The sequence below is a fragment of the Diospyros lotus genome, chromosome 2, assembly GCF_014633365.1.
Source record: "Diospyros lotus cultivar Yz01 chromosome 2, ASM1463336v1, whole genome shotgun sequence".
NCBI lineage: Eukaryota > Viridiplantae > Streptophyta > Magnoliopsida > Ericales > Ebenaceae > Diospyros > Diospyros lotus.
Window position 1 is genome coordinate 33,854,575 of NC_068339.1, and position 56,515 is coordinate 33,911,089.

General features: G+C 35.7%; 3 protein-coding genes across 10 annotated transcripts; 1 reads left to right on the forward strand and 2 right to left on the reverse strand.

The window, feature by feature from the left end:
* Positions 1 to 22,282: 22,282 nt before the first annotated feature.
* On the reverse strand, positions 22,283 to 23,202 carry LOC127794779 (uncharacterized). The gene is made up of 2 exons (XM_052326027.1): positions 22,990 to 23,202; positions 22,283 to 22,873 (listed from the first exon to the last, which is right to left on the reverse strand). The coding sequence occupies exons 1-2, from the start codon at positions 23,200 to 23,202 to the stop codon at positions 22,283 to 22,285; spliced, it is 804 nt and encodes a 267-aa protein (XP_052181987.1).
* A 10,650-nt stretch (positions 23,203 to 33,852) lies between these two features.
* On the forward strand, positions 33,853 to 42,421 carry LOC127794452 (uncharacterized). Of its 6 annotated transcripts, XM_052325536.1 has the most exons (6): positions 33,856 to 34,017; positions 34,318 to 36,159; positions 36,941 to 37,936; positions 38,592 to 38,817; positions 41,261 to 41,403; positions 41,855 to 42,421. In XM_052325536.1, exons 2-6 carry the CDS (start codon positions 34,360 to 34,362, stop codon positions 42,164 to 42,166), a joined length of 3,477 nt encoding a protein of 1,158 aa, XP_052181496.1. In that variant the 5' UTR covers positions 33,856 to 34,017; positions 34,318 to 34,359; the 3' UTR covers positions 42,167 to 42,421. The 6 variants fall into 6 exon arrangements, 4 of the variants coding, with proteins under 4 accessions (XP_052181498.1, XP_052181495.1, XP_052181497.1 ...); XR_008021659.1 differs by having other exon boundaries at positions 33,853 to 36,159; positions 38,592 to 38,701; positions 41,855 to 42,003; XM_052325535.1 differs by having other exon boundaries at positions 33,855 to 36,159.
* A 104-nt stretch (positions 42,422 to 42,525) lies between these two features.
* Positions 42,526 to 46,700, reverse strand: LOC127794453 (uncharacterized). 3 transcript variants are annotated; one of them, XM_052325540.1, is made up of 9 exons: positions 46,480 to 46,697; positions 45,251 to 45,611; positions 44,908 to 44,941; positions 44,575 to 44,787; positions 44,183 to 44,272; positions 43,793 to 43,858; positions 43,573 to 43,664; positions 43,399 to 43,446; positions 42,526 to 43,276 (listed from the first exon to the last, which is right to left on the reverse strand). In XM_052325540.1, exons 2-9 carry the CDS (start codon positions 45,508 to 45,510, stop codon positions 43,156 to 43,158), a joined length of 924 nt encoding a protein of 307 aa, XP_052181500.1. In that variant the 5' UTR covers positions 45,511 to 45,611; positions 46,480 to 46,697; the 3' UTR covers positions 42,526 to 43,155. The 3 variants fall into 3 exon arrangements, with proteins under 3 accessions (XP_052181500.1, XP_052181501.1, XP_052181499.1); XM_052325541.1 differs by having other exon boundaries at positions 43,573 to 43,647; positions 45,251 to 46,700; XM_052325539.1 differs by having other exon boundaries at positions 45,251 to 46,696.
* Between the last annotated feature and the right edge of the window lie 9,815 nt (positions 46,701 to 56,515).

Genomic DNA, 56,515 nt, shown 5'->3' on the forward strand with positions numbered 1-56,515 from the left:
AAATTAAGGTTTCTAGAATAACGAGATTATGTTCTTGTCGACGTTCAATTTCAGCCGATCGTGATTCGTTTTTGAGCCACAATAAGTAAGTCCAAAGTGCCAAGAAAAAGAAAACAAAAGTTCCAGATACGAGTCAACACAAGAATTTTTACGTAGTTCAGCCAGAACGATACTTACTCCACGACTATACTCTGATTGTTCTTTCAGAATGGCAGTGTTTGATTCTTCTCTCTGTCTCTACCCCTCGTGATATCTTTGATTCCTATTTTATACTAAGGGGCCTTTACAATTTAGATAACATATAGAAATATAATGACTACATAATGGGGGACAAACAACCCTTATCATCTACACAAAATTGGGAGTGAGATCCCTATTACGAGGAGCATGGGCAGTTACAGATAAAGTAAATGGACTCTATCTCTGACTCCTCAGCAGCCTTATCGTTTATGCGAGCTGGAGGTTTTAGGCCAGCGATCTGGACAGTCCAGCGAACTGAAAATTTTATTGGGAGCTCATTAGTCAATCGTTAAGAGCTCACTAGGGGGATTTACCGGGAGCTCGCAAGGTGCTTGCTTTACAGGCCTCGAATTTTGGTGGTGTATGAATTTCCTTTGATGAGATCGCTTGGACCTTCTAGGCTCCGAGTGATTGGGCCGGCCCATTGGACTGAGCCTGGCCCATAAGGAATGATGTAGGAATAGCGTATAACAATTCTTTTATGTTTTCAATCCGTTTTTAATTTTTAATTTTTTAAAATAATAAAAACATATTTATTTATTTATTTTCAAAATACCTTTTCTAAAACATAAAAAAAATTGTACCAAAACTAAAAATAAGAAAATCTCGTTTTGACTGTTTTTATCATAAATACGTTCAAAATTTTTCAAATACGAAAAAAGTTACAGACTGTTGAAAAATAAATTATTTTCAACAATCTCAAAACAAACACTCAAAACACAAAACTGAAAATGAATTCAAAACTAAAACACGAAAAGTGTTTATAGGGTGTCTTTTACAATTTATAATATAAAAAATAATTCTTTAGTTATTTAAATAATGTTATTCCAGAGTAAAATAAATATATAATCCATTAATCCCTTAAATGTTTAGCTCTTACTTGATTAAAATAAAAAATTAGTTGAGTACAACACTTATTACTTATTACTCAATTAAACATTTATTTACTCGATTAAGATGATAATTAATTTATTAAACTTATACATTAGTTGATTAATTTTCAAGTTATAACATATGATATCTTATTTATCAACACATTCTAATAGGAAAAAAATATATTAAAATTTTGCATTTAATTTCACATTGTCAAAACATTCTCAAAATTACACTAAACAAAATTGAATGTAATATTATAATAATTTAAAGTTTGATAATTTTATATTAAATAATAATTTTATAAAATTATCAATAACTTTATTAATGTGTTTATAAAAGAGCATATTCACAAGTTGCTTGCGAGCCTATAGTCCAGCTTGTTCGTGATTCTCAAAATTAACCAGCTCATGAGCTTATAACAAAGTTTGCTAATGAGCCTCTAATTGAGCTTGTTCACGAGTATCTAATCAAGTGAGCTTGCGAGCTAACGAGCTATAAAGACCCGAGGGAAAGTCCCCGTAAGATGGGAATAGAGTAAAATTCAATCAAGATCATCCATACCATTAGCATCAAATAGTAATTAATCCATTATTTTTTGTTTTCATATAGCACAACATAAGCATTATCATTTACATTCCATTAGGTTGTCCCAAAAAAAATATAACAAGCCCAAATAACAAAAACATAGCCATTAGCATGGTACAAACTAACTCGCCAACAAATACTCCCAAAACTTTTTATTTAGGTGAGCTCTGTACACATCTAACCCAACAAATCATGCCCTACTAAGACCCCTCTCACTCTTTGCTTTACCTAAACATGAAATGATGTAAAGAGAAAGAATGAGCCGCAAGACCCAGCAAACATAATATAATAAGATGAAGCATGAGATATATCATGATAGAGACACAATAAGCAATAATAGATAATATATGGTAGAATCGTAGAATGGAGGTAGAATTGTAACATAGGACAATATAATCCACACAAATTATAACATCCTGAAATTTGGAGATAGGTAATAATCATTAATCTCGGTATTTAAGATTATTATCGAATATTTGGAAAATTTAGGAAAAAATATTAATCTATATTATTTTGAGGAAACAGGAAATTAAGGTAATTAATAATTTTATTTGAGAATATTTATGGAAATAGGAAAGATTAAAATAAATTAATTTGGGTGAATTTCTAAAAATTTGGGGTGTAAGTGGAATAAGGAATAAAAGAGGCGTGAGGGCATGAGTGGCATTTTCGGAAGCTCTAGGGCGCTGGTGCAAATTCTGGAAATGGGTTAGAAGTCACTTTAAATTAATTAAAGGCACATATATGTTGAATGTGGCAGTTGGATCAGGCAGTCGCGCGTGAGGGTTTCTGTGGGCGAGGCGCGGGTTCCATTTTGCGTGGAGGTTGTGTGTGCGAGGAAAATGGCTGAATTTTTCAGCCAAATGGGAAGGCCAAAACGACGTCATTTCGACCCCAAAGGCAGTGGCCGCGTGCTTGGCCCAGCAGCTACCACGTGGTCGCGCTTCTGCCCTTTGTTTTGGGCAGTGTAAAGGCCAATTTTGGCCTTCTTTGAGCCAGCGAGCAGAGGAGAAAATGAGGAGGAAGAAGGGTCGGGCAGTGCAAGTAAAGGAAGGAAAAGGGAAAATTGGGGGTAAAAACTATAGAGTTTTGAGATTATTTTGGGATTAAAGTGGCTAGATAAGTGGGTAAAATTAGTATAAATATTATATGTTTAAATTATAAATTTTATACGATTAGATTATACAATTTATGCGGTTAGAATTAATTAATTTAAGTCACGGTTGTATTAATTGCTAGGAAACATTTTACTTCGTAATGAGAGCGCAAGAGAGGCCAGAATCAGTCAGTTATAGGCAAGCTCCTAACCCTTTCCTCATGCTCTTTATTTCCCGTAAAAGTTTATGTGGTTTCTTGTATTTTAAATCCTCTCTCACCGTAATTCGGTTCCACGCATTAATAATAATAATCCACGTGGTAACCATCCTATGATTTATATTTTATTAATGAGGTTATTGTTAATGGAATGAGCTAAACAGTGATGTCTTGGTGTCATTCATTTCGACCGTCACGAAGCTTCGTATCGCTCCGCTTTCCTTGGGAATGATGTCAAACCCGTTGGGACTAGGTTCTTAGAAAATGGCTATGGTCAAGATTATGGAGTTATGTTAATAATTTATTATGAATGTGGAGATAGTGTCCTATGTATGAAAAGAGATGAGAACGTGAATATCATAATGGAGTCTATGTTGTCATGGATTAAGTGTGTGAAATGATAAGCTTAAGTGACTAAGTTTAATGTCGTATATGGGTGTCTAAGGGTATGGGGTACAAAGTCACTGACTGTCGATCGTGGGTCGTGGCAATTGATGGCTAGATGTATGGGGGCCAGTCATCAGCTGTTACGATAAGCGTTAGATGGTCCAGAAGAGCTGGCACTGCCAGATTCTCGCCTTGGTTTGTGCATCTCGTGATGTGTGTGTTGCATAGGGACTAGGTTGCATTCATTTGGGGAACATGCTTTGTGTGAGCATTTGCATGACCAGATTGGTCTAAGAGCCAACTTGGGTACTCTAGGTGAGTCGGAGCATATCGCATGTGTGAATTCTTATGTGAGCGTAGCATGACCTGATGCTTGGTTTATGGGGGTCTTGTCATCACATTTATGCTGCATAAACCATTGTATTTCTTATTTGTTACATTGCATGGTGAGAATGTGCGGTTTTAAGTGATGAGTATGGGTGATTGGTGGTGCCCACCACGGAACGTAGGCCGTGGAAATGGTCCCCAGTACGACCTTGGGGTGAGACCCACGGCAACAGTAAGACCTTGGGGTGAGACCCACGACAACAGATTATATTGTGAGTGACAGGAAGAGACATGTAAGGGAAATGGTATGGTAGCCTATAAAAGGCTGTTAATAGGTTTGTATGTTGGACTTGGGTGCCAGTGTGTGTTTTATGTGGGCCCTAATGACCGTTTATGTGAAGTTTACTACATGTTTATGCATCTAGAGATAAGACAGGCATTAGACATGGCATGGTATGACGTTGCATTGATATGATTTGCATGGGGTGTTATGGGAAGAGTTCTGTCTTTAACCTACAGCCTTTCTTTCATGAGCTTGTTGACTCTCGTGACTCACATTTGCTTTCCATCATTCTAGGTAAGAGGATAATTGGAGTTGGTAGGTACGCCCGGCAAAGTTGGGTCCAAATCATCGAATCATGATAGCAAATGTAGAGTCCTCCCGAAACTAGATCCTAGGTGTCGTATGTCTGGGTCAGAGTAATGCTTTTATGTTTTTGAGTCAGGTGTATGTTATGTAAGCCTAGGTTGGCTCATGTTGTGAATGATTATGTAAAGACGATTATGAAATATTATGGGATGTAAAAAGTTATGATTTCTGAAAGAGTTGTGTGTGAGTTTTAGTTTGTGTTTTTGTTCGATATCATTCAAATAATGACTCTCTCACGGATCCTCTATGCGCGGTAGGGGCTCTGGGAGACGGGCCGTTACACAAATAACAAGCTCCTACCATAGTGTGGACAAGGCACAACCCAATAACCTTGCTACCATATAGTCCTTGGGACCCATATAATCCCTTAAGCACAATACTTATTATCCTATAAAAACATAATACTCATATCACATGGCAACCTACTTTGGCCCCATGAATCCAATCCATTCTGAAGCACTAGCACAAATTTATGGTACCACATGCCAAGTATGCAATGGCATCACTATAATAGTACCCTCAACCCATTCTCAACTCTGCGACACTAGCACACATCAAGTATGTAGTGGCCTCATCATAGCAGTGCCCTTCGTCTATTTTACAAACCCCTATTATCTAGCACCCATCTACGATACCAGGTATGCAGTAGTCTCATCATAGTGACATTCTCAACTAGCTCAGCTCTACGACATTGGCACACATCTATGATACCACATGCCAACTATGCAGTGGTCTTATCATAGCAGTACTCTCGGTCCGCTCTCAACTCACTCCCATCAAACTGGCACACGCCTACGATACCACACGCTAAGTGTGCAGTGGCCTCATTGTCGCAATGCTTCAGTCTGGGAGGGAGGTCAATCAATATAAGCACACCTCTTATTTGTTCAAAAATCATGATCACCCTCATGGTCTGCACATGCGCATGAATTCATACAGTATCTCTTATCTCTTCCTAAAACAATAATTACACCCACGATATATACTTACACATCCACTTCCGCAACTGAATCCATAAGCAACTCTCAAGGCAAGTATTCACACATCACTAGGCCATATCCATATGTATTACGTTTATACGACCCAATCTCTAGCTTGTTTACAAACCCATGCATGCATATCTAAACCCCAAAACTTTCCAATTGAGACACCCAAGTGTAATGCTCCCCAATCACTAATTTCCCATATGGCCCGATACTATCCCGATATCATGCTCAACATGCCTATTTACATTCCAAAACAACCATTCAAGGTGTGGAATTAATTGGGGAACAGTTAAGAATCCACATAGATTTAGGAGTAGAAAAATAGTCTAAACGGTCAACAATTTCTTGCTAGTTGGTCAACAGATCGCCAAGTATATGTCGACCGATAGTATGCTTGGGGCAAGCTAGTCGACAAATTTGAAGGCATTAATCGACTGATAGAATGCCCTGCCACTCGAGATTGAACTCCAATGATGTGTGATTTATGTACAATTAATTCGGACAAGTGTACCTTAGTCAAATATGCATATAGTGATGAAAAGAGTATCGATCTCACGAGAACTGGATCACAATACCAAAACAATTTTAATTACTCTAAGTTGAACTAATTAATTAATCAAATAAATAAAAATAAAAATAAATGAAAAATTGAATTCTTTATGAGAAAAATTAATTAATGAATGCACTGGGGTTTAGATTTCATTTAATCTAGGTTATGTAATTATTTATTAAATCCAATTCAAAACCAAAATACCTTTATAGTATTTTATAATTATTTGCATGTGATGGTGGATTTCCCTCAATTAATTAATAACCTTTCTAAAGTCATATTAATCCTTTATTAATTCAATTTTACTGTTAGATTTCTAAGTAGGTATCAACGAAATAAATAAGTATTAAGTTATTTGAAAATCTCTAATCTCGGAAGGGGATTTAACTCATTAAGTTTCCTCGATTCTCATACATAAGCTAATCATCTTTCGATCTCATAGTCTAGCATGTGATTTATATTGCCTATAAATCTAATTTATAACAATCATTTAGTCAATCATGCATAAATTATTAAATTATTAAAAGGTGGTCAATCTTTTAAAATATTAAACGCAACAATATAAATTGCTCACACAAATAATAATCGAGTTTTGAATCGAAGTAAATAAATAATCACATAATCTCAAAATTAAAATTCATTCAAACTTTAGATAAAATAAATTAGCTAGATATTATTAAAATAAAAAACTACAAATTAAATGGAGAGGAAAGAAATTCCCTGCCTAGATCTAAAACAAATTAGGGTGCGGCTGTTGCTGGGCGTGAAGGCAGTGCTGCTGCTTCCAATCTCCAGTATCAATCTACGCGGTGTTGCTTCCTCCAATCTTCAATATCAATTTCCGCCCCGGCACTGCTTCTGTTTCCTCGCCTGTTTTTCACTGTGTGCCCCTTCCCCTGAGCTCCCAATCTAACTTTATTATTATTATACATATATATATATATATCATGCGCTGGGCGCCCTAGCCATCCAATGCCAGCCACATTCAATGCCACATTCAATTTCTAATTTAATAATATATATATATATATACACACATGGCATGCCCTATTCTCCACATTCATGCCATTCGCCACCAATATTATATATAAATAAATAATATTATATATATAAATAATATAAGATAATATATAATATATAAATATTATAATTTAATATATAATATAATATAATATAATATATATAGATAAAGCAATATAATGTATAATTAGTTATTAATAAATAAATAAATAAATTTTCAATTATATTGTAATATTAATTTAATATAATATTAACTTTATAAATTACTTTATAATATCTTTGTTTTTTTCTTTTTTCCTTTTTTTTATGCCCAACTCCTTGAATTTATTTCCTTGGATTCCTACAAAAAAGATTAAAATAATATTAAATTCATATAAACACATATTTTATGTAGAAAAAATAGCACAAAGTTAAGATAAAAATATGTTTACAATTAAGTCCTATAATCCAACATGCAAGTTTCTCACAAAATACTTGCATGACCTACACCCTAGCAATAAATACATTATTCCCAAAGAATTATAGGATAAAACGAACCCTATTTCAAGTTCTAAATAACCCAAATAACAAGAAGCAAGGATGGATGGCAAAGATCTTTACGTAACCTCCCACATGAATTCTTTTACCAAAAATAGAGAGTTTTATCTATAAAATTCCACCTTGATCCCATAGCTAAAGCCATAAGGATAGGAGAAGAATTAGAAGTTGCACTTGGAAGCAAAAGGAATGAGAGAACTTGCAAAAGTAACACCAAGATGAAGTAAACTAATATCTCGTCAAGACAAAAGAGAATAGGTCTTTCTTCTTGAAACATAAAAGGAAGAAGAGCTTGCAAAACAACAAGAAGAGGTGATAAACCAACATCTCACAAGAATTAAGAGCAAGAAGAGAACTTGCCTTAAAGTTATGATGATTGATCAATAGGTTTAGCCACAACCTTTTTCTTCTTCCTTTCCTTCTTTTTTTCTTCCCTCTTTTTCCTTCTCCTGATTTCTCTCTCTCTCTCTCTCTCTCTCTCTCTCTCTCTATTTCATGAGAAATCTTCCTCTCTCAATTCATATATGTATAACAGGCATTAGAAGAATGGTAGAAGGCCCATCACATGCCTCATTGCTTCTAGAAACTCTCAACTGCCTCAGCCGGATAACCATTCCTATTGCAAACGATCGGTAGACTCACATATTCGATCGAAAGTTTCAATAATCGGTCGACAAATTCCCAGGCAACTATCAACCGCCAATGCCCTTGGCCTTCAACGGTCAACAACTGCTCCTTCTCCCGTTGATAGCTGTTGCATCCATGCCTTTTACACACTACAAAACTTCAACTACACCACTTCAATGACATGAAAATCCCAAACCTCGACTGCGGGTCATTACAGGAGCTGAGCTTTACTTAGCTTAACCTTAGCTTGTTTATCTTAACAAATGAACTCGAACGATCTTTTAATGAATTGAACATAAAGCTTTTCACAAATGGCTTGGCTTAGTTACGTTCCTATCTAGAAGGGCATTATCGATCACCATCTAAAGAAGATTCAGATGATCAGAATCGACCATCAGAGTCGCTTGGCCTTGCTACCAACCTACCCAAAAATAAAAAATATCAAACGGTTGGATCTCACTAGATCTATATCTTAATTCTTGAAAGAACCCACAAGTGCATGTATATACATATATATGTATAGATTAGAGCTGGAATGTCACCAGAAACAACCAAGAAAAAGGTTAAAATCGCTTACCTTGGGGTCGAACTACTCCGATGAGCAGCCAGTGGACGGGGCTCGCCAGATCTTAGGTATAAGACTGCTACTTGGAAGTTTGAGCCAATTTTATGATAAATCTAGCGTCGCAGGAGTGATTTAACCGGTAGTTGGCAAGACTGATATAAATGTATAGTAATGGGGCACCAAAACCCAAGGGCGTGAATTGGGTTATAAAAAAATAACTTGAGTTTGCAAAAATTCTTGATTGTAGAATGATTTTTAATGTGAATATCAAAAGGAAATGCTAGATGAAATGAAAAAAGGAAGCAATAACAGGAGACAACAATTTATAGTGGTTTGGTTTTTCAAGCCTAGTCCACTACTTTACCTTTTCACTAAGGATTTTGCAATCAAATCTCTATAAAACCCCATATTTAAACAAACAGGTCCTCTAGTCCACAACTAGGAATAAATACAATCCTCCTACACACGTAGGCCCTCTAGCTACTGCTAGGTAAAAGTCAATACAATAAAGTAAGAGATTCTAAGAGTGAAAACTCTTAGTTACAAGTTCTCTCTACTGAAAATAAGAGGCTTGAAAATGAATATTACAAATTAAGAACAAAGCCACAAATAGAGAATAACAGAGAGAAAATAAAAGTTTAAAGCGCGATGTATCTTGAATGCTCTGTAGGTAAAGAATTGAATGTGATTCAACACTCTTAAATGTTCCTTCAACCACCTATTTATAGATGATAGTGCTTGGAGACAAAAATCGAGCTGTTGATGGTAGTTGGGCTAGCATTTAATGTGCCAAAAACTAGTCGTTATGTGTTTCAGAGAAACAAATTATCGACAGACAAAATGGTTAGTTGACAGATATACAACACAAATTTGAAACATAGTCGATAAATGAAAACTATTTGTTGACATTCAAAATAAGCAATCTATTAGTCGACAAAGCAATAGGCTTAGTCGATAAAGCAATGGGTTTAGTCAACAACAGCACAAGTTAGTTGACAGAACCAATGCCTAAGTCGACAGAATAATGCATAGAATAGATTTAGGCATGCTGATAGTCGACAACATAAAAGCATAGTTGACAAAATTAGAATAGTTTTGAACACCTACTTTCTGTTAGTTGACAGAATGAATTATTTAGTCGAAAAATGCCATTTAAAAAAGTAGATCCTTTGTTGATAGCTTTTAGAGAAGGCTTAATTTTAAAATTTCTTTTAACTTGACTCTTTTTAAAGATTTATGTTTCTTAAAAAAAAACTTTGAAACATTATTTCTCATGATTGGAGAATAATTTGAATGATAAAGCTTTATTTTTCCAACCTCCTAAAACATGACTTAATGCATTCTTTGAAAGATGTGAGTGATGCTCTTTGAAAATCTCGTTTGAGAATTCATTAAACACTTCTCGAAACATAACGAATACTCTTTGAAGATGTATACCATAGGAAAACATTGAAATTGATGTTTGAGACACTTAAAATCAATTAATTTGAGTTTGAACTCTTTTAGCATATAATTTGTCATTATCAAAATACTTTTTACAAGAGTAAAATATCAAAGATGGGGAAAATGTGAGATTGTTAGTGACAGTGCCCTAGATGCTAGATATACATTACATGGGATGTATGTGAATGGCACTATTAATTGTTCTTGATATTAATAGAATGTCATATCTTCATTCATATCTCTCCCTCTCATCTCTATGAATTAGTCTCTAGATTTCCTAGTAGACTTCCTACTCTCAAGGTGTTGAGACTGTGTGACTTGGATCTCTAGTCTATAATTTCTTAAAGGTATTCTCGGTTCTTAGACTTATTCGAAGGGGATTATGATTTATCAATCAATGGATCAGGACATGGGCCATTACCATTGTTAGCATGGGACGCTAATGGGAATAAGGTGGTGAGTCACACGCCACATTGCATGGGATGCATATAGTAGACATATAGGTGGGTGTTGGAGAACATCCACACAATGTGATGCTTACAACAGATCACATGGCTTAATGATTAATGATCTATTGCTAGCTCTCGATTGTATATCTGGTTCTCAGATTAGAGGTGACATGGTGTCTTATGCACTAGTGTTAGGGATTTGCAATTGAGCAGAACCATTCAGTGTAAGAGGTGAGAATGCTCTCTGTGCGGTCTCTGTGTAATGGTGTATGGAGACAGATGCTCCCTAATGGGATCCATCGACCTCAATTAGATGGGGGTGAACATCCTATGCAGTCCATGTTAGTGATTATGATTGGAAATCCCCTGGCTAGGGTAAGCATAAGATTGGAAAGAGTTTCAAATGTCAAATGGGATCTAACATGCTACCTTAATCACACCGTACTGAATCTATCTTGGTTACCAAGTTCTGTGAGTTTAATCAGTCCATGAATCTCACTCGGTCAAGATGTTAATTAATGGAAGGACTATAGTACACGGTAATTGAGAAGCCTTAATAGGTTCATATGAAGTTGGACTTCATTTCCATTAAGGTCGTCTTGAGTCTTGGCTAGAGGATACTTAAGATCTTTCTGTTAGTGTATGCCCTATAGATTAAGAGTTAAGTTATACTTGATACATTAAGATATGGTATATTTGTTGAGTAATATATCTAGTTGTTTCATGTTCATGTTATTTATTGACAAGCTTTGTCTTTTATATTTATTTGTTTATTTAGTAATTACTTAAATATAAGATACCTAAAGATAAAGTCCTTAGGTTTACTCTATGTAGAAAGGAATTGAGATTCAATTGTAAGGTCCTTAATACACCTAAGAGCACAACCTTAAACTTGTCCCTGGTCAAAAGTGTCATCGAGACGGGACATTAATGACATAAAGAGACCGGTGTGTGCTATGTTGTTACCTTTAGAAAAGGTAGTAATTGATCTTACAGACTATGGGTATGGGATACTTAAGCTAGTACACAGGGGCTTGTTGGTGAGCATAAGTTCATTGGATAGTAACCTGATCAAAAAGATTCCTTATGGATCTTGCAAGAGTGTTTAAGGAAACCTCTAGTGGCGGTTGTACAAATGATCCTTTGACTTGAGGTCACCATTGTGTCTTGCATATGGATTTGTATACTTTGACACTATTAAGGAAGCATCTCAATAAGGGGTGTGTGTATGGTAGTGATTGGGTATAAAGCATGTGAAGGCTGTGTGTGAGCCAAAACAAGATTCATCGACCCCTAATTTGGGGAGATATGTCTCATGGGCCCTTTGGGAAAATATAACTAGTCTATGACCAGAGCAGGATAAAGATCCTATGAAGCTATACTTTCCAATAACCAAAGAAATATAATAATCAGGCACTGAATGGGGGTTGACGCACAATCCATGTCCCCGCTTGATGGAGACACTTTAAACTAATGAAGGGATTGAATTACATGAGAAGACCATCATTGAAAGGCAATGATCATAAATTGATCATTCTACCAATTTGGGGCCATGATGGGTTGCTAAACTACGCTCATGGTCTATGGCTTTATTCGATAAAGTCATGGCCAACATATGTAGAAGCCTAATGGGTCACACGCAATAAGGGTTTACAATTACAAGGTAATAGCGGGCTCGGTTAGGATTGGGGAATTCTAATGAAGAGCTAGAGTTATTAAATATTAATAGTTAATATTTTAGAACTTATAATAAATAAGTCTTTTAATTAAGTTTATCATAATTCATCTGAAACCCTAGTTGGACTAGGCTACCCAAATTAAGAGCCTGGATCTTGGTGGATTGTTACTTAATTAATATATGAGCTTATTTATGAAACTCACCTAAGGATATTAGGTAGATTAAGGAGCTTAATGGACTATTTTAAAGTGTTTAAAACTAAGTCCCAATGGGTTGTTTTAAAGTGTTTAAAACATAAAACCCAAGAAAGAAAATAAAAGGGAAAGCCCAATTCTATGTTTTAAAGGGTTTAAAACATGGGCTTAAAATACCATGCGACCCAAAACCTCATTTAGGGTTTTGTGCCTAAGGGTTATAAATAGCTCTTATGTGGTTCTTTTTATCTCGAATCGTGTGCCTCTCCTATCCATTGATGTTGTTTGACGTGCATGAGAGAGCTCCCATGCTGCTCTTTTGAGCTAGCACTCTTTCGTCCTTAGGGAAGCCACCCCTTACAAGGTTTTTGGATTGCAAACTCATGTGGATACCATTAGAGGTTGGGCACTTGAACGATTTTCGTGATCATCACTTTTCGAGATTGGATCTTCACGTTAAGAGGTAATCCTTTTCCATTATTCCCTTGGAGAGATCCTAAAGGTATTTAGGATTAAATTTTTTTATTTTTCAGCTATGTTATGATCTGTAAATACCTTCACTTTTGGGGTGCTTCGGGGATTTGGAGAGATCCTCCCAGTAGGTTGATTGGATCAGCCAACGTTAAGGAGTTGACATGTCTTGATTGCTACATGACTGTTAACCTAGAAAGTCACACGCATATTGAGTAACATCTGGATTAGTGATCCATTGCTCTTAGCATGTTCCTTGTCATTGTGAGACAGTGATGTTGGTTGCTATCATGTGTTGGAAACATGCATCTATGGATATGGGAGATTGCTTTGGATAGGAAAGGGCTTTGGTTGTATTATTGGATAGTGCAAAGGCTATTATTAAATAATAGCAAGGCCGAAATGCAATATAATCGAAGCGGATGGAACTAACTAACTTAGGTCGATCGAACTTGGGTAGTGCCGTCTTATTAGCTTAGATCTATCAAAATGCGTAGCCTAATCGAATGGACTTGATTTGTGAGCTTCTAGATGACTTTAGTTGATTGAACCTCCCAATTTAGTTGATCGAACTTCCACCGCTTTGTCGCATTAGAGCATTTAATGTTCTGATGATTTGTATGGTATGGGCATGGACGAAAAGAATGAGGCATGCATGATAAAAGGGTTGGTGAAAATCATATTGGAGTGGCTTTTGAAAAGGTAAGGGCTTACCATTCCCCATTTCACTTGATCTCTTATTTCTCCATCTCTCTCATTGCAACTCTTTGTCTTCTTTTCCTTCTTCCATTGTTGCTTGCATCTTGTTCTTGCTCCAAGCATGCTGCAACATCCCCTTCTTCTATTCTCCCATTGATTTAGCTATTGGATAGCTAAGGAGAAACCAAGAGGGAACCATAAAAGAGTTTCGGATCACCTTCATTGAGAGGGTCCTAGCATAGCTCCGTTATAGGGTTCTGAGAGCAGCTCAGGTATGGACCGACTAGGTCTTCCACACTTGAGGAGGCGAGGTGGTCGCCCAATGTAGCATCTTGTTTGTGGGAGAAGATTGGTTCGGAAAGGACAACAAGAAGGAGGAGCTTCTTTTGGGACAACAGGCACCAGCCTTTGTTGAAAGGTATATCAAAAAATCCCCTATGGCATGGTTTTTCTTTTCATGCATATGGATGAAGTTTATCTAGTCTTGCAAGGATTATTTTTCATTTCCGTTGTTCTGCTGCTCTGATGTATGTTTTTGGTTTTAAAAATGTTTTAAAACCTATAGATCCTTGCATTGATCTACACGTGGTTGGTTTTTGGCCTCAAGCCCCTTTTTTCCTTTCAGAGATAAAATAGAGGGAAAAAAAATGAGAAGGAGGAGGATGACGGTGCTAGGGTTTGGGGAAATCGAAAGGTCTCCCCTGCTTTCCTATATTCTGAACCATTTGGGTTGGATCTTGATCTTACGAATTGGGTTTACTCAATCCATCTTCTCTTGTTTCTCATCCTCTCATGTGATGCACGAAAACAACTCAAAGGTGTCATTTCGGCATTTTCAAAACGTTTCATGTTTCCAGAACTTTAAAAATGTCAAAAATCATTTTTGGGTTATTTTTATAATATTAGAAACATTTCAAGACCGTTTCATAATAAGTTTAAAATATTAGAAATGCATTTCCGTCCACGAACGAGGCTAGAGGCAAAAAAAATTATGTCTCTAACCAACATATATTATTTCTAATTTGAGGGTTGTCTTAGTCTCTATCTCTTTGACTGTCCCCTTATCATTATTTCCCCTTGTTGCTCGATTTCTTAGTGCTTGGTGCTGCCATCATTTCATAACTTCGATTACTCGATGCCACTGTCGATTCACAAACACGAGTTAACGTTTTCATGCTCGGTGTCGCTGTTTCCATCCAACAAGAATCAATTTGCAACCTTGATTGTTTGTGTTGAGAAATTTGTATTTTGATTTAATGAAACATATTTTTAGTAAATTAGGATGAACAAATATTTTTAGTAAATTTGGTTCATTAATAATGTCCAAAACCTTTTGAGATATTCTTAAGTTTGATAATCTTTTGATCTAGTATAAAGTTCAAATAATCAAGTGCTTGTTCAACATAATCTAGTATTTGTTCAATATAATTGAGTATTTTATCAAGCATATGAGAACTAATCGAGTAATTTTTTTTTTTTTTTTTGTGAAAATCGAGTGCTTAGTAAGTAAAGCATTTAAAAAAAAAATCAAGTAAACTTTTCGCGAAAATTGAGTGCTTAGTAAGTAAAGAATTTTGAGAAAATTTAATCGAGTAAGCTTTAAGAGTAATTGTGTAATGCTCAACTTATTTTCAAAATAATCGATTACATATATAAGAATAATCGAGTAAAGATAAGATATAGTTAACTATCTGATTTCCTATACTCGAGTATGTTATACAACTTTTAGTCATCTTCAAAATTAATCAAGTAAGGTAATTCAGTAATCGAGAAATCATAGTTAATACTCGATTGGATCTGTTAAGCAATTGAGTATCTTTTGTTTAAATGTTAGGGTAACATTTTACTCAAGTGAAGTGTTTTTAGTAATCGAGTAATGTTATTTTATACTCGAGTGGATTGGTCATATAATCGAGTAAGGATGAGCTGAAATCTGGCTAAGTCTCTGGTCTAAAAATTAATCAAGTAATGATTCTTCATACTAGGGTAAATATCGAATTTAATCGAGTAAACTTAGTCTTGTAATCGAGTAGATAATGTAACTTTCTGAGACTTAAAAATTAATCGAGTAATGATTTGGTTGTACTCGAGTAAGCTAAATATATACTCGAATACATAGTATATCTAATTGAGTAAGGATCAAAGTTAGCCAAGTAAGTTTAAAATTTACTTAAGTATTTTTTAGCAGATTTTGAAAAATATAATCGTTAGACGAATTAAATGTTGCCAGTTTCTTCTTTTTAGTTCATTAAATGCTCTTCAAACCTTATGTATGTACTTTTGTGATTATCTAACAATTGTTTAAGGTTTGTAAAGACAAAAAGTGGTAGTTGTGTAACGCCCTGATGGTATGTTATGGCTACTTAGGTAGTATTATTGTGTGAATTACTCTACATGTGGAAAAATAACTTGAGGAATTATTTGGTATATACTTGGTGAAGCATAAATGGATTAAAGAAGATGGGAATGGGTTTGACAAGTCAAAGAAGAGTAAGCAAAAGGGGTGGAATATTCAAAAGTCAAAGAAGAAGAAGGCAACAAGTCAAAATTGGTGGGCTTTAAAGAAGTGGCTAAAATGTAAGGTAAATGGCCATCAAATTTAAGGAAATTAAGTGCTAATAAAGGTAATCAATATGGCCAAAATGGGTTGGAAATGGGGGATTAAATTAAAGAAAAATATAAAGTAAATATAAATATAGGGTAAAAGCTAGAAGAATAAGCATTTTGAGGTGGCGGAAATTGGGAGAGGGTTCTCTAGCCACTAGGGTTCTTTTCTCTCCCATTTCTCTTTTTCTTATGGCTACTAATGTTCTCAAGGAAGGAAATTAAAAGATAGGAACTCAACTTCCAGCCTTAGCCTAGAAACTCTGTTTTCCTCTATTTTATGGCTAAAAAGAGATGTAAATCTCTTTGTATGGCAACCTATAAGTTGAGTTGAAGGTAAAGAAGAGCTAGGAATTAATAAAACAGGAAGCTAAAGCAAGTTCTCTTCCTTCTTATTAATTAAAAATCTTGAATTGCAGACTTTGAAATGGTTTTCATAAAACCCTCTGTTTTGAGTTGCAAAATAGCTACATGTTTGTAGTTTACTTCCTTCCACTTGATTAATCTCCTTATAAATGCTTCTAATGGGACGTATTCTCCCTACTTTTCTTGGGAATGATGCCTCTTTTGCTAGGGTGAAGATTTGGAAAGGTTTTGATCCCTTTTGCCAAGGTTTCAGGTGTGAGACGCAGGGGTTCTAGGGGTTTTAGGGTTTTGTTTAACGACATATTGTAGGCAATCTGTCGATAGTTACCTATGGATTTGTCGACTGATTGTTCTGTTTTTTGCCCAAATGCTTCCTACAAGCTTAAATGCCTCTTTTTTTCCCCTTAAGTCATGTTTCCCTAACCTTGAGTGTATCACATGCATTTCAAACATAGTTATATGATTATGCTTGGCATTGTGCATGTTGTTTATAAGTGGTCCTATGCATGGGCTTTGTGGGACATGGTGTTTATGCTTATACATAGCATGGTTTTGTGACAACATATGATACTTGATGCGTGCTTCGGATGAGATCCGTTGGGATATATCCCTGTCGTGTTAAGTCGGAAGCTTGGGTGGGCTGAAATTCTGGATTCATGTGGGACCTTGATCCCTTGATATGATCACATTTATAGCTATATCCCTATGGCATTAAGCAGGAAGCTCGGGTGGGCTGAAATGTTAAACTTGTGTGGGACCTCAATCCCTTGATATGATTATGTTTATAGCAGAGTTTGTGGGAACATGCACCTTATTCTTTATACATGCTAATTTGTGGCTTAACTTTAGCATATCATGGGTGTAAGTTGTTACATGATCACGGTGCATAAGATTTGGTTACTCTCCTCTGTATCTACATGAACAAGTACCTTTCTTCCTAACACTTCTTCCTTGGTTCCCTCGGCTGGGGTCTCCAAGGGCAGGGTCGCCATAAGTTGTGACTCAAACCAAAACATTCCAATTTTTTAATGACAAGTCAGCTAGCATTGAATACATGAAATCTATAAATAATTGCTAGGAATGCTGAAGAAGGTTACAACACTGAATAATACAAGTGATATACAAAGCTTCTGAGCTTATTTCTCTCTCAAGCTACTCACTATCAATCATTTCTGTTTCATTCCAAGAGAGTGTACTTTATTTTTAAATCTTGTAACTCTCTATCAAGAGAAAATTCAATTCAAATTATAACATCTCATTTTTCTCTTGAGAAATCCTTTCACATTATTTGTGAAAGTTTGTAAAGGTTACGCCTGATCTTTGAAAGATAGTTAGTTGTGGCTAAGCTAAGTTTGAAAAGCCAAGTTTTGTAAAGGTTAAGTAGCTGATCCTGTGTAAAAGCTACAAGGTATAGTAAAGGTACTACCTTTGGGTTTGCAAAATCCTTGGTGATATACTAAGGTAGTGGATTAGGCTTTAAAGTTGAACCACTTTAAATATTATGTGCTGCATTCTTATTTTTTTTTACATTCTTATTTCATTTCAGTTATTTGAGTTTTTTTTACAGGTGAAAAAGCTTCACCCCCTTCTTAAGCTAACACGTTTATTAGCTCAGTGAAGCAATCGATTCACAAACACAAATTGAGTTGAGTTACTGTTGATTCCCAAATACGAATTGACACTTCTGTGCTTAGTGTTGTCATTTTCGTGCAACACAAATCGATTCACAATTCTGATTGCTTGATGTCGCCTTCCATTCATAAATACAAAAGGTTTGGCTAAGTTGGCTCTTTGATTGCTTAATTTCAATTTTGTACTATATTATGTATGTATATATATTATCTGTATTTATTGATTTATGTTATATGAATGTATCATATATGTGTATATGTTATGTGAATCAGTGAATATAATGTGCATGACTGTATGTAATACTTATTTTTCTAATTCAATATTATGTATGTACTATATAGTATATAATACTTATAGTTATGTACATAATATTTATTATGTGAATGTATGTAATACTTATAGAAGTTTTATTTATGTTAGTTTGAATGCATTATAGAATTTATATTTTTAAATTGAATAACTATTTTTTATATTAAAAATTATATTTACAAAAATTGTAACACCCCATTTTTTTGGCGTATTATAACTTAGAAAATTTTGCACTATCTTTTTCGAGAAACAATCTCAATATAATGCAAAACTTTTAAATTTTTTTTCTACCCAGCTAGCATGAAAAATCATAAAACATATAAACTAGACTAGGTACTTAAACGATAACGGAAAAAAGAATCGAACCTTAAATTTTAACATTAACCATAATATAAGGTTATACATCATCATCCCTCAAACATTCAGAATTTAAAATAACATAACTTAAATACATAGGCAACATAAACGTAAAACCATTACATCATGCACTTTTGCTAAGTGCTATTACATGGTTCTTTCATCCTCGTTTTTGCTACAATCTTTATCTGAAACGTTTAAATATTGTAGGGACAAAATCCATGTTAGATGATGAATCATCTAAGTAAGGGAACAAACTTCATATTTAGTGCATGTATGCAAAATGTCCTAATTCCTTTCGTTTGAGTTGACCTCACCCAATTGCTACTCTCCAATTTTACGACCTCCTTACTAAGCTAAGGTGTATGAGGGCACCTTTGGTAGAGCAGCGATGCCAATCCCTAATCTCAAACCCATGCGATGCATAACCAATAACATTATCGTGTACATATGTGTATTTCATTATCAATACATGTGAATGCACTTTACATGATGTATAACATAACAAAGCATGTTAACATGACAAAACCATTTACATAAAATCGGGTTTAGAGTCGGACCACTTACCTTGAAGGTTTACCCTTGTAAGTTACTGTTTCGTCGCACGCGGGTCTAGGTTTTTGTAGAAAACACTAGTTTCGGTAAAACCAAACCTTTATTTTTTTTTTTACATAGGGTTAAAGGACATTAAATGAGGGGCATAACTGAAAAATTACAAGGCAAGGGGGCCCCACACGCACCTTGAGAAGGTGGCCCACACGCCTTCACGTGCAACCCCTTCTCGGCATGTGAACTGAAAGTGCATCCCTTTAAAAACGCATAGCTTTGTGCAATTTTTGTATTTCGACCATAACTTCCTAGTTTTAGCTTTGATTTGACCCCTGTTTGAACCTACAGATCCATCTCTTCCCCCTCTATAGGAATATAATAATAAACAGAACTTACTTCACCATTTTTTGGATTGTTTGGCATGAACTCCGATGATGCTTTAGAAACTCCTGTGAGGCTCATTCTCTCTTGATTTTGCTCCAACCTTCCTCTTTCCTTTTGCAAATTTCTCTCCTCTTTCTCAAGCACAAATCCCTCACCTCAATCTCTCAGGTGGATCTCAAGTGGAATAGTCTTGAGAACAACCCCATGTCTCTATTATAGGCTTGGACCCCGAATTGATCCAAAGTTAGAATGGAATAGCTTTTCAAATCCACAACCATACCTCTCATTTTTTCTCTTTCCTAACACCTCACCTCACCATACCTTTATGCCATCATTACTTGTACTAACTTACTTTTTCCCATTCCTAACTCTTTACCTCATTTCTTCTCACCATACCTCTTATTCTTTCTCATTCCTAACACCTCACCTCGTTACCTCTCATAATTAACTAAGGCCATACCCTCACAATTAACCTTAATTAACTTCATAATCCCACTTTAGATTTTGCGCAATCCTCAAATATCGAATTAATAATCATCGAGATACTTAAAATCCAAGATTGGAAACTTCAAGTTACTCTATAAGTACAGTTTCGTTCCTGCACCCTCATATGACATTTGTTTCATCCTAAAACCACTTCAGGGTTGATCCTTACATAAAACTGAAGCCTCTTTAGGGTTCTATTGATTTTTCAAAAGTCCCTTACAACTATTCAATTTTTCAGGATGTATCTTAGCTGTATCGAAAACTGCCCCCACTTTAATTGCTTTCAGTATCATAAATCTTGTCTCAAGACATTTGTCAATGATATTCTCTTTTCTTTAGACATTTACGTTCTGGGGTACTCCATTCCATTGATTTGGCTATTTAAATTATTAAACTACCTTCTAGATCTTTGAACTTGACTCTTCTAACATCATGAAATATGGAATATTAGTTATTTTGATTTGGGGTATTACATTCTCCCCTCCTTACAAAAATTTCATCATTGAAATTTGACTGATACTCATAATCTCAAAGAACCTTTATCCCAGTTACATATATCCTTTCTTAAATCCTAAGAATGCTACTTTGCATCTTGTATTACCCTGCTATAAGCTGGCCCTACCTATTTACTCATAGACTTATATGCCTCATCTATTTATTTATCAGATTCAACTGAACTGTTTAGGTTATCAATAGGGTCGGAAGAACCTTTTGGCACTACTTTAATTGACAATAGGCTAAAGCCTCTAACAAATGCCACTTAGTCCATCTCCAATGCTAAGCTAGCATCCTCCCTAAGTTAAAATTTGGAGAGCATTTCTCCAAATTTTTGCTCCAACCCTGCTCCTTACCTATCAAATCATTCCTCAAATTTGTTTGGAGCTTGAAATGGCTCCCTATAGTTGAAGAGCCATGTTTTACTCCTTATATTTCTTAACAACTCTATTTGCTTCTGGAATTTGAAGCTCAACGACTCTATTTTCAATCTCATATTCGAAGAAGAACAGCAGCAGCGGAGAAAAGATTTAGCAACAACAGCGACGGTGAGAAGCAGTGGTGATAGTAAGCGAAGAAGGAGTTGGTGACGACATGCTGAGAAGAAGGCGCAGCAACGGCGCGCAGAGAAGACGGAGCATCGATGGCGCCAATTCCCTCCTTTAGCAGCAGCGAGGGCTCCTTCTTTCTTCTGGGTTTGCGCCATCAGCAACGCACACACAGTGAGTTTTGTATGTTATTGAAATTTATTCACTATTTTAAGTTTTTGTTTGATTTTGTTTACTTTCTAATATTAAGAAGTTGTTAATATTAAATTGAACTTCATCTGCAACGCACACACAGTGAGATTTTGTTTGTATTAAATTGAATTTCTTAATAAATAATCAATTTTGAGATATTTAAATTGAATCATTTATATGGTAATTGCAATTTTATTTACTATTTTGTTTTATTTGTTTGCTTTCTAATATTAAGAAGTTCTTTATTATTTAAGATTTTGTTTGATTATTAATTATTTATTTTGTGTGTATTTGATTATTTATTTTGTATGTGTGTAAAAATAAAGGGAAGATCGAGAAACAAAAAAGGAAGAGCGAGAACAACTGCTTTATGAAAAAAGAATTATGGGTGTTGATACCAGTAATATGGATGAATTTCTAGTTGAATATTACAACGGGCTCAAACTCGAAATTCTTCAGAAAAGGTGACGTACAAGATTATCAAATTTGTAAAAATGTAGTTGGGATTAACATATGTATCTTTTTCTTTTAGTAATGTATGGAGTTGGGATTAAATGAACTTCGTGAACATTAATTTAATAATGTATCTTTTCCTTTTAGTAATGTAATAAGATGTTGTATTTAGTGTTGATGGTTATTTCTCATGAATGCTATTTTGAAACTGATTATTTTTTTCTAATACAATAGAAACGAAGTACATTAATAGAAATGAAGTACATTAATGAAGTACTTTAATTTATTTAACGAAGTACATTAATTTATTTCAAGTCAAATGTTTACCATTCAATTCCCATAAATGCTCCACAAGATCATTTTGGAGTTGTACATGAGTCTGTTTGTCTCGAATTTGATGGTAAACTTGTATGAACTCCATAACTTCACTTGTGCGATTGCGAGACAAATTAATTGTTGGAGTAACAGCAACTGCATCATAGTTGAAATTCACGTCTTCACGAATTGTATCACGTTCATCTTCAACTATCATATTGTGCAGTATGATACAAGACGTCATTATATATTTGAGTGTTTCAACATCCCACATACGTCCCGGTCCACGCACTATTGCAAATCGTGATTGTAGGACTCCAAATGCTCGTTCGACGTCCTTTCTAGCAGACTCTTGTTGTGCAGCAAAAAATTTCTTCTTATTCCCTTGAGGAGATGGAATGGTTTTAACAAAAGTACACCATGAGGGATATATACCATCGGCAAGATAATATCCCATGGTATATTCATGTCCATTAATAGTATACGAAACTTCAGGACTACAACCTTCTGCTAATTTAGAGAATACATGGGATCTATCTAGCACATTAATATTGTTTAATGATCCCGGCAATCCCAAAAAGGCATGCTATATCCACAGATCATAAGAAGCTATTGCTTCCAAAACAATCGTTGGTCCACGGGTATGACCTGTATACATTCCATGCCATGCAGTTGGACAATTTTTCTACTTTCAATGCATACAATCAATGTTATACCCAACATACCTAGAAACCCACGTTGCTTAGCCACGCTCATCAGCCTTACAATATCATTAGTATTTGGCTGCCTCAAATATTGCTCTCCAAATACTTCAATTACTGTTTTTGTGAACCTCTTCAAACTCTCTATTGTTGTACTTTCGTTAATCCTAACATATTCATCCACATCATCTGCAGGTGATCCATATGCGAGCATCCTTAATACAACTATCATTTTTTGGAGTGATTATAATCTGGGAACTCCTACGGCATTAAATCTTTGAACAAAATATTGATCATGTGTTTCAATTGCTACTTGAATTCGTAGAAATAATGATCAATGCATACGAAACTTTCTGCGAAATAATTGTGATGGATATGTTGGTGAATCTGCAAAATAATCACGATAAATACTTTCATGACCTTTAGCTCTGTTGCGATTGATGACTCGGTGGTTCAGCATGGATCCACCATGATGTGAAAAAGAGTCGTGATCCATATGTTGAGCATACTATTCAACTAAAGCTATAGCAATAGCCTCATCCTTTTCATTATCTTCAACTTCTTCATGGATCATTCGAAAAAACATACGGATGTTGTTGGACATGATGGCTGAAACGAGATTATTAAAGATTGGTGATGGCAGTTGGTGTTGTAGATTTGTGGATTGTAAATTTTTTTACCCAATGGGTCATCTATTTATAATGTATAGGAATATGACCGTTGTTGGAATATTCCATTAGAATATAACTGTTGGAATATAGCCGTTGGAATATGACCGTTGTTGAAATTTTAATTTTAACATATTAAACTATTAATTTTTTAATTATGAAAATATTTTAAATAATTTTGTTAAATAATCGTTTTTAAAAAATATTAGTAAATTTATTTATAAATATATTAAATATTATAAAAATCTAATACCGTCATATTTATTATTAAATTATCAAATAGCTAATAAATTTTATAATAATAAAAATTATAAGTGAGGTAAAATAAATAGAATTAAAATTTATTAATAAATAAGTAAGATAAGGAGTGTGGTTGGAGATGGCCTTACCGACCATCAACCCGATCATATCAGTAGGCATACTCCTACTCAATGCATCAACCACTTCATTGGCATGCTTTGGGTAACATAACATAGTCGTAATCCTTAAGGAAACTCCACCTATCGTTGCTACTTCATATTCAGCTCCTTTCAAGAGTACACAAATCAAACATCTTATCATATAGGTAAGGATTTTACCTATTTTATCATTTCCAGCACCAAGTCTTTTGTCAAGTAATTTCCTTCGTACCTTTTCCTTTGATAATTAAAGCCATAATAGATGTCGAGGTCAATCTAACAGCCTATTCACATATGATCCCGTAATGCTTTTCACCTTGGTCACACTAGCCTACTACTTTCAATCTTTCACTTCTTTTATCTTGGCCTAATTTACCATGATTTTTCTATCCAAGATTATTTATGATAATCTTAGCAAACACTCATGTTGGATCACCTTCTAAAATTCTTGAGTTTTTTCACATTGCTCCGGTTCCTTGGAAGTTGGATTCTAGCCTTAACATAATATCCACAGTGTTGCCCAAACTTTGACACCTAACCGTCTCTTATAGTACACTGTGTTGCTTCGACTACCCCTACCGCGAGCTAGCTTACAGTCTTTCCACTGTAGCTGCTTTGGTCATTGTTCGTCGCGAGCCAACCACTAGTCCTCTGCCTCGATCCTTAGCCTCAGGTCCGATGTTATAGGTTATGCACCTATGGTGTTATCATTATGCTAGAGCTCCTCGTCCCATCTCTTAGAGCTATAATGGTTCCCTCTTCTATCACTTCTTTTTCACGATGAATTTATATATATGACTTCCTTTAATTGTCAAGCCAACCCACAATCCAATTTTCACATCTGACTAATCATATTAATCTTATGTCTCATATTTTCCTCAAATTACCACAATTCATTGCTAAAACATCCAAATTTAAGTTCATCACATTTTTGAAGTGATCCTTAAAATAACATTCTATGTCATCAAATTAATTCTTACATCCTTTGATCCTCAAATCAACACTGCTTAATTCTTCCAGGTAATATCTTTGTTGTCATAATCAAATGTTTATTCCTCAAAGAAACACTTGATGCTAATCGACTATAATCATATTTTGAAGTGCAATCATTTGATTCCTTTAGTTACAATTGACCGTATCTTACAAGATCTACTATCTTGATTTAAATTGACGAGTCCATGTATCATGGCTTATCATCATGTGCCCATCGGCTCTTTTGACTTCTAGTTAATCTTTGTGTAGTATAGGTTCACTTGCCAACTTGCAACCTCCCAATTACTCAACTAGACTTGTTCCTTGATTCTAAAGGTGTGTTTGATTGCATTACCTAGAATTTAATTCTAGGTAATATTGCCTAGAAGACAAAACCATTTCACCCCCTTGGAAAATGAATTCCATGGAAATAAGCTTTAAATGGTTGTACCATACATATTTTTTCAAGAAAAAATTAAGAGTGTTTGATTGTTTTCCATAGAACATGTGTAATAATTACATATTTTTCATGAAAAATATGTGCAATCAAACACACTCTAAGTGTCTTGGCAATAGCTATTAACTTTATCTGTACCATTCTAGCCTCTTAGTCCACACAATCTGTGACATCATTATTATCCGAACAAAATCTTGTGACCTTAGATGTCCATTTACCCTTAAGCATCATAATGAAGATCTACTTATCACTCATCTAGCATCACATGTGACCTTAGTATCACAACAAGGGTATACTTTACCCTTCATTCATCATTACATGAATGATGACTTAATTCATCATTGTTGTCCCTATGGATTTCACAGGCTCATTAGTATATGACCAACTCCTTTTTTTCCAATCTAGTTTCTCTAAATCTTATCTCAACTTGCTAGAGACTTTCCATTTCATACTAATGCTGATAGGGTTCATTTATTCCTTACACTAGTTCCAATACCTCAAACTCAATGAATTCTTATCTTTGAAAATCTTAAATTCTCACATTTGGGTTTTCTTAATGCCAATGCCCACTCCTAGGTTTTTCTTTTCTCCAACCCGTATACATGAACTTATTACTTTAGCTAAATAGCATTTGCTAAGTATATCCCTCAAATTATCATATGTCTCTTTGCTTTGACCCAATCCTTAAGGTCCTCGAACTACATGTTCCATTATTATGATCACCAATGAACCTTGAAAATACATCCAATCCTAATTTAATAGCTATATCATTCTGAACTTCATCCATGTATTATCAGTTATCCTCAACTCATAATTCTAACAATTGTTCTGGATAGTTGCCAGCTATTCTGTCATCTAATATATAGATTCTAGTTAGCTACATTGATCCAACAATTCCTAAGTTCTTACTCGTCGATCCCCATGTCTCCAATAGGGGTTTCACCTTTACCTATCCAACTAGAGCAATTAAGTACGTATGTCACTCATGGCACCCCAACCAAGTACCACCTAACCTTTCTAGTCTAGTACAAATGATTTTTTTTTAACTAATAAACGGTGCTTTTTAGATTCCTTTCAGCTAGAGAAGTACAAGGTCTCCATAATCCCCGATGGTTATCGAACAACACCCAGTATGGCTCCCATAGCTTAGACTGAATAAAATACTCGTAATGGAAATCGAAAACTCATGTCTTCCATCATAATGACTCATTCATAAGCTTACTCAAAATAAGACAAGTCTTTCGAGAAAACCCCACATAGTACTAGCTATATTTACCCAAAACACGAAAGGTATAACATACAATAATTTCATCCTCATGATGGCTTCCTAACATTTAAAGGCCAACTCATGCACCTAGGTGCACTAGAGTGTCCATTATTGTATCAACATCTATATTACAGGGCAAGATTTGGGACAATCAAATTGGAGCCAATTTCTCATAATTGTTAAGCCGTATAATACATCCGAAGGTCAAGTCAGTAACCAAAATCAATTTTTCCCCAAAGGCCAAATCTGGGAAACACATCCCACTACTTGCTATTCTGGGAAATACATTTTTCCTAAGCAAGCCCATATCACAACATATGCCTATATCGGGGAACATACCACTCATGGTTACGACCTATCCCAACCCATGCATGTGATCACAATTTCATCACCCCCTCTCACAATTACCGAATCCCCAGGCCCACGCACTACGTCAAGCAGTAGTCACAACTCTAACACCTTAGACAACCAAATTAGGCTACATGGTTCTTTCTAACCATATTCTATAAGCTCCATCTTTTTGTACCCATGGATCTTAATCCATCATTCGAGACAGTGCAAACAAGTCCTTCTTGTCGAGTCATTCACTGACAGCTTTACCCGATTTCGTAAGCCAGAATTAAACTACGAGTTAAGCCTCGATTGGCCTAAGTTGATCTTCCAAGATCCTCTCCTCGAGTTCTCCTCACACTTTGAGTTTTTGACTAGGCATACTAGTTTAATCAATCCCCATTCCCAATCATTGTTGAACCTCCACAAACTTTTTACCTACGCATACCTTAAATCTCAATAATGATTTGGGTCCCCTGCGGTTGCACAAGGCATAACTTAGCCACATGTCTCTTCTCACAGACCGCAACCCAAACTATTATACGGGCCTATCTTGTTGAGATAGGTGTGTGCCTTATGTGCGCATACACCACTATTCCTAATAAATGAACGTGCTAGGTTCATCGAAACTCTTAGCCTCAACCTCAAGATTTATAATGGCTTCCCATAACAAGCCATCATTTGGTAAGTTCTCTTAGAAACCTCAGCCTCTTACTTAACTCGTCAAGGCATGGCATAACCATCATAACTTATCAACACCTCCCAATTGAGAAACAACTAAGATAGTTCACTTAAAAATCCTTCCAAAAGAGATTACACTATGATTCGAGTCTTACATATCTCAAAATCATAAAATATTCATCTCTTCAGCATTGTGTTAATCATATAACTATGTCATCCCAAGTCCTCGATCACTGGTTCCCTCATCTCTAACTGGTATGTCCAGTGTCACCCAAAATTATTCGAGATAATTTCTTGCCATTTTGTCATTTAAAATGATCTTTTCAGTTAGCATCCTTAACCGATAATTTCTAAATCTCAAAATTAACAATCCCTAGGTCTCCAAATTATTATTCCCTGAACCTCCAAGTAGAGTTTTTAGGCTCTGAATCATTTCCTAAGTTAAGAACAATCGAAATTTCAACTCAAAATTTTTCAAGGCTCAATACTATACCTCGATCCTTTCATCTTTTAAGCTGATGCCAACTAACATGACTCATTCTTATGAGTCATTTCTCAAGGTAACCTTACCTCAATTAATTTCTAAAATCCTTAAATTCGAATGTTATTCTGACATTGAGTTTTCCAAGTGTGATGCCCTATTCCCACTTACGGGTGCCACTCGTGAACAATCATCTAAATTGCTCACCTACCTGGCCTTTTGCGAATGGTGAACTATGTTTTGACACGAAATGCCTTAGGTGGAAACTAGGTTTCGTCCTTCCCTTTTCTCAATCCAAGGATCCACTAGCAGACTTGGGCTTTAACTATACCACACTTAGCTAATTTATTTCCATTAAGTTTGCCCAGTCCTCATTTTATTATTTTAATTTCTCTTCTTTCCAAGAATTCCACCGGACTCATATAACTTAAAATTCCAACATCCCATTAGCTTTCCTAATATCAATCAACCCATTGATTTTTACCAATTTTGAAGGAAAATTCGTATAATTTAATTTTTTAAAAATTTTGGCATTTTCTCCAAAAATACCTAAAATCCTTTTATTTTTTGAAAATTCCTCCAGAGCCCAAATTTAACCAAGAAATGCCCCAAAAATTCCCAAATTTTTTAAAAAAATTGGCTGGCGAGGCTTGCTGGCACGCCTGCGCTACCTACCTACGCCTGCCCTCACGCCTGCCTGCCTGCCTACTGAGGTCCTCCATGGGCCACCTGGTGGCCCAGCTACTGCTTTCACTCCTTTTTTTTTTTTTTTTTTTCTTAGGCTTCTTAGCCCCAATTTTTCAGAAATTAAATACCCATAAATTGCATCATAAATCTACACATTTCCAATAAAAATCATTTTCTCCAACACCCAATATTTATTCCAAAATAAAATACATCCATGGTCTTTGGCCCTAACAAGCCATTACCCACCAATAAATTACAACACATGAAACACATACAACAAATAGGCTTCCATAAGCCATGAACCAACAAAATAAATAAAACACATGCTTAGGTTTCTATAAGCCATAAGTTAACAAAATCCACCATGAGCTTCCCAACTTCAAGCTTTCAACACTCATTTTTTCTCTTGACACATGAACAACCTACAAGTTGAGGATAAAAACCTCATGAGCTATTAAGCTCAGTAAGGGTGCAATGATAATAAGTATGAACATAAATATAAAAAGTGATAGCAATGCATACAATGCAATAAAGTTAGGGCTTTTACATCCTCACAATCACCTTGGTTTGAGGCTTAAACCTACCCTACCCCACACAACCTCATGGCCATAGATCCTTGAACACAAACAATATGCTAATGCACACATATTTGCTCATGCACCATACTTACAACCTTGCAAAGCCACCATCCCATGGGGCTATCCCTTACCTCTTCCCATTCTTTGAAACTTCAAGAACTTTCTGGCTTCATTTCCAATTCTTCTCCCTAAGAGATTCCTTGAAACAAGATTTTTAAAGAAACTAAGTTACCAATAAATGGAGCAAAAGAAAGTTACATACTCCCAAAGGAAGAATACTTACCTTATTCTCCATCTTCCTCCTTGGAAGACATTCTTCCTTTCTCCATTCTTCTTCTTCCTTTCCACAAAATGGCAGACTTCTTCCATTTCTCTCACTAACTTTGCCAAAAAGATTAGGGTTTCCATAATCTAGCCCATTTATACTAGCACCCAATCCTTCAAGAATAATTTCTAGCCATTGAATTTATTTGGTGAGAATAAATCTCAACCACACAAATACTTTAATCCATGCCACTTAATCTTGTGAAATATCCATCATTGGATTATATCTCACTTTATAAGGTTAGATCTCAACCATCCAAAGAAAGCACAATCCATGTGCTTTTTGCCTTCTTTAATCTCATTCATTAGATTTTATTTACTTTCCAAGAGAAGATCTCAACCTTCAATTGAAAGCACAATCCAAGTGCATTGCTAGGATTTAATCTTAGCCTTTCATCTTTCTAACTCATGATCTCCACCATCCAAAATCAATTTAAAAAAAGATTTCTTAAATAAGTTGGCAATCCATGCCAACTTGAAGGATTTTATCTCATAATTGAATATTCACTATTTTTCCTATTTTCCATAATTTAATTCCTTTATGAAATTTCACTCTAAATTACTAAAATTCCCTTTGTGAATTATTAATCCCACTTATCTCCACATAAATGAAAAAATAGGAATTTAATTCACTTACTTAATTCCACCTCAGAATTATTTTCAATTTATCGAAACACCTTTTATTGGACTTCACTATCCAAATTATCAAAATGCCCCTCTCATAGAGCATCATTATTCTCGAAGATCCATCACCTTCTCAAGGGTATTTTTGAAAGTTTCTCACTTCCTTTCTCATTCTTCTAACACTATAACCACTGGGTGTTACACCAAGCCACTCCAAATTATAACTATCGCATGTCTTCTTATCCTTTGAAGCATCCAAGTTTGCTCATCGAATCATCCCAAGCTTCTTATCTTGACACAATCCCTAAGATCCTTAGTCTACTAAATCATTCTTACTCTCGAACATTGATAATTCATACTACCTATTACAAACCTAATCTTGACAGTTAGGTTATGTCATAACAATCTAACCATCTATGACTTGATCAATCTCGATAACCACCAGTTATCTCATCATTCAACGTAAGTATTTCAACTAATAACCTTAAATTGATAGGTGAACCCTCCAATTCCTATCCTTTCCTTCATTGAGATTTATTTTAAATCGAAATTCTCTAAACCATCAACAATCCCTAAGTCGCTAAATAAAATTTTACTTTGATACCAACTGTAACACCCTATTTTCCAAATGTGTTATAACTTAAGAAATTTCAGGCTATCTTTTTCAAGAAACAATCTCAACATAATACAAAACTCCCAAAAATTTCCATCTACTCAGCTAGTATGAAAAATCATACAACATATAAGCTAGACTAGGTACTTAAATGATAGCTGAAGCAAGAATCGAACCTTAAACTTTAACATTAACCACAATATAAGGTTATACATCATCATTCCTCAAACGTTCAAAATTTAAAATAGCATAACTTAAATACATAGGCAACATAAACGTATAACTATTACATCGCGTACTTTTGCTAAGTGTCATTACATGCCTCTTTCATCCTTGTTTCTATTACAATCTCCATTTGAAACATTTGAATATTGCAGTGACAAAATTCATGTTAGATGATGAATCATCTAAGTAAGGGAACAAACTTCATATTTCGTGCATGTATGTAAAATGCAAAATATCCTCATTCATTTTGTTTGAGTCGATCGCAAACAATAGCCACTCTTCATTTTTGTAACCTCTTTACCGGGCAGAGGTGTATGGGGGCACATTTGGTGGAGCAGCGATGCCAATCCCTAATCTCAAACCCATGTGATGCATGACTAATAATATTATTGTGTACATATGCGTATTTCATCATCAATATATGTGAATGCACTCTACATGATGTATAACATAACAAGGCATGTCAACATGATAAAACCGTTTATATAAAATTGGATTTAGGGTCGGACCACTTACCTTACAGGGTTCCATTGATTTTTCGAAAGTCCCTTACAACCATTTGATTTTTCAGGCTATATCTTAGTTGTACCGAAAACTGTTCCCGTTTTGATTGCTTTCAGTGTCATAAATCTTATCTCAAGACATTTGTCAATGATATTCTCTTTTCTTTAGACATTTACGTTCCGGGGTACTCCATTCTATTGATTCGGCTATTTAAAATTATTAAATTGCCTTCTAGATCTTTAAACTTGACTCTTCTAATATCACGAAATATGGAATATTACTTATTTTGATTTAGGGTATTACAAAAATATTTTATATTTTTTTTATTTACGTGTTTCCATTTCCTATGGTTGAGAAATTTATATTTTGATTTATTGAGAAAATAATCTTGCAAAATCTATTTTTAGTAAATTTGATTTATTGATGATTTTCAAAGTATTTTATATAAAATCATTTTATATGTATATTGGAAACCTCATACGCATATGAAATATTATTCAAGAGGGGGTGAATTAGGTGTTTTGATGATTTTTCATAAACAATGAAAATATCTTGTAAATCATTTAGATGTAATAAAGTTATGTGATGAAAACATATTTCTTAAACTACAAACAAGTGCGTTAGCTTGAATTAAATGAAAATATATGCAGCTAGAAAATTGATATGAAAAACCTTTTATATGAACACTTATGTTCGAAAGATATAGAATGAATACATGCATCATGAAAAGCATAAGAAAAAAAAAAAACTTATGTAAGTTCTATGAAAATTAACATTTGAAGAGAATTTTATGCATCCTATGAATACTTGAAATGAAAATACTTAAAAAATATTATATGAATATGTTGTATAGTTTGATGAATAACATTTTATGAAAACTGATACAAAGATTTATTTAAACAAAACAGATTTATGAAAGTATAATCTTAAAGACAATTTTGAAAATATGGAAAGATATAATTTTTAAGATGATCCAACCATGCAAATGTTTGAATGACAGTTAAAAAAGGGAATAAAGAATGATGTTGTTAAGAATATAAACATAAAAGATCACATATTATGAACACAACATTTTTAGAATGATTCGGCCTATTGCCTAGTACATTGCCTTAATTCTTCACTAATAATTTAGAAAATATCTACTAAGTATAGTAATTTTTACATGTTCAACTATAACCTCTACTTTTATGGACTAAGTATGAACTCTTGTTTTTACTTTTTATTTTTACAGACTAAATAAGAACCTCTACTTTATCAGGTTAAGTAGAAATCTCTGCTTTTAACAGTCTTATTAGTAACCTATACATGAGACTTTTTTATAAGAAGTTTAGCCACAATCATTACATTGCCTTTCAAGACACAAGCATAACCTTTTATGAGTTTACACAAAACGTGTGTAAGGATCTCTCAAGATTGAGAGAGAAATATAAAATGAACTATAATACCAATTGTTCATTTGAGCAATAAGAGAGTTACAAGATCGAGAATGAACAAATACTCAACTCTCTTATATAAATTTGGTTTAAAAGATGTAAAATGAATCTCATCAAATACCAACTTAGAAATAAAGAAGGATACGAATGAAGAACGCTCACAATAAGTGCTGACCCAAAAGAATATTCCTTGTTGTTGTGTATAGATTAACACTATGTTGTTTGAACATAGTCTACTTTAAATGTCTAAATAATTTTTTTTCTTGTTCTGTATAATTTACTTTAAATATCTAAATATTTTTTAAAAAAATTAAATATCTAAATAAAAAATATACAATTACAGAAATTAAAACATGTATTTGGCCTTCTAGTTCAAATTAATTTTAAGTAAAAGAAAATGGAGTGGTAAGTTTAGATCCGTACATTAATATCATAGCCATAGCAGGAGATTACATAGATAAATAAGATAAATCATCAACAGAACTAACAGTCCGACCTACCAGCCTACGAGTGGTATTCATTCTACGGCCAACAGTCTTTTAACACTTTTTTTTGTTCTGATGTGAGGGCTGGCTGGCTTTGATATTTCTTTCTTTCTTTCTTATATATGTGTTTTTACTTTTATTTATTCGCAAAGAAAGAAAGAAATCATCCGATTGGACCCGACACAAACAAACACAGGTTTCTCAAACATTTTCCCAGCTCCCAAACGCGTCTCTCACTCATTGTTCTTCCCTCCCTCATCGACTCATCCCATGTTTGGACAGCACTGTTGTGGAGAAGGAAGGTCGACTCTTTCTTTCTGTTAACTTCTTGAAATTTCAATCTTCCCTTGTTTTGTTATCGTGATTAAAGGCCGTTATCGTGTCCAAGTATTTTATTGGTTTTCGAGGAGCAAAAGACCAATGCTGAAAATCCTATTTGTGAAATAGAAAGCGTCCCAGATTCCGGATCCATCCATCCGATCTTGTTTCCTGTTGCATATCAAATTGTTGCCAGAAGTTGTGGAATCATCGACATCGATTTTGTTTCAATTTTGACACTTTTTTTTAAGTGTTTTTTGATACTATATTTCTTGTTTTGGTAGATTTTGGGTGCAAAAGATCTGATATTGAACTGATTGTGAGAGATGATAAATGGAGAGGGGACTCGCGAGACCCCTCCCGAAGCCACCCCTTTGGATCTAATTGATGAGACTCTGCCCTGGCAGTGTCAGGAATCTGATGGCGGTGGCGACTCTCCCACTTTTTCACAGTATTCATCGTGTGGCGAATCAGAGTTTGATAGGTACTGCAGTGCCAATTCGGCAATTGGGACCCCGAGTTTTAGTTCCGTGGGAACTTTTCAAGACTGTCTCGATTCTGAATTTGGGTCTGGGAGGAGTTTTGGGCTTGAAGGTGTTGGTAGCATGGAGAAGCTTAATCTGGGAGGCAGGATTGCTGAAAATTTTGGGGAGAGGAGACTCTCAGCTTCAAGTGTATCGGGTTCTTTATCTAATCATAGAATTGAATCTTGTGAAGGAAGGGACAGTTCAGAGGTGAGAAGTGACTCTGTAGGGCAGGGGTTTGGTCCGAATGATGGGTTGTATTCATCCAATAACGGGGAGAGTTTCTCTTGGCATGGCTACAGTCATGGAGTTACGGGCAATATGGAGTTGTCAAATGTTGGGAGTGAGCCAGAATTGCCTGAAGTGATGGACTTAAATACTACGTTGGATGACAGACTTTGTATTGAAGATGATGGTGGTAGTATTGTCCAATGGAGCACCCAAACTGAGTCGATAAGGCTGGAAAGTTCTGATGGAGTTGTTTCTGATCACCAGACTAATAGTACAGATGTCATTGAGGAAAATAATATGAGTTCAAGGGTTAATGGTGATACCCAGTCTTTCGAAAGGGTTGAGGTGGACACCCACTGTCAGACAAATATTGAACTGGGTAATAATTATATAGATGGGTTAGTTTCCAGTTCTGATGTGGAATTTGGCAGGAGAGAAGATGGAAGATGCTCAGATGAAGATGAAGCTTCATCCAGATTTGATCATTCTGAGGGTGAAGATTCAATGTATGGTTATACTACAAATGATGAGCAGAAGATGGGTTTCTTTCATCAGAGGGATATGCACAGCCATAATGCTGCAAAATCTGACAAAGAAAATCCATTGCTTATGAGCTCATCTATAGCATTTGGTTCAGAGGATTGGGATGATTTTGTGCAGGAAGCAAGAGAACCTGATATGTCTCTTATGATGTCTGGGAATAAACAACCGAACATTGAAACAAACCTTGTAGGTTCTTCCTCTCAGACTGATACTAGCTTTCTTGGAGTTGGTCCTGAGCAAGAAAAAGTGCTGATGGATATGGCTATGCCGTCTTGCAAAGGCCAAGGTACTGATGAAGTAGGAGGGTCCATCAGAGATGATTCTTTGACCCCACTTGGTTTTCTGGACTTATCTGAGATAGAGCAAGGGAAAGACGCAGAAGATATTCGTGCTACCACCAACCAAGCTGGAGATCCTGATGAACTGTCTAATTATCTTAAAATTTGTTCTGGTAGTCATATTTTAGAGGGAGAGCAGTATTTGCCATCACAAGAGGCACGCCTGCAAAAAGATTTAGACTTTGTGGCTGGTAATTTGAGAAAGGACCCTCCACTTTCAAGTACTCAAGATTGTGAAAATGATGATGCCATTAGAACATTGGAATGTCAAGAGTTGGAAAAATCAACTGTACAGTTGGACCATCTTTCTGATATTAAAGATAATCTCCCGCTCTGTTCAGCAGCAACTGAATCACCTAAAGAAAAAATGGTTGATTTCCATAGAGAACCATTTTCGTCAGTACCACCGAATGAGAAAACTATAAAGAGACCGCAAAAGAATTCACTTCCTTCAGTTGGTGTCTTTGAAAACCATCATAATGCAGTTGAGGTAAGATAGCAGTTTTTATGTAAGCCAAGAGTAGCATCTTTCATCATTTCTTTTTGTTTGTGCGCCCATTTGCTTGTGTTTTCTTCCATTTGCAAGGACAAAGAATTAGGAAGAAGAATAACTGTTTTATCTGAATATCTGTTTAATTTCTATAATCTGTTCTTTAGCTGCTATGAACAGACAGGATATATTGATGAGATATAGCCATTGATCTTCATTAAAGTTTCACAGGAATTGATTAGCAAATACATAATGCCTGCGACATGATTCATAACATCAACTTTGCATCACCTTGGTGACAGTAATTCTAATCTCACTTTCATGTATATATCTATATTGATATATTTCTATTAAATTTTGGAATTGGAAGTATCTTGTTGAATCTTATTATGCCTTTGCCATGTGGTATGGTTGAGATATTAATTTTCTCATTTTTCTTCTCTATCTCTCTCCATCTGTTCTTTTCTTTTCTTTTTTTAATTAAAAAATTTGGTGTTATGGGGATGAGAAGTTGGTTGCCATCACCTGCTTGTTTAATGTATAATTTGATCAGATGTAATCTATCATGACATGTCAACATATATATATATATATATATGTATGCATATTTGTTGGGGGAGGGGGAAGAGAACACATGTGAACACCAATTTTTTCCTCATTCATTTTTGTTTTTATTTCTTTTCTTTTCTTTTTTGTTCAGATCAGTTTCTCATCTAGTAGGTGGTATTCTACTATTCTTAGTTTCTCTTTTTCATTTTTGTTATCATGCAATATCTTGCAGGCAGAGAATGTCAAGTCTAATGAATTGTACAATGATGTTGTCCATGAAATGGAAGAAATATTACTTGAAAGTACCGAGTCTCCAGGGGCTAGGTTCACCCAAAATGATACATCATACCAATCCCACTTACTTCTGCCTTTAAGAGATGGTGGATCGACTGCCTCTACTTCTGGTAATGATGATGTTTACCCATTAATGCAGTGTCCTCTAACAATTGATGGAGTTGAAGTAATAGGTGCCAAGCAGAAGCAGGGAGACATCTCATTTGGGGAAAGACTGGTTGGAGTGAAGGAATACACTGTTTATGTAATAAGAGTTTGGAGTGGAAAGGATTTTTGGGAGGTTGAACGAAGATACCGTGATTTTTGCACCCTTCATCGGCGGTTGAAAACGTTTTTTGCTGGTCAAGGTTGGATTCTTCCTTCTCCATGGTCCTTGATTGAACGTGAATCCCGAAAGATTTTTGGGAATGTCTCTCCAGATGTTGTTGCAGAGAGAAGTGCTCTAATTCAAGAGTGTTTACAATCCATTCTCCTCTCCAAGTATCCGTCTGGCCTTCCAAGTGCTCTATTTTGGTTCTTGTCCCTGCCAAAAGTCGGTCCTGGTTTTCCTGCATCTGATACACCTACCCCTCAGTCTCCCTTTTCAGCTAGAGGGGCAGAGACAGGAAACATGTTGACATTGGGGAAAACTATATCACTTATTGTAGAAATCCGACCACATAAATCTGTGAAAGAGATACTAGAAGCACAGCACTATACTTGTGCAGGATGCCACAAACATTTTGATAATGGGAAAAGTCGGATGCTGGAATTTGTACAGACCCTTGGTTGGGGCAAACCTCGTCTCTGTGAATACACTGGTCAGTTGTTTTGTTCATCATGCCATATGAATGAAACCGCTGTCTTGCCAGCAAGAGTTTTACATAACTGGGATTTTACTCAGCATCCAGTTTCACAGTTGGCGAAATCATATTTGGATTCTATTCATGACCAGGTAATGGAAGAATGGTAAACATGTTGTATCAAAAGATCCCATCTGCAATTTCTTTCTGGATAGGAAAAGAAACTTCTAAAATCACATGACTAAGGAGCTTATTGTAAATTTGTTTTAGAGATTGAGTTGATCTTCTCCAACTGTTGATCCTTTTTTTTTCACCTTAATTGAAAGCTACTTAAAAAAAAAAAAAAAAAACTAGCTATGGATGATTGTGGTAAAGTTGCAGAGTTCTTTTTTATACTATCTTTCAGCAATAAAGCAAAGTGGATTTTTCAAGATGCTGATAAACTTGCTTCCATATTTTAAATGGAGCTACATTTATCATGTAATTCATTGAATCTGGACTTTTTGGTCCTAGTTGCTTTCTACATAAAGTGATGCTTCGAATGCAATGCCACCAATCCATATGATCACTGATGAGGTTAAAAATGTTGAGTATGAATTTGGCCTGGTGCCCTCAATGGGGATATTTGGCAGTGACCTCTTGGAACAACTTCCTGCCTATCCGAGGAAGTCGGATTCTGTGCTTAAGAAATGTATTATGATAGACATGCATATACATCTTATATTTTATACATTACAGATTGGGGAATCTTGTCTTCCTTTCCTTTAATTTCCACAATCCAATTATTAATTTTTTTTGCTATTGCAGCCGATGCTTTGTGTCAGTGCAGTTAATCCTTTTCTATTCGCGAAGGTCTCAGCATTGCTACAAGTAACAGGTGTCAGAAAAAGAATAAGAGACATGCTTCCATATGTTAGGTGCCCATTCCGTATGTCCATTTACAAAGGGCTCGCCTCTCGTAGATATATTCTTGAAAGCAATGATTTTTTTGCACTTAGAGATCTCGTTGATCTTTCAAAAGGAGTATTTGCAGGTTAACTTCCAGTAGCAAATTCCTGTATGTTTTTTTTCTGGTAGGAAGATAGAGTGTGAGGATATACTCTCTGTTGCATTTACATTGTTGCTTCTTCTTCCTAATAAGTTCTTAGAATGATTTTGATAATGTAACATTGTACTAAAGCTATAGGTTTAGAAGGGGTCTTGAATTCAAGTTTTTGTTATTTTTATTTGTTTCCCATCATTCATATTTGTTGTGTAATATTGCCTTGTTTTGTTACTGCATCTTAAGTTTTAGTCTATACATGTGCAACCACACGATCATATGTGAGAAGTGTCAAAAAGTCAGATGCACATTATTGGGATAAAGTGGAGAGCTGAGTCTAAAATTTTATATGATTGTAAATTACGTTTAAAGCAAAAAGAGAAATTTTATTGGATGACTATAAGACTATCTTTGTAGTATGACCATTAGGCATCTAAGTACTAATATGTGCAAAATATCAGCATAATGACAAAGATTATACTTAAGGTTGGAGTTGGAGCTGGAGTTTGAGTGTGCCTATTAAAGATAAGATGTATGAGACACGATAAGAGTGGTTTGAACATGTGGAAGAAGATCAATAGATATATTTGTGAGGTGAGTGGATGGAGTAAAAGAAGTTTGTAATGAAAAATGTAGAGGAAGACTGGAGAAAATTTGTTAGAAGACCCTTAACATGATACATGGTATAATGATCTTGTAGAGGATCTAGTCATAAATAGAGATGGGTCGAGAGTTACAATTCATGTAGTTGACCACACTTAGTGGATAAAACTTGTGATTATTGTTGTGGTAAATAACATTAAGAAACAAAAGTACACATATCATACAGGAAAGTAGAGTTTTGTTCTATTGATCTTCAAGAGGGCTTCTTTTTAGTTTAATTTTATATTGTGCATATGGCCATGTAGTTTGCATATTTATATTGTATTTTTGAGGTTTTATGCAGTCAGTTGTGTTTCCATATTGTACAAGTTGGTTTCACAATATCAACTGTGTGATGCAACATGACCATATCAATTATGATCACACCATCATCTCAAGAAACTTTTCCATATGAAAATGGTGTTGGAACTTTATCATTCTCACTAGAGGATTGTGTCAAGAAGGGCATGCAGCATAACATTTTGCTACATTATTCTTTTGTATGGATTTGTTTTGTCAATATGACTTTGGTTAGGACAAGGTGCAATTATGATGATGATGTGGTTTTATGCGGGTTAAACTTGTTTAGGCAAGGAGAAGTATTCGACCCTTAGTGAGTTTGGGGCAGGTTGTCATGTTTTTAACACCAGAGGTAGGATAGAGTGGACCCAAATTCAATTTTGGCTTGTCTGATTGCCATATTCTTAGAATCAGACTTGTAAGTTGCATTTTATGTTGTCATCCCTGCTTATGTGTATGTGATGAGTTAGCTGATCTGTGCACGTTTTTACCTTCATTTGATGGCATTGGGTAGTTTTAAGCATAAATTTAATTTTGAACATGATGTGAACTTGAATTCCACCTTCATGAAGTTTAAGTTTGCCCTTAACATTGTCGAAGTCGGAGGTTTGTAATTGAGCTCTAGATCTCAACATATTTCTCCTGCTATTTTTCTGTATCTAATTTGTTTAATCTCATCATATTTTTTATGAGTGTCATACGGTGGCTTGTTGTTTAGGCCTTAATGGTGGGTTGTGGTTTTAAAAGCTTATGCTGTCAGATGGTCCCCTCCGTAGTTCTTAAATACATAAAAATTATTGCCTGTTTGTCACTTGATGTTGGTGTAGGGCTAATACTTCTGTGGATTCTCCTCTCATCTAGATTTCTTTGATGAGTGCAATTTTTGTATGGAGCTTCTCTAATGTTGATTTTCTTTAGTTTCTGTGTACTGCTTGCATCCCTTTAAGTGCCTCTAATGCCTATATATGTTCTTGTTTTTTTTCGTTTTGAAGTATGCCTCTAATATATTCATTTTATTTACCAGAGCTAGAAAGGATAGAAAATGTCTATATCTGAATGTAGCACTAAACTTTAGATCTGATGCCTGCTCAGCCACTGTGCTAGATGGATGCTCACTGTGCTAGATGGATGCTCATGTCCTGTGCTTCATGAGAGGCCTTTTTTTTTTTTTTTTGGTGCTTAATGAGCAATTATATATCTTTTAGCTATCTGAGCTTTTTTTTTCTGATTTTTGTCCTGTGCTAATACCACTTGGATAAAATTTGCCCCTTACCCGGTACATTAATTGATTTCCTTTGCACATGATGGGAAAACAAGAATAAATGACTTTGCTTACTTTATTCTCAATAGCTTCGGGCAACTGATTCCTTTGGTGTTCTTTTATTATGTTTCCATTCTCCATCTCATCGTAAGCGTATTCGTTTCTCTAGATGCTTGATTGGCATAATTTGACCGATACTTTGTTTTTGGTGATTCTAATCTCATTTTGCAGCACTTCCTGTGATGGTAGATACTGTCTCAAAGAAAATACTGGAACACATCACAGAGCAATGCCTTTTGTGCTGTGATGCGGGTGTCCCTTGCAATGCACGACAAGCCTGTAATGACCCATCTTCTCTTATTTTTCCTTTCCAGGTGAGCATTTTCATAATAACCCTCATCTCTGCATTATACATGAATCTCATGCTGGCCTTTCAATCCATTGCTACAAGCCACCAGTTGCAATAGTGCTGCCTTTTCAAATAAATGAGTGTGGACATTGAGAGCATCCTATGATGTTCGACTTTTTGTCTTTTCATTGTATTGCAAAGTCTGAACTGTCACAATTATGATACACAGAAGATACCAAGTCTGGTTTCATAATATAATACCTTATCACATTCTTCATTAACCCTCCTTTTCTGGGATCCCCTAGTTCACGATTTGATGTACTTGATGAGATACAAAGCAGCCCAAATATTTACATCCTAAATCAAATTAGATAGTCTCTGATGGTTCCCAATAAGAACATGTATTATGTTGCATAAGAAACCTCAACAAAGAATCAAGAACAACCATAATGCTGACTCAATATGATAACTGACAGGAAGGAGAAATAGAGCGGTGTAGATCTTGTAATTTGGTATTCCATAAGCCATGCTTCAGGAAGATCAAAAGCTGTCCCTGTGGTGAGCTTCTGAACCATGACGGAGAAAAGGGAGGCTCGACAAGTGTAATCCATAGGATTGAGAGTGATTTAAGAGGTGCTACGGGCATGTTTGGGAAGAAGACGGATTCCAAGTCTGGGGGATTTCTATCTGGACTGTTTACCAAGGGAAAGCCGGCGCAGCTATTGGGATCAAAAGACAGTGATACTGTCATCCTAATGGGTTCTTTACCTGCAGGCTCATCTCTTTGATCGCCTTATAGTTGTAAAGTGCAAGTTGTATAATAGTTTCAACACCTCGAAATGAGGAAAATTATTTGTTTGATCCTGATTGTCAGTGACATCACCAGAGCTGGAAATATTCATTAGAATGGGGAAGCTCTGTAGGGGTGTCGTATTTTCTTACCTTATCCTCCTCGTCTTTTTTTCAAAGTTTCACTTGTATGACCATCTTCGTATTCTTTGTTGCACAGTTTCAGATAAAGAGTGATATATTTCACTTTCTTTTGCTGTGTGTTGTTTTTACATTTGATGCTTCCTTCTTATTAGGAGAGATGCAAAAAACTGTTGGTAGCATTAATTATTGAAAATTCTCATTACATGAGGACGAGCTTGTTGGCTCTGGAGACTCACAGGAAGGCACCAAGTCCGTTGAGTTGATCGTAAAATCAGTGTGAATCTTGAACTCAACTAAACTTGTGATTTGAATTTATTTTGTTTTTGTCCTTCGTATTTTAGGATTGAGAAAAGGATGGCACTAAGTCCATCTCATTTTCCCACGTGCATAACACTAATTAGTAGTTGCTGGATTTAGCAAGTCTCTGCATAAACAGAAAACAAAGCTAGCTACATTCTGGGTTTTTCTGTTGTCTCTTGTCAAGTCTGGAGCCATCATCAGGGTGGTCAAATGGATAAAGAAGCTCATGAAAACAATGGTCATCCTTGTTTTTCCTGAATAAGTCAGTGTGCATACTTACAAGTAACAAAGCACGCACAGCCTAATAAGCCAGAACTCCTCTTAACTGCAAAACTAACTAGCTCGGTAGCTCTAGTATATATAATCTTCTTCTATGCAAAATTAGTTTAAGAATCACTTTTCCCTTGTCCTTGGGGGAAGCATATCCTTCCTCGTTGATCATCAACGGAGATGTTTCTTCCTCTTCCTCGTGTTCATGCCTCCTCTATATGGAAAATTCATAATGTTTTTGGGACTCCAAAGATGTTCTTCAGCCTTTCATGAATTATGATCTCACACACTGATAGGAGTGAGGGAAATGTTTTGACAATAAGCTGTGTTTCATTTTGATTACCAGAGCAAAAATAGCAAAGCACGGTATATGCATCAGACCCACTGAGAAATACCTGCAAGGAGACCCCATTTCAGCAGCGGAGGAAGAATGATCAAAATACCAAAAACTCGTAAATTTAAGAAGAGGTGGTAGGTAGTACAAGTAGGTGATTTCTCAAGTGAAAATAACACATACCACAGTGGAGCAAATGAAGATGACAACTCAAGAAATGGGTAGGGCCACCTGTTGCAGATGGTTTAATTAGTTACAGTTATTATGCTAAGAGATAACAAAGTGACTACCACCGATCTTGTTCTTTTTATGTAATAAAAAAATAGAGAAACATGAAGAAGAGATTAATTAATTTACCAGAGGGAGACACAGGCATGCACAATCCACTGGAAAACGACATAGAAAACTGTCCACAGCAAAAAGTACGCAATCCTAAACCAAGGGAACCGCTGAGAGGGAAACACTGAGTCATTTATATATATATATATATATATATCTTTTTTCTAATTGCGAAAGATGAACCAGGAAAGTGTATTAACCAGAATCAACATCGATCTAAAGGGGAACTGTAACTTACCATGCAATTCAAGTAAGTGTCACCCAGCAGGAACACAGCATTTACAGTATGCATACTTATAATCAACTGCCATGTCAAAGTTAATTTAATCACATTAACCTCAAACAAAGTTAATTTAATCACATTAAACTCAAACATTCTCCAAACAATACAAATTAGTTCACCCTTCATTAGTCCTTTCCACTTTCCCTCCGCAACAACAGTCTCAAAGTTTAGATATCTTAGTTGGGCTTTATTTATTTGATGAAACAAGTTGACCTAGAAATTGATAGATCAGTGCTTGATTTCGAATTATTCTACTAATTTATTCAAGAAGAATGTTTGCCCGGATAAAAGCTCAAGACAGCTATATTTGCCAAATTCCACGTGCATTAGGGTTTGATCACTTACAAAATTCAGGCTGTAATCTTTGATTGCCAGAAATGGTACAATTACGAACCAAAAGACACAGTCTGTGAGTATCACTGCACCTGCATTCATCTATTACAGGAAAAGAAACAAGTTAGTCAAGCTATCAAGTTACTAAACACACACTTGACTTTCTTTTGTTAGGGCAGTATCTCTATTAATTGCTACCCATCAAACCACTTAACAAGATCTGTGCTGCTCAATCCTTCTTGCTTTTGAGCTAAACATATCTTTCCTCAATATCTAAACCCATATTAGCACGGTATTCCTTGTCTACTAACATTCTCCATCAATGTGGATGTTCAAGAAGATAATGAGCAGTTTATTTGAATTTTTGTTAGCAACTCCAGTTGGGTAACTAGTGGTAGCTTCACCTGGAAAATTATTTGGAAGGCATAGCCCCAAAATCCTGCAAGTTGGCGAGCACAGCATTCTTGGTTGGCTTCCAAGTGCTTTGCCCCATCGGATGCATTTGTAGTGGCTGCAAAGGTGTCTTGCCCAGCTTCAAAGTCCCCACCGTCAATACTATCACCACCCACTTTATTCTGGTAGTGGTAGCATCCATAAATGGAAAGCAACGATCCAAGCTGCAAATCCAGTTATGCAAGTAAGAGCCATGAGAAATAAGCTACAAAACCAATCAACTAAAGCATATATCTTCAGCGGCATACGTAATGTTAGGGGAATATGAGGAAAAGTTTACATACCCCAAAATAAATAGTTATCAGTGTAAATGTCCACCTGTGTTACATCCAATTTCACCAATTAAAACCCATAATAAACAATAATGTAATTATAGTACATGAAATAAACTGGAGGAAGCATCTTCTGACCAAGGAAAGGAAAGAAATCCCCTTTTACTTTTTAGTGGAAGAAGGAACTGATTGTAATCTTTGATTACATAAAGTGAAAAATCAACATGTGTGTTTTCTTTTTCCATGAAGTTCTGATATGCCAAAACAAAAATTCCATTTATAATTGTTAAATGATAGAGGAGACCATCAGAAAATGTACAAGAAAGAATTCAGAGTGTAGAAGATAAGTACTTACTGAGTGTAGAAGTAAAATATGGTAGCACCATCAACATCAGCATTTAGGATGAGTAGGATCAGAAGCACAAAGAAAGCAACAACCCGGTAGGCCAGCAACCAGGCAGGATGAATTACTTTTAAACATGGCTTCCAAACTTCATCCTCATACACCAGACCTGCTGCTGCTGGCTCTTCTTCCTGCCTCTCTCTGCTTCCATTTTCCGAATGTAGTCGAGCTTCGTGCCTCGAAATAAGAATTGATGCAAAGATTACTGACATCAAGAGCCAAATGGAACAAAGCAAGACCCTCCAGTTCAGCCAGTAACTCCGGGCTGTTGTGTTAACAGTCCCGACTGGTTCCCATGAATGAGTTGATGATCCTGTTAAGAAACTCATTCTCTGTCACTTGTATTTCTGGCTTTTCCTCTCTCAGTCTATGATTTGACTCAATTTACATGTGTTTTGAAATGAGAACAACATCAAAGAAAGTGACCAGGACAAAGGAGATTATCAAGCCCTTGTTGGGAAAACATTGAAGAGATAAATTTTGAAATGTCACTTTACTGTTTCCTAATGGTTAAAGCTAAACAGCAGAAGAATTAAATGAAAAGAAAATCGCTATAGCTTCTGAAGTTTTGGGGAAGCTGGAAGATATGGAAATGGGGAAGCACGAGAAGAAACAAGTTTTGGAATTAAGCTCTTAACAATTTGCAAACAGGTTGCGTGCAAAATGCAATCATAACTCTGAACAAAACGTGAAGCTCAAATGAACAGGCCAAGAATCAAAATCCCACATTATGATTCAATCTCTTATGATGAAAACCGAGCTAGCTATAATCCAAGAAGAACTCATGCCAAGAACAGAGTGTAGACACCACCATGCACATCCACAGCCCATTGGGAAGAAAAGAATCGTCAGGAAGTCTAAGAAAGGAAAGGGTTTCTCAAATATATAGCCCCAGACATAAACAAGCACATGCATTTGACATTGACACTGGAAAAAGACTGAAAAATAAATAAATAAATAAATGAATGAACCCATAAACAATAATCGAGCTCCATTCATTAATGGATGAAACCACAGCGGAAGAGATTCCAAACTTTAGGCGGGTATGTGAACAGAAAGTTATGCATACACAGAAATATTTAAGAGACGAGAAACAAGGAAAGGAAGGGGAAGATAAAAAGACATCTCTCATCTCTCAAGTAATTAGTTAATTGCAAGCAAAGGAAAGGAGGGATGCTTACAGGGAAAAGAAAAGAAGACCCAGAAGGCAGAGTAGTGATGTGGAAGAGGAGATGCTTTGCTTTAAGAAATCATCAAAAAAATTACAGAGGAGAGAGAGAGAGAGAGAGAGAGAGAGAGAATAAAAAAAAAAAGAAAATAAAATAAAAGGGGGAGTGTGCTTTGAGCATAAGCTTCTCTTTTTCTCTTTTCCCCCCACAAGGATCTTGTTTATGTAGCATAGACCAGACCGTACTCTCCTCCTCTCTCATGCCCATGCACACACACACACACACACACACAGAAACACACATATACATACATATATTCTTCAAGCTTCTTATCACACTTTTTCTCAGAACTCCGGTCCTTTTCAGTCTTCCAACCGCAGCATGGATTTGGGTCCACTTTAGGCCTGTGATCTGGGCCTTTCAATCTCTTTAACTTTGTCAATCATCAAGTGGTCTTTGGCTCTCTTTGGCAATTGGCATTGTTTAATGGGATAACGAACTTGTTTGATAATTTTAATTTTTCTTTTAACTCGATTCAGATATACAGAATTTAAGACCCAGATCTCAATTTTTAAGTTTTTTATGTGTTAAAAAAGTTTTAAATATTTTGTTAAATAATTACAATTAAAATTTAACTTAAAACTTGTTGATTTATCAAACAGACAAATATGTAAAAGAGGCTGCTATTTTGTCCGAGAAACTTATTTATTAGTTGACAGAAGCATGTCAAAATGACAAAAATACCCCCTCATGCTCATTCCTCTGCAATTATTTCCTCTTCTTTTTCATGGTCATCGCCTCTCTCATCTCTTTTCCTTTTTCATAGCTGTCGTTATCTCGTCTCTTTGTCATTTTCGCCTCACACCATCTTGTTTCTCACTCGTCGATCATCGTTGCATCCATCGTGATAGATGCAGTAATGATCGACAAGCATGGAGTGAGGCAATGAGAAAGGAAAGCGACGATAACTATAAAAAATGAGAGAGATCAGATAGGTGACGACCATAAAAAGAGAAAAGAAAACAATTACAGAAAGCATTTTCATAATTTTAGGGCCTTCGCGGGCAAAATAGCAATTTACTATGTAAAATCTTAATCCCTCTGTTATGTCTGGGGGCACCAGCATAGCATGTGGGAGTGGGACCCACACCGCCCAAAGAGGTAAAGTCACGCGGATGGTCGACGGCGGATATTAAGCCTTAGGCTGCATCACATACAAGACACAATGCAGAAGGTCGTGACACGTGTCAACTAGAGGTGATGTCTTGGTCCTCTGTCGGCGCGCCTTCAGTTCATCTCATCAGCGTGTCTCCTTCTTCCTTTTTCAGAAATAAGGCGTGGTTGATTGCAAAAACACATTAACTCGTCACAACTGCAAAATTTATATTATGGGATTGGCCACAGTACCACACGCTACATCTCATCAATTAAAGTAGCCAAGTGTATGCATTATGTATTGGTCACAAACGCACGCAGGCTACGTACGCTCTAATACAGATGGAATCAATTAATTAAAGTAGAGATAATTCGGATCCAACACAATAATCTTGAGCTATATTCATCTTACTTTATGAGGTATTTTTAGGATCGCAAATAAGTTGAGTCGGTCGGTCGGTCGGGACTCAATATTTGAATTGACAAAAATTCATTTAAATTTATTTGTTAAGGTGAACAAATTAAGATTGAGCTTAATTTTGAAAATTGATTTGTATACAAACGAGGTTAATATGAGTAAAACTCGATTCGTTAAAACTTATTCGATTAAAAATTCGTAAATATTAATAGACTCGATTAGAAACTTGTAAGTATGCTCAATTAAGAGTTGGTAAATAGGTTGTGAACAAGTTTGATTATAAATATATTAATATATTTATTTATAATTTTATAAATATATTATTTAAGATAAAGTTATCAAATTTTAAATTATTATTATAATAATATAATTAATTTGAATATGTTTACAATTATTATATATATTAATTTAATTATTTAATATAATATAATATATGTATATATAATAAAACAAAATTAGGTTTAAGCAAAATAACATCTTTTGGTGAGTCGTAGTTCGAGCTCTTGTTAAGCTCAAGCTCAAGCTTGATTCATCAACTTTTTAACGAGCTGAGCTTGAGCTTAGTTCACATGAATCGAGCTCGAGCTCAAGTTGAGCTTTAAGGCTCAAACTAAAAATTGGCTCTCGAATTGAGCATGAGCTCATCAAAACTCAGTTTAGTTCGGTTGAATTGTAACCCTAGGTATTTTGAGAAGTGGATAGATTTTTAAAAATAATTAATCTTGTTGTAAGTAACACCTTTCATTCTGAGAAGTCCAACTAATTTGATCCAACGATGAGTTTAGGGATGACAGTGTTAGAATTGAACTTGACACAACCGGAAGTCAACACATAAAGTTTAATTCTTTATTCAACAATGCTTTTATAATTGGTAATGATGTGAACTCAGGATGGAATGAAGCTAAAGGAACCCACAAAAGATTGAAACGAACTTTAAAAAAATCCAAATCATATGTAAGGCAAAGAATTTCTGACCCATTGATTTACGATCTAAGAACCTAGACTATATTAAAATCTAGACTCATTGATATGTGGAATTAAGAACCAAGAATTGTGTTGTTAAACGCCACAAAGACTGTTTAGATCTTTGATAAGTTCAGGTCTTGAATACCACAAAGAAATCAATCCTTTGAAAAATTTGAAATTTTGTTCATTAAATAACAAAATAGAAAAGAGAAATATCTCAAATTCAATTCATAATCTCCCCCTCGACCCAATTTGTTTACAATCAAAAAGCCTTTAAATAGGTAAAAATAATTAAATCCTAATTCTACTTGGAAACTAATAAAAATCCTAAATCTAATCGTAAACATAATGGGTTTTAGTTAGCTTAATCCAACTACAAGTTGGAATAATAAAACTAGCTCAATCCAACTATAAGTTGGAATAATAAAACTAAATAGAGCTAAATAAGAATCATTGTCAAAAAGGAATTAAAAATCATACAATTAGACTTCAAAAGTAAAAAGGAAACAAAGATACAAAAATCTAGGAAAAATAACAATTTTTTTACAAAAATAATTAAAGTGCCAATTTGACATGCTAAACGATGGAATTTGGCCACAAAACCAGTGGACTCAAGGGCTTTAGCCCATGAGTTCTGTTTAGTGACTCGTTTTTGTATGGAAAACACATTATTGATCCAATTCTAACACAATTGATTGGGTTGACTGATCTTGTAACATCCTTAAATTTTGGAAATAAATAATAACTATTAATTTTGGTATTTTAGGTAATTATGAAATATTTGGTAAATTCGAGGTATTAGTGTAATTATTAAAGGGGGGTGTAAGTGCTGGTTTTCGAAAGTTTTAGGGCGCTAGTGCAATTTCGGAAAGAGGGCCAAGGGTTTTCTTCAATTTAATTTTGCGTATATATAGGGTAAGGAGGCAACCAGCGCGAGTGGTTTGCACACAAGGGATCTAGGTTGTGGGCACGTGCGAGGCTAGGGGATTTTGCTGATTTTCCAGCAAGGTTGGCCCCAAAACGACTTCGTTTGGGGGGCAAGGTGGTGGTAGCTTTGCACGACTACTGGTTGGGCCACATGGCACGGCCTCAGCCATTCGTTTTTGCCAATTTAAGGGCCAAATCAACCAGAATTCGCGCATACAACATAAGAGAGAAATGGAAAGAAGAAATAGGAAGGAGATGAAGAAGAAATGGGGGTGCGATAGCTGGAAAATGGGAGGAAAAAGGGAAAATAAGGAGAAAAATTAGGAGATTTTGTGATTATCTCACGGTTAAAGTAGTCAGGTAAGTGGATAAAATTATTAGAAGTATCACATGCTTAAATTATACGTTTTGCACAGTCAGATTTGATTATTATGAGCTATAATCTTATTATTTTTCATAAAACGTTTTACTTTACAGCGGGAGAGCAAGAAAGACAAGAATTGGCCATTTAAAGGCAAGCTCGTAACCCTCTTTTCATGTTCTTCAATCCCTAAGCAAGTCCTTGTGGTTTTACCTATTTTATTCCCTCCCTTATCGTGACTCGGTTCCACACATTAATAATATAACTCCGCGTGGCAACCATTCTATGACTTGTGCGTTATTGATGGGTCTATTGTCGATGGAACAAGGTAAGTAAATGATTCCTTGGTGTTGTTGATTATGTCCGTCACGGGGCTTTGTATCGCTCTGTTTCCTTTGGGAATGATGCCAATTCTGTTGGGGTTAGGTTCTTAAAAAGGTGGTTATGGTCGAATTTATTGGGTTATGTTAAGAGTTTTAATGAGAAAAGTGCAATGTTCAGTAATATATATGTCGAGATAGTTTCCTATGTATGAGAAAAGACGAGAACAAGAATGGTATATTGATGTCCATGTGCCAAGTGCATGAGGAGTCATGGGGAAGCTTATGAAATGCTGAGTCTAAAGTATATAAGTTTAACGTTATCTATGTGTGTTTAAGGGTGTGGGGTACAAAGCTATTGATTGTCGACCGTGGGTCGTGGCATTCGATGGTTGGATGTATGGGTGCCAATTGTCAGTTGTTACGATAAGTTATAGACGGGTTAGGAGAGTTGGTACTGCCAATCACCCACCTTAACTATGTGCATATCATGATATTGTTGTGACGCATAGGGTTGGGTTGCATCCATTAGGGGGACATGCTGTGTGTGTGGGAGGAAGTGTGCGCATTGGCATAACCCAGTGGGCTTAAGAGCTAACTTCGGTATACTAGGTGAGCATATGCATTTAGAGCATTTTGTCTGTGTGTGGTCCTATGTGGGCATAGCATGGCCTGATGTTTGGTTTATGGGGGCCTTGTCATCATGTTTATGCTGTAGAAGGCATTACATTTCCTATGCGTTGTACTGCATGGTGAGCGAGAGTGACTAACTTAAGGGTGAAGGTTGCGTAGACTGGGGGTCCACAGCAGTTTTATGTTATGACGCGTAAGATTGGAGGTTCAAGTCCCACAACAGCTTTATGTTATGACGCGTAAGACTGGGGGTTCGAGTCCCACAAGAACTTGTGATCTTGATGTGGTCGAGTTCATGGTTCTGATATGACTTACTGGCCAGTCTATGGCAGCTGCAGGTTTGTATGGGAGACTTGGGCCCCAATGTGCGTGTTTTATGTGGGCCCCAAGGACCTTATGTGTGTAGTTTACTTTATGCTTATGCATTTGGGACTAATGCACGTACTGTACATGGCATGATATGTTGCTGCATGGGCATGAAATGCATGGGGTGTTGGGGAAGCTCTATCTTAACCTATTGCCTTTCCTTCTTATGCTTATTGAGTCTTGTGACTCATCCTTGCTTTCCATTATTTTGGGTAAGGGTTTCGCCAGAGTTAGTAGCTGCGTTTATTGGGGTTGGATCTAGACCATGAGCCATGGTAGCATGTGTAGAGCTCTCCCGAAAGAAAGGTCCTGGGTCGTTTTGGTTTGTCAAGCTGATTCCTTTATGTTTTTGGGAGCGACACATGTTATGTGGTCGTAAGTTGTCTTATGATGTATGTAGTTGCACAAGGTCTTAACCCGTGTATCCATGTGGCTGGTTATGTGAAGAAGAATTATGAAATGCTATGTGATGTAGTTTTCCTTGCCAGATGCTTGGCATAAATTGTTTGGTATCATCCAAATAATGACCCTATCATGAATCCTTTATGCGGGGGGGCTTCGAGAGGCGGGCTGTTACAGATCTGATTGTGTAATTATTAGTCGGCTCTCCATGATTCTCATCATTCCCTCCCTCTTCAAGACGATTCGTTCTCGAATCATGAACTAGAAGGATAAGCTTGTAGGAATTGTCATGCTCTAATTTAATCATCTCTTTTTCTAGATGTTTTAGTGACACTCCCACGAACTTTACTTTTTCCTCAAATTCAGCCCAAACATCACGCCTATGTTACCACCTGATTTTAGAGCCAAAGCTCTGATATCAACTGATGCGAACCCCATATACCAATATGGAATCCACAAATCAAATCAGAAACAAAACTCCAAGAAAGATTAAAACAAATTTATAAAAGATAGAAAGAAAAAACCTCGACCTAATGATTTTTGGAGAATCACGAACCAAAGGTATAGATGCTATTCCCAAGAACGAGATGAGAAGGTGGGAGATAAGTTGGATTTGATCGCCATAAAATTCAACTTGATAAGATCTGAAAGTTCTTTAAAAGAATAAAAGAAAAGCTCTCAAATTTGGCTTCAAAATTATGCCTCCCCTATATTTTTTTGTTCACTATCTTTTTCTTTTCTATTTTCTATCTCTCATCTTTTTTTTTTTTCATTGTCTCTTAATCTCACTTAATCCTTATAAACCTGACTTGGTGTTAACGGTACAAGAGTGAATGTCCCCCCTTCCATAACAAATGAATATCTATTTTTGAAACCATCATGGATAATCCTTCTATCAACTACCACGACCTCGCTAGTAACAAGTGTCCGGTATGCATTGGTATAACAACATATAGGGCCTCATCCTTGTATCTTTCGATAGAGAATGATACTAGCACTTGTTTGGTCACCTTTACTTCCCCGTAATTGTTCAACCACTATAATTTGTATGGCCTAGGATGTTTCGTAATAGGTAGACTCAATTTTTCCTCTAATTCGATACTAGCCACATTAGTACAACTTCCCCCGTCAATTATTATACAACAAACCTTATCTTTAATATGGCATCTAATATGGAAGATGTTGTCACGTTGCACTTCTTCATCTTCCTTCACTTGCACACTTAAAGCACGTTTTGTCAAAGAATTTTGCCATCAACGGGGTACTCCATATTTTCTTCATCACTAGCATTTTCCAAAGGTGGTATTTAATCTTCATCATTCTCCTATTCGAACTCTATATTTCCACCATCCTTTAGAATCATAGTTCTCTTATAAGGACATTGAGAAGCTCTTCCCAAACATTTAAAGCATTTGATGTCTCTGTTTTTCCCTTAGGGTGCCTCAACCTTGCCCTTATCCTGGTTGTCTCTACTATCTTTATGCTTAGTACTGTTGGCCATAGGTTTCAAAGATATCTTATCTTCTTTTTTACCCCCAATTCAGGTTCCATGTAGAGGTAGAACCTAAGTTATTACCAAATTGAGCTATGGATCCCTTTCTTTTGAGCTATTTTTCCACCTTCATGGCCATATGAACCATGTCCTCCCAAGAGCTTATAGGACGTTCCCTATTCCTTCTTATATTTATCACTACTTGGTCCCACTAAACTACTGCATAATTCATAAACTCGGTTGCGACTAACTTCACCTTTTTCTCTTTGGAAAAGTTGTGACACTTGATGATCAGCTCCACTCATTTTTCCCATTCAAGGTACACATTAGGACATGTTTTTCCTTGAAAAGAAGGTATTTCCATGTTAATACTGCTAAGGTCCTTATTGAGCCTAATTTTCCTTCATCATTCCAATCACTGTAGAATCCATCAATACCATTACCTCTTCGACCATCTCTGAATCGGCCCCTACTAACCTTAATAGCACTGTTTTGAGCTTCCAAATCTTCCCCATAATCAGCCTCATACTCGTTAGTGTTACCATGGAAATTCGGATCTCTCCTTTGTTTTCCATGTTGTAAATTAGCTATAACATCATCTTGTTTCTCCAATTTGTCCTTGATTTCTTCGAACATGATGTTCATCATTTCAAATTGTTGCTACATTGCTTGGAACATGAACGATTCATTCACTTTCTCACCCTTGCCTGTATCTTTATCTCTATCCATTGATATGTTTGAACCCTGAAACAACTTGTTAGAGAAGACTTCACAACATTCCCTCACGTGTTTCACTCCACTCGTGTATCACTCTTTAGCCTCGTAACACTCCCTCACGTGTTTCACTCCACTTGTGTATCACTTTTTAATGTTAGCTTTTCTCTTATATGAAAAATAAAGGTAGAATACGAATGGGTGATGCAAAGTACAAACAGGTGATGTAGAATACAAATGGATTTACATGAAATTCAAACAATTTATATGGACTACGAACAATTTTATGGGAAGGAAAATAGATGTTGTAGAATATGAACATATTAGAATGTGGAATCCCAATAGTTCATGCGTCTTTTTCCCTTTTTTTTCTCTCTTTTGTTTGTTTGTTTTTTATTTTCTTTACTTTTTTTTTCTAATTGATAATTTGCAGATCACAAAGAGAATAGTTCATACAACTTTTTTTTTTTTTTACTTGATAACTTGCATGTGGGATTACGAATAGATGACACTATAAGAAAAATGACATTTTGCGACGGAAATATCTGTTGCTAAAATATCAAAATCTGTCGCTAAAAAAATTAGCGACGGATAGCTTTCCGTCGCTAAAAATGGCATCACTAAATTTTAGTGACGACAAAAATCAGCGATGAAAATTTTCGTCATTGATTAAAAAAACAAAAAATATTTAAAAAATAAAAAATTATTTTAGTGACGGAAACTTTCATCGCTATTCAGCGATGGAAAGTTTCCATCACTAATACGTAATAAAAAAATTAAATATTTAAAAAAATAAATTAGAATTAGCGACAAAAAAGTTCTGTCGTTAATTAGTGACGAGTGTTTTCGTCATTGATTTTTATTTTAAAAAAATAAAATAATTTGGCACACGTGCGTGCACCCCTACCTTGTGGGTGACAAGGCAAGTAGCATCGCCTCTACGCTTCACTCGGAATTGGCCTCCTATGTGCTTGGTGAAAGTAAAGCATGATCGCTACAGGGCAAACAACGTAGTTCAAAATTTTTGAACTTACCCCGATCCCGGCGATTGGATCAACGTCGAAATCAAATCATTCACATACAAATAAATAAATCTAACTTTTAGATTATTGATAGAGCGCATATTTTCATATTATTTAGCCCTCATATTTAGTCTTTTTGCACGTTAGTTGTGTCATTTTATTCATCTTGATTTTGTTTTATTTTATTTTATAGGAATTGAGCTTCACACTATTTTATTTTATTTTGGACAGATTAGGGCTTCTTGGGTCATAAGGAATTTTGATGGCAAGAAGGGAAACAAGGAGATTAGAGACAAAGAAGCAAAAAGTGTGCTGACAGATTTGACCTTCTGTGATTCTTTCAAATTTTTGGCCAAGTTATGATCTCAGAACGTGAATGATGTCTTCAGAGATATTGTAGAGGACTTCCTAGGTTTTCTGGAATGGTATGGTTTGTCCAAATCAGAGTTCGTTTGGACCTCCAAACATTGCTTCAAAGTCGGGACCAGATAGCTGGGTTAAATTAGGAAAGCTGCACAGACACTGAATCTTTAAAAGGCCATAACTTGGGCTTCCGATATCCAAATCAAGTGATTAAAAATCCAAAATTCATATACTCTTCCTGATCTACAATTTTTATGAAGGGGCCGAAGCCCATAACGCACGTTATCTTATTCTAAATCAGCTGTGAAGTTTCGGTAACCTAGGGTTTCTTCCCTAAGCTCTATTTAAGCACATTAAGAGGCCATTAGGGCAGGAGAATTCTTTTCTCACGTGAACAGTAGCCGATTTTGCTTTTGTCCATTGTTCTTGTCAAGATGGAAGGCTAAGGATTTTGTAACCGGTTGCATGCCATACTCCTTATCCGGTTTGAATCTTTGGACGTTTTTGTATATCTGTTTTAATCTTTAATCTTATGGTTTTGTTTCCTTGCTTCTTCTCAAGTGTGTATGTATTTTATGCGATCGTATGAATGCATGCATGATGCTTGGGCAGATTCGACTAATAGGCTCGATTGGGGTATTGGTTTGCAAGAAACAACATAAACTTAGTGAGCGATTGTTCATGTCGGTTTCAGATTTGTGTGCTAAAAGAAATTGAAACTTGTATATTGATTAAGAAGATCTTCTGTGATTTTTATATTTGTTTCGATTTAGTCTTCGGCGATTGTCAAGCATCTTTTTAGATCTGGGGATTAAAGATAAATAGGTTTTTTTATATGGTGGATGATGATACCCGGGTAAGGAGGAAAGGTTGCAACTAGTTGCATCTCGGTTTACTGTGTTTTCCCCC

What these genes read in the sequence shown, in the direction of transcription:
- LOC127794779 (XM_052326027.1), bottom strand. Translation starts at nt 23,202, where the DNA reads ATGCTCGCATATGGATCACCTGCAGATGATGTGGATGAATATGTTAGG. An exon ending in TGTTGGGTATAACATTGATT is followed by an intron (nt 22,874 to 22,989) that starts GTATGCATTGAA and finishes CTGTGGATATAG; the next exon opens with CATGCCTTTTTGGGATTGCC.
- LOC127794452 (XM_052325535.1), top strand. Translation starts at nt 34,360, where the DNA reads ATGATAAATGGAGAGGGGACTCGCGAGACCCCTCCCGAAGCCACCCCT. An exon ending in ACCATCATAATGCAGTTGAG is followed by an intron (nt 36,160 to 36,940) that starts GTAAGATAGCAG and finishes AATATCTTGCAG; the next exon opens with GCAGAGAATGTCAAGTCTAA. An exon ending in TGGATTCTATTCATGACCAG is followed by an intron (nt 37,937 to 38,591) that starts GTAATGGAAGAA and finishes TTGCTATTGCAG; the next exon opens with CCGATGCTTTGTGTCAGTGC.
- LOC127794453 (XM_052325539.1), bottom strand. Translation starts at nt 45,627, where the DNA reads ATGAGTTTCTTAACAGGATCATCAACTCATTCATGGGAACCAGTCGGG. An exon ending in AAGATTACAGCCTGAATTTT is followed by an intron (nt 43,859 to 44,182) that starts GTAAGTGATCAA and finishes TTGACATGGCAG; the next exon opens with TTGATTATAAGTATGCATAC. An exon ending in CATGCCTGTGTCTCCCTCTG is followed by an intron (nt 43,447 to 43,572) that starts GTAAATTAATTA and finishes CATCTGCAACAG; the next exon opens with GTGGCCCTACCCATTTCTTG.